At 35.9% G+C, this 72,089-nt stretch overlaps 5 protein-coding genes across 5 annotated transcripts; all 5 read right to left on the bottom strand.

Annotated features, from left to right (window-relative positions):
- Window positions 1-2,075: 2,075 nt before the first annotated feature.
- LOC140167013 (neuronal acetylcholine receptor subunit alpha-10-like) lies at window positions 2,076-12,460 on the bottom strand. The gene is made up of 7 exons (XM_072190494.1): window positions 12,367-12,460; window positions 8,595-8,734; window positions 7,462-7,506; window positions 7,120-7,229; window positions 4,487-4,714; window positions 3,948-4,261; window positions 2,076-3,507 (listed from the first exon to the last, which is right to left on the bottom strand). The coding sequence occupies exons 1-7, from the start codon at window positions 12,422-12,424 to the stop codon at window positions 2,972-2,974; spliced, it is 1,431 nt and encodes a 476-aa protein (XP_072046595.1). The 5' UTR covers window positions 12,425-12,460; the 3' UTR covers window positions 2,076-2,971.
- Window positions 12,461-15,380: 2,920 nt separating this feature from the next.
- LOC140163135 (neuronal acetylcholine receptor subunit alpha-5-like) lies at window positions 15,381-24,673 on the bottom strand. Its single transcript, XM_072186515.1, has 8 exons — window positions 24,649-24,673; window positions 22,952-23,023; window positions 19,419-19,558; window positions 18,853-18,897; window positions 17,855-17,964; window positions 16,831-17,058; window positions 16,151-16,464; window positions 15,381-15,826 (listed from the first exon to the last, which is right to left on the bottom strand). The coding sequence occupies exons 1-8, from the start codon at window positions 24,671-24,673 to the stop codon at window positions 15,381-15,383; spliced, it is 1,380 nt and encodes a 459-aa protein (XP_072042616.1).
- Window positions 24,674-28,183: 3,510 nt separating this feature from the next.
- Window positions 28,184-31,335, bottom strand: LOC140163145 (neuronal acetylcholine receptor subunit alpha-5-like). Its single transcript, XM_072186528.1, has 5 exons — window positions 31,330-31,335; window positions 30,570-30,679; window positions 29,743-29,970; window positions 29,077-29,390; window positions 28,184-28,629 (listed from the first exon to the last, which is right to left on the bottom strand). The coding sequence occupies exons 1-5, from the start codon at window positions 31,333-31,335 to the stop codon at window positions 28,184-28,186; spliced, it is 1,104 nt and encodes a 367-aa protein (XP_072042629.1).
- A 13,961-nt stretch (window positions 31,336-45,296) lies between these two features.
- Window positions 45,297-51,200, bottom strand: LOC140163155 (neuronal acetylcholine receptor subunit alpha-9-like). Its single transcript, XM_072186538.1, has 6 exons — window positions 51,148-51,200; window positions 49,677-49,748; window positions 47,953-48,092; window positions 47,348-47,392; window positions 46,186-46,295; window positions 45,297-45,528 (listed from the first exon to the last, which is right to left on the bottom strand). The coding sequence occupies exons 1-6, from the start codon at window positions 51,170-51,172 to the stop codon at window positions 45,297-45,299; spliced, it is 624 nt and encodes a 207-aa protein (XP_072042639.1). The 5' UTR covers window positions 51,173-51,200.
- A 4,721-nt stretch (window positions 51,201-55,921) lies between these two features.
- Window positions 55,922-59,962, bottom strand: LOC140167023 (neuronal acetylcholine receptor subunit alpha-5-like). Its single transcript, XM_072190505.1, has 4 exons — window positions 59,867-59,962; window positions 58,517-58,744; window positions 57,052-57,365; window positions 55,922-56,388 (listed from the first exon to the last, which is right to left on the bottom strand). Exons 2-4 carry the CDS (start codon window positions 58,696-58,698, stop codon window positions 55,943-55,945), a joined length of 942 nt encoding a protein of 313 aa, XP_072046606.1. The 5' UTR covers window positions 58,699-58,744; window positions 59,867-59,962; the 3' UTR covers window positions 55,922-55,942.
- Window positions 59,963-72,089: the final 12,127 nt, after the last annotated feature.

Raw genomic sequence — 72,089 nt, forward strand, 5'->3', positions numbered from 1 at the left:
CGAACTCAAGTTTGCAGAATGCTTATAATTAATGGTTCTCTGTTCTTCATTTGTCAGCTTTTACAAAGAGTGCTTTCTGCTCATTTCATTCTGGAACATTTGACAGGGTCTGGATTATTTACTCTGGATCAATATGGTCTTGTTATATTGGCAAGTCGCGCATGTCTGTTCTTAAATTCCCTAGCTAATCCGTTTATTTATACTGCAACAAGCAGTTTTTATCGTCAAGCATTTCGTGAGGCATTTTGTGGGCGATCTCAAGAACAGAAGATGAGGCGTACCAATACTATTTCAACGAGTGCACTGTAAAACAATACTCTAGAACTTACAGTAAAACAATATCAACATCATCACTGCATTGTAAAAACGATTAAGTAGCCGATTAAGTAATACATTTCGCGTACTAAATATCACAGTAAAATAATAGAAGCAATGATACCAATTTTTTGCCGTATATACTTTGATCAGCTCGTAATCGGCGGGCATTGTAACATCGCGGATTAATATCAAACTATTTTATTTCAAGCATGTACTTGTGACATCTCACCAGAAGCATCACAATAATGAACAATATTCCGCTTATTTCTACACTCTCAGTCCTCACTTTCTACAGTCAGCTCATTGACTTTCTACAAGCAATATTATCATTCGTTTGCGACCTCGACCTTTGACCTGAAGTAGGAAACTAGTCTTGTTAACATGCATTTGCTTCATCCTCAGTAAAACAATGTTGTAGGATAATGCTTAAAATTTAAGTTGTGGGTTTGCAGGAGGCTAAAGGGTAGCCTCACTCCCCAATGACTTAATTCATTTAGCTATATATATTCAGTAGTGAACTCTTTGACTTGACCATGTTAACCCAGGGATGAAATAGCAACCTCCCAGGTAACCTTGTTTCCCTCATAAAGCAGTGCTCAGTTGTGATTGTTTTTTGACCTGGAGGATGATGAGTTTTAATGACTTTTGACAGGTGTACCATATAACATGGAACTTGCTTCGTTTCCAAGATAAATTTAACCCAATTCTAATAATTATTATATTGTCCTTGGACATGGAACAATTGACCAAGAACAATTTTGGTGGTGATGAACTTTCGCATCACAGTATACATGGTATAAGAGAGTGCAATACCACAGTATATTCATGTGTTTTACTTCCATGGTCTATGTTACTGCAAAATTCTTGATTAATATGTGGTGTTTGTCAGTCATGTTTGACGTTTGGGAGAATGGATAGCTACGGTACTGTTTTATAGGTAGGTGGGTATTTAGGTTGTGCGTTGGTAGTAGATTGTGTAGGTATAGGTTTAACGGGTATTTCATAGCACAGACCCTCTAGACTTTATGGTCTATGTTTATAGGTAGGTATATATGGCCTATAGGTAGGAAGGTAACAATGCATCTAGGTTAGGTACTACTAGATGGTAGTTGCTGTTGGAGCAGCGGTGTAAATTAAGGGCCAGTGCTGACTTGGACTGATTGGATCAGATCGTTTCATATAACCGAGTATAGGCCTACTGCAATATGAGTTCCTGTAGAGTAGTATGTTCTTTGTATTTATTTTTTGATATATTTCATTCAGTTTGGGTATTCCAAGGCCAAGCTCTCCCTTTTAAAGGGATTTTTATTTACTCAGTGAATATGAATTGGTTTTTCTGGTTTTTCTTATTGTTCAGATGCTAAATTGTATTTGACGTGAACACGTGAAAAATATGTGATGCACAAGGAAAGGTGAAAAGTAGCGCCCTCCATAAATCATAAAAGGCTATTTGCATTTAAACAAATCAAATTTGATATTAATGCCAGCTACAGTAATTGTACTAAGAGAGCCAATGAGCAGTTGTCAGTTTTTGTTAAGCATGTGTACCTGACTATCTGAGTTGCCAGATGCGTTATGAATAGTTGAGATGGAAACATCATTTAAGGAGAGACCGGGACCATTGAAATAAACCGCTAAAACTTACAGGCGATGTAAATGAAGATTTTTCTCTTTCTTGTTAAATACTTGATAAAATAAATTGGACGCACAGTACGATTATTGCTTCAATTATTAGGTTTCCACACTGATCTTGAAATCTGAATTACAAAATAAAAATTTTGTGATAGAAAATAAAGGTTAAGGAATCAACATTTGGAAGCCCCACACTGTGCCAGTGATAGGTATACAAAAAGGGGATGTATGAAATAGATGCAAGGGTAATGTATATCGATATGTGAAGTTGATGCAATAGGAACACCCAGCTACCATTTTCGTGTACGCTGGATAGAGCAACAGCGTATACACAAATAATACAGCATTCATTTAGACGATCTATAAGTGTGTATATTGGGTCTGCACCTTCTTAAATCAAAATATCATCAATAATCAGAGTTGTTACTGCATTAAAAAGTAAAACAGAAAACCAAAAAAAACAAAAACCAGCCACTACATTTACGCTCTGTGATTGTTACATACCTAGTGTTGCACCTTGAATGAGATATTATGATATTATAACCATCAAAAGCTTGGTCTGGCATGAAGTAATTATTTGTTTCACTAGAGCTTTGTCCTCTTAAATATTCTCATCTATTGATAGCTAATTTTGATTAAAATTTATACTAGAACTAGTCCCAATCGCAAATCACGACAGTCACGGTCGCGGTCAATCAGTGCCCTTCATTTGGCTGCCTTATTGAGCTATGGGTATCAAAGATCACCGAGTCATTCCATAATCGGTAGCCCTATTTGGTTGCTCTATTTGGGCAATACGCAGTAGCTTAGACGGGATTTTGGTGTGAGGGGGAAAGCCAAATTTTCGTCCCCATTTGTCATTGTTTTGTCCCATTTTTATTAATTTTAAAGACACATTACTCTTCGCCGCCCGTATTTTATCCCAGACAAATTTCGGAGGTGGGAGCGCTGTGCCCCCTGGCTACGCCACTGGCTAATGTGGCTATACGAGTAAGGAAACGTCAATATTATACTTTTATTATTATAACCAACGTTCTGTGGATAATTTCCAAGTGTTGTTTAAAAAATCAATTTCATACTCAAACTCCTGCTTGCTTCCAATAGTAATTGTTACTAATAACGTAACAGTAATAACAACTGTAGTAATGGAAAATATTAACATCATATATCTATCGACGACGAGCGACACTAATTTCCAATCATGGCGATTCTGATTCTCTTCCTCAATCTGGACGTCAAAACTTTTGGATTGGAGTTTTGATCCATCATTGATATCCTCATCAGCAAAAGTGGACATGTGCACCACTGGAGCGATCAAATTATGCAGATAATGCGTAGATGAGATTGTAGCTGTTTCCCTCTTCGCAGACTTCGTCTCATGATGACGCTGACTTGTCTTGATAGCATTCATACATACAAGACGTGGTAATATTTGTAGCACTATCCAATGAACCCAACTTGGAATAGGTTTGTGTGCGATACTACTCATGTGAATAACAATAACGGTTGCAATAACAGATGCACTCACTGTTGCTATCATTGAAAAAAAGTACGAGCCTGTATATAGGAAAATAAACATTGCGAATGACATAATATGTATGCTCTAAGAATATTACTTTATGATTAGAATTGTGTCCTATTGTTCTAGACATATTTTTGCAAATGATATCATTTACATTTTACCCTCTTATAATTTGACACTTTAAAGCGTCTTTTGCTCGCAAATCTCAAGACATCTACTCCTAATTTGACAAAGAACAAATAAATATTTCACAAAGAATTTGCAAATTTAAATTTAATAAATGATATTCTCGTGGTATAATTTAACGCAGCTTTACGATACACTATTAAAACATACTTTACTTAGACGTATATATAATGTCGAAACAATCTGGAGACAATATATTGTCCTGTTGTTTCTTCATAGGTTAAGAAATAAGTTGATAGACTATGAAGGGGTGGCTATTACGAAGAAATTAGGGCTTGAATATACTTACCAATAATAGGCGATTCTGAACCATTTGGAGGCATATTATCAGAAATGATCTGCTGAAATACAACTAGTGCCAGCAGATTGGTGACAGACAGCGTCACCTTTTCCCCGCACTCCGGTGGAAGGTAAAATGCCATTAGTGAAAGTACCGAGATGAGAGAGACTGGGATGATCAGATTTAGAAGGTAAAAGTCTGGTTGACGTTTAAATATCAACCGGTATTGGACTTCGTAGAAAGGAAATTCGCAACATGAAAAATATGTCGTCATTGGCTTCATATCAACAGCGACCATATCCCATACACCATTCGCCAAGTATCTGGAATGACGAAAGAACGGAGGTTTTTCAGGGTTAAATGAAAATGAATTTTGAGACTTGCAATTCGTTGAATTATGCAAATATTTTATGTGCAAATATCTTTATTTTAAGCACCAACCGAGACCCTAGCAAATGAAATGACCTTGCCTGAAGTTTTGTATTTTGGAAGTTCATCGTAAATAACTTCAGTTTTAAAATCAGTTTTATGAATATTTTTAAGCTTACCTGTTTTGATTAGCGTCTTCTCCAGACTCTGGTATTAGCTCAAGCTCTTTACCAGTATACCCAAATGAGCCAAATGTCATATCACACACCTGAATATCATAGGGAAACCACATGACTCTTATAGGACAGCCACTGACAAGGAAGATAGGGACAAGCCACGTGATCTGACCTGTTGAAGTGATGTTTACTACAGTGTCTGGTTTGAATCGTTGAAAGAATAAGTCAACGCTGGAAAAACAAAAAACAAAACAAAACGAAAATATATAATTTATCATACATTTTGAGCTCGGTTAATGAGTTAGAGGGTCACTTCCGGTTAAAGGTCAACTGAGGTGAAAATCTTAAAACAACCTTCAAATTCAACAAACAAATTGTCAAATTGCTCATCTTTGCACATAGATTACCAATATGGTTAAATATTTCCAACATCTGCATTCAGTTTTGAGTTATAAGCTTTTGTTTCAATCCGAGCTCAAGAAGACCGTAAGTCCAAAAATGATAAATCGATCAATATCGATCATTATTACAGATAATTACTTGGTTGATATACAAAATGATTGTTCTTGCCTATACCCATGTACCCGAGAAGTATCAATATTATGGCTTTTTTGGTTTCCAAAATATCTTATTTAAAAAGTTTAAACGATCATATATCAAAATGCCAAATATGGACTTTGCGCTTAGGTCTTCAATTAGTGGCTAGTTCATGATAGATTTTAAAACCCTAAGTTACCATGGTTACGTGTTTCTGTTAAATTCTTGTTAAACCCAATAGATCGTAATTATTACAAGCTGTATCAAAATGATTGATATTCATCAGATTTCATTGAAAATGGATGAGTTTATTGCATCAAAATAAGATCCAAATAATTTGTAGAGTAATTGTGTAACAAGTCATAAGCTATACATTCTGGATATTTCAAAAGTATTAAATGTTGCATTTGGAAGAGGTAGGCTTTTAATAAACATCAAAATTGATGAGTACCAATCATTTTGATACAGCTTGTACCTGATTGAACAAATTCAGCTTGTACCTGTAACTAAGTCTGTGATAATGGTTTTAAGTGAAAGACTGAGCCGATTTTGACGTTCCAATACTCTAGATTCAGAAAAGCTCATGTCATACATTAAATAACTACAGCACTATAATTGATTGCCAAAATATATAACGTCCCAATTTCAATCTGCCAAGATAATGAGCTACCTTGAAAGAGAAAACAATTATTGCCAATAAACATACTACTAAAAGCACATTAATGCGTACATGGTAAGTAATATGTGACAAAACAAATTGATAGCAAATGGACCCAACGTAATCATGGTAATCTGACTTGTATAGTAATGGCGTCGAGAAAGGTCCTAACAATATAAACCGCATTTTGCGATGGTACAACAAAACCATGTAAAATTTTCAGATATGTTTACTGAATAAAAGAAACATAATGAGATAATATCTATTTATCAGAGAAAACGCCAGTGGTGTAGCCAGGGGAGGTGCCCCGCTCATCATTGCCGTCGGTACATGGCGGGCCTTGGCGAAAAATTTTCTGGGTCAACAATAGACAAAAAAGTTAATAGTATATAAACGTGCCTTGAACAGTTTTGTCTAACAACCCACAAGTTTGTGCCACGGTTCCAAAAACCTGGCTACGCCACTGGAAAATCCAATGGATCCATGTTATGGCTGGGCCTATTCAAATGCCCGCCAAATGTGGTATTAACCATTTGTTGTGTTACATTTACAATCTTCAATTGGTCTATTACCAGAAAGGCTAATTGCCACTTAGTCTAATAATCATATAGTCTAATGTCCATTTAGTCTAATATTGTTTGGTCTAATAACCAATATGTCTACTAGTACTAACCATATAGTCTACTAACCGTTTGGTCTAATATTTCTTTAATAACCATTTGGTCTAATAACCATTTGGTCTAATAACCATTAGGTCTAATACTCGTATGGTCTAATAACCAGTTAGTCTAATACCATTTCGTCTATTTATTAATAAACTAAATGCTTGTAAGACTAAATGGTGTGTATACCAAATGGGTATTAGACCAAATGGTTATTCGACCTATTGGTTATAGACCAAATGAGTATTAGACTAAATGGTTGTTAGACTAAATCGTTTTAGACTTATTGGCTATTAGACTAAATGATTATCGGACAAAATGGTTATTGGACCAAATGGTTAAAGGACCAAATGATTATTGGACGTAGTGGATATAGACCTAATGGGTTTAGACGAAATTGATGTAGACGAAATGGATATTAGACCAAATTGTATTAGACCAAATGCCAAATCCCTCAGGACACTGTATAGGACTTTATGGTAACTTTTCATTGCACGGTACGTAGGCCGGTGTACGGGTCACCGAGCCGCCATTTTGTGACTCATAAGAGATACCAAATGGCAGATCGGTTATCATAAGAGATACTACATGGCAGGTCGGTAAACATGGTAAACCGTACAAGCTCGTACACCAGTCCTCAAATTCGGTATAGATAGTTTGTATGGAGTGTCTTATCTCGTTGTCTCTAAGAAAAATTATATTTGTTGACAATAATTTTTCACAAATCTACGCGTTACTTTTGGGGGGGGGGGGGTACCAATACATGACACGAAACTTACTTTTCATAAAATGTAATGTCTGGTTTCCATACCAAGTCTGAAGGCAGATAAATGTGACCAGTTCCATTATAGTTCGCCGGATCCCATATGAGAAACTCATCTGTCCATATCTGATGTTAAACAAAAAATTAGAAAACGTTGTCATCAGTCATGTTTACGGACAATCCCTTCGCATAATAATAATTTATTTTTGAGAGTCTAGTAGTCAAATTCTATTTAGGTAACTTACCTGGGATTCATCCATTAGCAAACACTCAAAGTAAACAAAAACAAGCATCAATTAGAATCCTCCTTTATTCCTTTCAATAAGACAATATCTCAATTGAAATAGCTGGTACTTACCAGTTTTAACCAGCAATCCATTATAAAATATTGACTTTTCATATTCTGCACGAACACAAAAACACAGATAATTGTAACCATTAGAATTAAAAGTACATGTATAGAATTATAGTATTGTAATGTATTGTAGCCTGAACACAACAGCTAGAATATTAATCGATTATAGTAAAAATCATATCTTTCCAGATAAATAATAGCTGCGAATACGAGATCATGTCAGATAAACACCAAGTTATATCAGTATTTAGTTTATGCAAAGTATAAGCTAGTATATTAACATATTTGTTTCAAAATGGTTTTTTTTTCGTTTAAAGGAGGATGGCTTGATTGTATCACCTGCTATCTCCACTTTGGTTGAATGGCCTTAAGCCTCACACGGTCCTGGTGTTTCAGCCTAGCATTTTAATCTCTTATCAAATGGGAGCCAAAATGTGAATTTAAGGGCCCATAGAATACTGTGTGAATAATAAAGTGTGTTTTTCACAGGGGCGAAGCAAGAGCATCGGGACCAAGGAGCAGTGCGGGCACTTTTAATATCTCCCTTATTCCCGTTATTTGATTATAGTTTTAGTCTGGGGTCCCTGAACCATCGTGGCCCTTCAACTCTGTCCACCCGCTTGCTACGCACGGTGGCTCAGTGGTTACGGCCTTGGACTCATAATCTGAGAGCTTGCTCGACGTGCGTGGTTCGATTCCCCGTCCCACCACCGTGTTGCGCCCTTGGGCAAGGCGCTTTGCCTCGCTTGCCTCACCCCACCCAGGTGCAATGGGAAGCTGTTAGGGGTAGTCACAGTCGTTGTACTGATGGACCCTGCGCCACTTGTAGGCTGCAAACGTGGTTCCGACATATTCTAATGACGGCGGAATAAATGTAAAGCGCTTAGAGGCTGTTTACGGCATAAAGCGCTATATAAATGTCTACATTTTTTTAATTTTTACGCCCCTGGTTGTCCCACTTCAGAAATATTATTTTTGGCGTCGCAAAATCACGTCAAACAAAACACCTTTTGGCCCTTATATATCACAATGTCAATGAGAACAATATGGGCTTTTCATTGATAGCAAAATGTAAATTTTGACGAAAGAAAAAAGAAAAAGAAAAAAAAATCAATCATGCAATAGTAAAAGCCTACCATTTCGACAAGATTATTGAACAGAGGACGAACTGTAACCTTCGTTAGCGTAGAGGTGTCTTTCACTGGTCTGATGACCACGTTGCCATAATTCTGTATCAGATGATCCCTTAACTGCTTATGATATGAGCCCTCACAATCTAAAAATTAAAATAAATTTAGATCATGATAACATTGATACAAATATCAGAAGTTGTTTATACTAACATCACAATCAATACTTCATGCCGAGAGCCAAATATCATTATGTGTGATAAGTGCAGATTGATATGTTTTCACACGAGGACACGAATACAAACGCACAAACAAATACGGCGCCATGGTATTATTGACAGTGAGTCCTAATTTCGACATTACTATTGCTAAAAGTCTTTCCCATATCAAATTTGAAAAACAAATCACTGCTCAGTGCCTGATGGGATCACAGTAGTTTGACCCATTTCTGGAGGACGTGACCTTTATCACTATTTTCAAGAAGTACGATTCGCTAAGCTTAAGACAACTGTATGTTGTGACCTCAATCCAAGGGCCGAGTAAGAATTAAGTGTGAATTCATACCGATCGATAGCTTGCCTCACTTTGTAGATCGCAAACCAACAGAATGCGTCATAGGTTTGCGTTGCTAATAAGCAAACAATGAATTTAATCTCGTCCCCCTTACTGAAGCTTTGATTCATCTATACACATTCAAACTTATCACGTAAAAGAAAATAGGTTACATGGGTTAGCTAATAATTATATACATGCGCTCATGTCTCGTCTCAAAAATATAACAAATTATGACACATCCACCTGAGTATATAATTGACAATCAAATAATTTAAGTCAACGCTTTGTCGTATCTACCGACAGAGGAATAATATATCTATTTGATAATGACAAATAGTGCACTTTACCCGGTGACTCTTATGAGATGGATTGTTCCTTCACCTTAATGCCTTCCCATGATTGATGACGAAAAAGCTTTTCTTTTAGAATTCGTATGTTTAAACTGATATTCTACGCAAATGCAAATGACTGTTCTGCAACTGTTTTCAATTGTCGTGATTAAAAAAAAATTTTACCAATATTGTTTCAATATTCAACTTGCTTATACGAATTTCAGTTTGTAAGAATAACAAAATGACCGCTTTTCAAGGAAGACCGCTTTTCTAAGGAAGGCCTCCTTTCACGATTTTATCAAAAAGCTGTCTTGATGTGATGTTTGAGGTAGATGTGTAAAAGCAGTTGTTTTTTCCATCAAGAATCAATAAACATTTTTTCAGCATGTTTACAGCCCATATGATATTTCATTATAAGACAAAAGTATGACCAAATAGTACATGAAGTACTATTTTGGTCGGCACAGTAGATGCACTCGTGTAATAATTATTACTTGCCGCCTATGACAAGCAGTAAACGCATCATTTTGTTCTAATGATCGAAATTCGTGGTGTTACCTTCGTTCATTCTAAGGACAATATCTTCAAAATGTAACGACAAATTCTAACAAAACCAACACATCAAGTATTCGGTATAATTTAACTTTTCAAATGAAGTTGATATTATACTTTCAATATTGTTTTGGAAATGACTTTATAGGCGCTACCGCCCCAAAAGCAACACATTTTGATGTATAGTAGGCCTACCATTTTTCACATTTTCCACCCTTTTTTCTTTACTAATTATTTATGCCGCCCCTTCTTCTTCCGCCGTCCCTCTTTTTGCCGCCCCTTCTTCTTTCCGCCGCCCCCTGCTTTGACCCCGGGGGGCTTCCCCCCAACCCCCCTCCCCCCAAAATACGCCCATGAATCTGGTTAATCTTCTTTAAAGAAGCAAGGGAAACCCCTTTCATTTTTTGTGATTAAAAATCAAGAATCAGCTATAGTATCATAAACTGACCTCAAAGAAAACTTTGTTGCCAAAATTGCTCAGTAAAGAGTTGTGGTCATACAGAGGTCAAATAAGGATTCTGAAAAAGTATGGTTTTACCTATATGAGATGTACGGTTCTCAAGTTATAAGCAAAAATGATCAAAGGTCGCATTTTCTAACAAATGATCTCTAATTGTATGATTTTTGATACAATTTCAATTTCCATAAAGAATAGTTTGAATCACCTGACCTAGGAGTAGTTTAATGCACCCTACAGTGGTTGTTACATAGGTATCTGGGTAAAAAGATATGACCTTTGACCTTTTCACTTATACCTCGAGAACTATTATATACGATGCAGATTGTGGTATATTTATATAATAAAGAACGTTCGTGCAGTGTCTTAATTTCATCCATCGAAGTGAATTCCAACCTACCCACAATTACAAGTGGCGCGCCCGGGCGTGCGAAATTCCCGGTGAAATTTCGATAAAGTGATAACCAGAAATCGATTGGTTTTTTAACGATTTCTTCGGAAATACATGGACGGACTTTTAAATGTATATTTGATAATGACTTATGGTATTATCCTGAACCGTACGTATATGACGAGTCGCTCTCAAAGAAGTTCACATTATTCTATATTTGATATTTTATATTTTGATGAAATTATTGATGAGACAGTAGTAACACAATTTGAGACTATTTTCATCGGGATCAGAAAATTCTTTCTGTTTTACCCTTGTGGATCTTCAAAATCGTTATGTTTGAATTTTCCAACTGAAGAAACATAAAATCTCGAACTGGCAAAGCCATTACCAAATAGCTGCACTATTATAACTTGAGTTTATAAGACCAATCGTACCACGCCCCAAAAATACACTTTGGAATTCAATCATGTTTCACCGTTGTTCATAACCGATTTAACAACGATCTACACATTATGGTTCGCATGGCAATAAAACATCATGATTTTGCACATTATTCATGAAAATTACTCCAATTCAAGACAACCCTTAATCAGGTGAGGTGACATCCTTACAATGTCCCAGAATCTTCAATATATTTTCCGTAAATGTCAACTTGAATTGTAATTCACTTTATGGTGCTCATGGTGCTTATCTGTGCTCGGTCATAGGTATACATATGGAAAGGTTTGTATACAAAAAACCGATTCTCTTATAAACCATCATGCGCACAGTTTCCACCTCGATACACCTGAGCACACATTTTCGTCCAAGAGCTTCCAAGCAGAGACCAACAAGCAGTGAATGTCTCCACCACAGTCTTTGATTACACTACACGGTTAAGTGCATAACAATGTAAGAGCTGTGGAGCTTCTAGCTGAAACATGGGTCTCTTTGATTGTTTTTTGTCGAAACCTCAAGTGTTCCCTTCATCCAATCAGAATCTTTTTTTTTATATCAAACGAAAGCCAATACTTCTTCCTAAAAACCCTTTTCGTCACTAGGTCAACAGATAACGCAATTCAGTGTTATAGCAAGGCGAATGTGGAAAATCTGTGAAAACTACCTATCCGAGCACATTTTTTGACCAAAATGTAGGTTTTAAAAGTTAATACTTCAAGTGTTCCTTACAATATTTTTCAAATTTTATGCCATTAAATGAAAAAGCATACTTATATTGCCCATATGCTAGCGTCACTAGAATGAGCAATGGTCAATTCTTTTAAATTGCAAATCTTGTGCAAAAAGTTACTATTTTTGCCTGGTTTGTCATACGGTTGTAAATTAAATGAACTATGACTTTTAAAAAAGAGCGCTTACAAATTGATATGCAGGACAGAATTGAAGCGAGACATAAGATTCACAAGAAGTCAGCATATACATGTAAATTATGAACAACCCCTTCCACATTTTATTGTTAAAATACTGGAAACAATATTATTAAAAACTTACCTTTAAAATGAGCCCAAACCAGAAATGCCCATTTAAGTATCGATGAAATGGTTTTCATTATGAAGCACCTGAAAGTCAATGGACATGAAAATAAATAAACACGTGATTTTTTTTTCAATTTGTCAAATTAACGATTTGCTTTAAACTAAAAAGAAACATACGATAAATTAAATTTACTAGTGGTGAGAGAGCTATGAAATAATTTGCATAATGATAGGAGACACAGAGGAATTAGCGGTGTTCTTTTAAAAGCATCAACAATGATCAACCAGAAAACAAAACGCAACAGCATTGTCAAAAACAGAAATCAACCAATAAACAAAAAGAATATAACTATGGAATAACGCTGAAAATAAGGCATACTGAATTTTGTTATAATACATGTAGTTCAGATTGTCTAGTCTTGGAATATTCAAATGGAACAAAAATCAATAGTAGTGAAAATCAGATTTGTTCCTTTAAAAAAGAAGATAGCTTACCTTTTTGGTTACACATCGCAGATATCATCGTTGACTATAATTATATGATAGAGTAAGACATTCAACATACAGGTTGATGTTTTCCTGATTTCTTACTACATAATAATACATCCACGCTGTGCAATAACAGAACAACATCAATTGTGACTTGGCTTCGATCTTCTTGAAGATTACACTTCCAGCTCCAATGTAAAACTAATGTAAACATCCGATGATTTGACGTTATTCATGTCGGAATGTCCGTCCTCATATATATGGTGTTCCATTTATGCATTAAAACAACTCTTAATTGCCATCGCAGTGGTAATCAATATCAATTTACGCGAGCAACGTTCTTCTGTAATGGAATGCGTTACGATACTACCAACTCAAATCGTGGTTTTTTTTTAGTAAGTAAATTCAAGTTGCAATATATTAACTCCGATGTTTATGTCTACCCGATCTCTCTAGTATTCAGGTTATATCACACGGGATCACATTGCGTCTATATCGCACTGAATATATGGTATAAATAGCGCCTTTTGTTGATACCTAGAGCGGTTCTCCGCACTATGGGGTTCAGCTATTAAACGATCATAGAATATGGAAACTAGTATTTTGATAATATCTGGATGAGGTATGGAGCTGGTTTGGGTGGCTACGGGCGTTAAAGCAAGAACCACTAACCGCGAAATGTTAATATCTAACTAGTTTGCCCCGCAGGGCTGCAAAGAGCCAGTAACCGCGAAATATGGATATCCAACAAGCTTAAACTATAAATTAGCACCCGATAGAGGGTAAGGCCTGAAGAATGAGGAAAATTATTTGGTAAAAAGGAAAAATTATGAAATGACGGGCTGTCTCTAAGTACGTTATAGAGACAACACGTCACCCATAAGATCATCTTGCTTTCTTGCCCTGCGAGGCCCTTATATTGAGGTCCCACTTGGCGTGTTTAGTCGTCGTATGGGAGTTGTTGCCCTGCTGCCTTGATGTTTTTTGTTGATACTGAGCCCCAGTATCAACAAAAACATCAAGGCCGGCGATTCCCATACGACGACTGAACACTCCAAGGGTGACCCCAATATAAGGGCCCACAGGGCAAGAAAGCAACAGTAACCTTAATGTAACATAGTTCAGCTATGATGCGGAAACCATTCTAGGTATCATCAGAGGACGCTATTTATGCGATAGTGCGATAGACTGAATATCGAATGTGATTCAGTGCGATATAGACTGAATATTAGAGATACCAGGTTGGTTTATGTACATGTATACGTTTGTCAGTAAAGATACGTGGCTGCGAGCGATATCCAGCGATTTATTTTCAAAGTGAAACTTTAAAAGTGAAGTTCATATATTATTTCTTTTTGTCACCCATTAGTAATATTTATTTTCTAAACTCAAAGGCTGATAAATACAAGATAAAAAAACCCATACCAACAGTTATTGCAATTAGGCTATGTTACACTAAAATATGACTAATAATCATTAGGGTACATCAAACTTAATGAATGTTTATCGAAAAAGCCATTTAACCATAACTACACGAAAACGCTAAATTCTCAAAATGATTCCCTTAAAACATATCTGACCTGGTGAGCCAAATTGGTTTTCTTTCTTTCATTAATTATGCATGTAAACGGCAATATGCTGAAATATCCCCCTACCAGTTGGTTACTTGAGATATATTGATATTGTCCGTATTGCACAACAGAAAGGTACAAAGTGGACCATATTCTGTTGACAACATCTCAAAATCAGTTTATTGTGTCTTAATAATAAGGTTCAATTGTGATGACTAATGCAACCTAAGCCTTAATGGATCGGATAGCGACGCTTGCACAGTATTTTTATGGGACCTGAGAGCACATCAAATACACAAATTGTATTCTGAACACGAGGAATGTCCTTCTGATATCAAATCATTTTGCACGATGTGTACAATTTTGGAGGACATTTTATGACCAAAATATTTTTTTTTAAATTTTCGATATTGTAATTCCCTAACGTTTTTTTCTAACCCTTTTCAACAGAAATGGGTAGTGTAATGTTACAGGTATTGCAACCCATTTTAATTGTAAGTTCAGGTAATTTTTCAGTAGGGTTGGCAAAGGTCACAAATATATAAATTTTGCTTATACTGTGGGAGGGGTTCTTGTACTTTGGTAGCCTGTTGCAGTGACGAGCATTGTTTGTCCATTTTTTGCTTGTTGCCACGGTAACAACCAATTCTTAGTTTGTAGTCAATTACAGGGTAAAAAGGGGAAATTTAGCCTCTTTTGGCTGGCAAAATGCAGCAATACATGACACTTGTTTTTTACCCTGAAATTGACTAAAAAATGCATAAAACTAAGAATTGGCTCTTACCATGGCAACAAGCAAAAAATGGACAAACAACGTTCGTCACTGTAACATGCTACCAAAGTATATAAACCCCCCACAGTATAAGCAAAATCTATTTTTGACCTTTGCCAACCCTACTGAAAAATTACCTGAACTTACAATTAAGACACTAAAGAAATGGTTGTCTTGTACAGTATGCTCTTCATATGTTCACAACCAACGTTCTGTGAACAGTTTCCATGAATTGTTTAATATTTCCATTTCACTTTCAAATTCTCGTGCACTTCCCATAGCAATTATTGCAAGTAGTGCACTGGTAATAGCAACAGTAACCGTGGAAAATATTACCATCAGATATCTATCTACAACGAGAGCCACTAACTTCCAATCGTAGCGATTCCTTTTCTCGTCTTCCATTTGGTCGTTAAAAGTTTTGGATGACAGCTTCTCAGATTCAGTGTCAGCAGGCTTTGTTTCGAAGTGATGACGGCTTGACTTGATACCATCCAGGCACACAAGGCGGGGTAATTTCTGTAATAATAACCAATGCACCCATTGTGGAACTGGTCTCCGGGAGATACCATTCATGTGTATCACAAGGATGGTTCCAACAACGGATGAACTCACTATTGCTATCATTGATAAAAAGAAAGAGCCTGAAGGAAAGCAAACAATAAAAAGTATAGTTTCTGTATGCAAGAGGAATTTCAAAAGATTCGTGAATTCTAATTCATGGTGGTAATTTTTAGCAAATGATATCATTTACATTTTACTTCATATGCATATCGTATTATGATCTTATGCAAAATCCTAATTACAAATTTCAAAACGCATGCCCATTGATGCGAATGCAGAGGCTACGTTAACGGGAATTTCCTTCTATGGATGACCTTCAAACATGTTGGAGTTTAGGCAGTTTTGTTTTAGAGTTTTAAAGGATGATTATAAAGTGAAAAAGAAGCACTAAGTTGTCTACCTACCAATAATAGGTGATTCTGCACCACTTGGAGGCATATTATCAGAAATGATCTGCTGAAATACAACTAGAGCCAGCAGATTGGTGATACATAGTGTCACTTTTTCTCCGCTATCAGGTGGAAGGTAAAATACCATAAGTGACAGAACCGAAAGAAGAAAGACTGGGATGATCAGATATTTGATGTAAAAATCTGGTTGACGTTTAAATATCAGCCGGTATTGGACTTCGTAGAAAGGAAAGTCGCAACATGAAAAATGCGTCGTCATTTTCTTCTTATTAGTGGCGACCATGTCCCATACGCCGTTTTCTAAGTATCTGAATCGACGAAAATGATAGGAAGCATTTCAGAATGAAATGGTAATCAGTATTTGGATTTAAAACTTGTATTTTTGTCAAAGCTAGTATTCAGAAATATTGAAAACGGTCCAAATGTGCCAGGATGCGGAATTGAATTTTACTTTTCTGATATGGAGTCAAAACATGATGATAATTTGGATTAAAATGTTATGGAAGTGGTTTTTCTTCTCATAATTAGCACAAAAATGCGCACTCATAGTGACGTCATATGGATACTAGTGATACTTATTTTGATGTCACTGAAGCCAACAATGATGCCAACTCAAAAAATGCCACAAAACGCCTCAGTGTCTTGTCGTTTAATTTTGCGCTTTGTAAACTTACCTGTTTTGATTAGCGTCTTTTCCGGTCTCTGGTATTAGCTCAAGTTCTTTACCAGTATATCCAAATGAACCAAACGTCATATCACACACCTGAATATCATAGGGAAACCACGTGACTCGTATAGCACAACCACTAACGAACATTGTTGTAACAAACCACGTGAGGTGGCCTGTTGATGTAACGTATACTACCGTGTCTGATTTGAATCTTTGAAAGAACAAATCAACGCTGAAAAAAAACCAACAATTGCATAATCAAAATATTTATATGATCACCTGTGATTACAGACCATTGCCAACCATGCCAAGTAGAGATCGCCCGATATCTCTTACAGCATCTTGAAGAACCATCCAAAACAGACAGTGGGTCGCAAAATGGACTCGTGGCGAATTGAATATTGTGTCGGCATGGTGCCGGATAAAAATTATGTTACTGATGTTATAAGACAGGCCATGCATTCAACAAAATATTCAAAAGTAATAAATTACCAAACACATAAGGGACGGTCAAACAACAACGGGATTGGAAAGTAAATTCACCATGTCCAGATAAAGAGTTTTTTCAAATCTTAAAAATATATATAATGATTTTTGCAACAAGTAGTCTATACCTCATCATCTTTTGATTAGATAGGTCCTATTGAAATACGCTAGGATTTAAATCACAATTATTAAGGCAATTTGAGATCCACTTGTAAAAACAATATTTTGCCAAAGCCTCATTTGTCTATCCTGCTTTTTGTGAAATATTATACAGGCTGTATCAGAATGTTTGGTACACATCGATTTTAACATTTATTGAAAAGCCTACCTCTTCCAAATGCAACATTAGATACTCTTAAAATATCCAGAATATATAGTTTATTACTTGTTAATCTACAAATTATTCAAGTGGATCTTATGTTTAATTTGTATGTGTCATACTCGTCCATTAGCATTGAAAACTTATGGGTACCAATCATTTGATACAGCTCGTACATGACGATAACCAATTGCTACTTCAATCATTTATATTTGAGACTTACTTTTCGTAAAATGTGATGTCTGGTTTCCATACCGCGTCTGAAGGCAGATAAATATCACTGGTTCCATTGTATTCAGCTGGATCCCATGTTAGAAACTCGTCGGTCCAAACCTAATATGTAATCAGGACATATCAGTTGATAAACAAAAAAATCTAAAATAACAGATTAATATTTTATCAAATTCCAGTGGTGTAATAGAATTAACATTAATAATGACAAACCAAAATTACATAAGTTTATTTCTATTTTGTCAAATTCCATGTCGTAATAAGGGTGTTTCAATTACATAGAGCGAATGAGACAACATTTTCGATGCGCTGTACAGCAGATAAAAATTTAAAATACATAGAGATATAATATCCATTATCCAATGCACAAAATCATTATCATTCAAAAACATCATGAAAGTACATTGTCGTATTATAAGTGGAGGCAAAACATTGTACAAGGCAAATAAGAGAATTATAGATATAGTAATGAAAACAAATCAACGCTGATGTATATTAAATAAAATGAATTTTAATCAGGTAGTGGCATTGCAAATGGAGGCCGGTAAGTCTATGTGCATGACATAGAGCATTAATTATGCACAGACTTCTTTATAGTCCACTTGCTCATTGTGCACACTCTAGCTATTATATTTGTACATAAACCAAGAGTTTTATGAATTTGTGCACAATTGATAAATTTCCACAGGCTGATCTTTTCACCGACCATACTCCCTCTGTGTGCTGGCTCCCTACTTGTTTACTCGGGAGTTTCGCAGTGAATAAACCGGTAGATGTTTGGGAGTCCTTCATGTCCGTGTCAGGCTTTGAAATGAGCATTATCTTGAAAATAAAAGGAAATGCGCAGCTCTGATTGCATTTTATTTTTAATTTTGCATTGAATTATACATATATCTACGACGCAAACTAGTCTTTTTAAATTCGGTCTTCAATTATAGTTCGTAATAGAGACGCATATATAAGAAAACAACGAAAATTGTTGGTACTCACAAGTTTTAACCAGGTGTCCATGACAAAATACTGATTTTTGATATCCTGCAACCAAATGAATAAAAAAATAATTAAACCACAATCATGACTTATAATGGCAGGACACACTATAATCAGTTTACATTATGAATTGATATCAGTAATAGTACCATTAACGGATTCAAAATTACCTTTTTGCATGCAAAGTAACATTATATACCTCAAGTTTCTTAGTTTGAAATAGCAAGTTATAGTTAGTGTACAAAGAAAATTTGGTTAATCAATGAAAACACATAACTTAATTTAATAAGTCCATTTTCCATTTTGTTGATCGAATAATAATTTTCGTATAAATGCAATGAAACAAACCTAACACACACGTTGGAAATATGGGGATAAATGTATAACAAACAAGGATTAATTAGATTGAGTTGCCAAGATATTTGTTTTCAAAGTACTCAAAGAAATGAGATCTTGTTTCAAGGGGTAAATACGACTCATTGATACCATGACGTCGTTTCAATCTTCTACTATCCTTTTCTGTGCAATTCATTATGGTAAATGACTCTACATAAATAAATACCTACCATTTCGACAAGATTGTTGAACAGTGGACGAACTGTAACCTTAGTTGGTGTAGAGGCGTCTTTCACTGGCCTGATGACCACATCTCCATAATTCGACATCAAGTTATTCCTTAACTGCTGATGGGGTGATCCCTCACAATCTAAGAAATAAGGATCATGGAAATTATAAACTGACATGAACGTTACTTTCACACGTATGCAGTTTTTCTACTGCCTCCAGTATGCATTCTTTAAATCGTTTCTAATTCGCATCGACATATTTATTTCCCGCCTTGGTTTGGTATCACTGAAAGCCAAATTGGAGTCAGGGTGACTCTAAAAGCAGAGTCAAGCCACTCTGCGACTCTATGTCTAAAATGTCACCATATTGGGATCCATCTGACTCTCTTGAAGAGTCATAATTTGTTGACTCCGCTAAAGACTCTACACGGGAGTCATTTGATGACTCTACACAGGAGTCTTTTGTTGATAACTCTACACAAGATTCATTTGACTCCCAATATGGAGTCATTTTTGACATAGAGTCAAGCAGTGGCTGGTGTTGGCTTCTAGAGTAACCCAGGCTCAATTTATAGAATCACTCCATTACAGGGTCACTTCGACAGTCCGACTCCAGGTAGGAAAGCTTACTATTATTAGCTTTACCTCACCGTCAGGTAAAAACTTTCCCGTGGAATTTAGCTCAAGACAAAGTTAGCCTACAGCATGAAAATACACATCACACTGTAAAAACTACCACAGCAATACATGTGTACCGCGTCGATAACTAGAATGAATGTAGAGTCAATTGACTCCGCAGGTAGAGTCAATTGACTTTGTAGTGCTGTAGTGAAAGTCAGGTCCGACTCCTTTTGAGAGTCAGTGGCAAATAACTACCACGTCTTGCACGCCTCCACAAGTAGAGTCAATTGATTCCACGGGTAGAGTCAACTGACTCTCTTGTGACAACCAGGCGACTCCTTTTGAGAGTCAGTGCTAGTTTCTGACTATCAGTGATATATCCCAGTTAATGTCTGGGAAAGTAAATTCCCCACAGAGCAAGATACTTGCCCTGCTTGAACGATTATTTTTGAAATGTTGTAACTTGGGTAATGCTATAAATATTAAGTTTGTTGGCACTTCCCTGGTATAATCACATCCAGCGGGGAGGGCGATATTGCCCCAATGAATATTTCCCGCATTGGCGCATTCCAAGTAAGAACAAATTGCCTCGTAAGGCATTTAAACAAGATCTGGTCTGTGAACTGAAATCAGAGTATCTTTAAGCGTAATAAAGACCTGTATGAGTTATTTCTTTGCGGAGTATATTGTACCTCTCGAATAATAGAATAAGTTGGTAGTGGCGTAGATTTCTTTTTGACAGGGGGGGGGGTGCATTGGAAAAATTGTCCTGAAGTACTAGTACCCCTTTTTAAAACAATATTCATTGGCGACTGGCGCTTACTTTCCGAAGCCGGTTGCCACAACCGTCACTTCTGGGGTCTATGGGTTGAAGCTTTCTTGAACTAAAGAGCTTTCGTCAGTTTAATGATATGAAGGCCCTAACTTTGGTAAGCCACATCTGAAACGCCATCTGAGATAGAGGCAACCAAGATTTGGGTTAGCTTGATAAATCTTGTAAATGTAATCAGGACAACAGCATAATGTTAAAAATGATCATGCACACTGGATAGCCTCGTGACTATATTCAACATCATTGACATGCCACATATACCAGGGGTATTGCTTATCAGATAGTAATATTATTTGCAGTGGCGTAGCTAGGGGCAGAGTCCCCCACAGAAATAGGGATAAAATAGGGACGGCAAGAGTAAAGTGTCCTTAAAATTACTAAAAATAGGACACAAATTGACAAATGGGGACGAAAATTTAGCTTTACCCCCTCACACTGGCTGGCTATGCCATTGATTATTTGGATGGGTTTTAGGATGAGTCTGATCAGGGATTGGTCTTGGATTTGGTTCAACATCACTCAATAACAGTATCTAAACAGCAGTATGTATCATTATCCAACTGCTTATCTGCTTATTATTGAGATTTTGGTGGGCTGGATCATATGATATCCTTAGTAAGGAACCTACTCGTCACTTTGGTCAATGATTCAATGGAAAATGACCCATGTTACGATGTAACTCCTTTGTTTACTTCCACCCCTGTAAATTAATCACTTCGCATTAGCATGATTAGTGACACTCGCCTGAGAAACGACACCACCCTTAATGAACGCACTGAACTCAATGTTGATCAGTTGATGGTCGATTACCCTTATTATCAATTACCATTCTAATTGATTAGAATTTTTACTGCGGGTCGTGGCATCAAATAACCCGCAAAACGGCCTTTTATTATTCTATAAATTTAGTATCAATTAATTGAAAGTTATCATATGTTCAGCCGTTTGCATTTAGGACAATTTCCAAGCTCTCTTTAGGCATGTTATATGTCCGTGAGTGTATATGCAAGTAAATGAAATGTCCAATTACATATCACTAAAAATAGGGAAAATCAAAACTATACTATTGTGTTTTGATAGGTAAGCTGTATATACCTGACAGTATCATGTACATATGGTATATCCCAATTAGGAATTCTAAAAAGTCAACTTTAAAATGTTGTTTATGTATAAAGTAGTATTTAGTATGGAAAAACCAAAACACATAAATGTTTATAAAATTAAACTTGTCTTCATAAAAAACCATTTGACGAACATTATTCAATTCACTGCAACCATGGCAACCATAGTCACACAATGCTTTTCCGAGAACACTGCGAATTTATAGAGGAAAGCATTTTAAAACTTTGGTGTCTCTTTTACGTTTTGAAACTTTTTTGGTAGATGCAATAAGCTTATATACTACCATGACTACAGATATGAATGTATAATGATGGTCCGGAACTAAAACAAAGAGTTGAGACTTCTAGTTTCTTGACAATATGTGTGATATTAAAATACAAAGAGATTACTAATTTCTACAGACCATGTCAGATATATGTAAGTGCATTATGTACAGATGTATGTATACTCCTGTATGTACATGTGTAACTGGATCAAAATAAGTTCTCAAAACCAATATAGCAAGGCTCCAAGAAGGTTTATAAAAAACGTTATGCCTATCATTGCTTTTGAATTTCAAACCGTCTCTAACACAAAATGTGCTTGCTTACAGGAATTATACAACGGATTTGCCTCATTCATTGAAAATCAGGTAATCGAGTCGCTTCCGTGCATATCATCATATCCTCATAGCTATAATTTCGACTCACGTCACGTGTAATCAGATATGCAATTTAGCATATCATTCTAAAAAGCATTTGACGAAGTCAATTGACCGGAGGTTGTAACACATGGGTATATCTTCTTAGGTTAGCTTAACTAACTCTAACCTAACTCTATTAGACTCTGATATCAGCGAAAGAGATGTTTCGAGATGAGCATTTCCACGTCTGTTAATAGCTATAATATATCACATCAAAGTTTTCTTGGTTCATCTACTGTTACAGGAAACAGTAGAAGGTTTATATTCACCACTTACCTGGAATGTGAGACAAAATGAAGAAGGCCAATTTAAACATTGATGAAATATTTGTTAGTCCTAGTAAGGCATCTGCAAAAGTATATGAGCAAAAATACTTTGTAAATAATAATAATGATAATAAATAGATAAATAGAAACGATTGTGGCACTAGCTATATAGTGTGGGTTATAAAGCTCATTATTTATAGGCTTAAGTACAAGCTCTGATTTTGGCGAAGAGTAAAGAGTGTCAGGCCTACGAAGTACCGTGGAAAAACCACCTTGAAAATTGAACGAAGATGCGTATATCCTTTTTAGATGAAGAAGCAGATAAATTCTTTTGATGTCATGAAAGTATCTGCAACTGGAGAGGGGTGGTTCCCGGGACCAAAGCGCTCAACCCACCACCGCCCGTCCCAAGTCGAGGACAGTCTCAGCAGACTGGAAGAACTGGCAACAGGATAGACATGATGTATTATAAGTCTGGCCTTCTTCAATAGTCAAGCAGAGCTGATAAAAATGGTACAGAATGGTCAAAGAATATAAAAAAAACCCAAAAAACAAATACAAAAAGTGCTTAGATTGTGTTAAGAACCACACCAATGTATTCGTCAGGTCATGACAATTCAGGAAAAGTATACTTTGACCTATCTCTGAGGTACCGTTTTTGAGGTAATAGGGAAAAGGTCAAATGTCAAATTTTTGGGATCTACAAAAATGGTCAAAATGTCTCAAATTGTTATACATAAGGACTCATAATAAAATAGGTTTTACATAAATTATTATCTTGGGTGATTCATTCTAATTTGAATTTGAATTGTTATATTAAGGCAAACAATTTGAGAGGATTTTGATAAAAATCTGAGCTCTGTTTCCAATTTCACACCAGTAGGTAAATCCTTGACCTTTAACCTTTTTGCTTATAAATTGAACACGAATAATCACAGATAAGTCAAAAACTTTTCCTGAACCCTTACAATATAAGGAATGCAAAGGTATGAGTAGCCTTATTTTGTTTTACACATATGGACCAAATTATAGCGTCACACGTCATTGCGGTCAGTCCCAATGGTTCATTATCTAACAAAAAGGAGACCGTTTTAAAAGGGTTAAAAGTTGCATAGGAGTCGACTCTCAAACAATACAGTAAGCCAGGTCTATTCATGTGTTTGTTCAGAAAACCTGGCTGCTTTAGACTGAGGTACAACTTTTAAAACTGCCTCTTTTCTTACACAATTAACCATTGTGACTGAACGCAATGATGTGTGACGCTATTATTGGTCCACATGTGTAAAACAAATAGGGCTATACATACCTTTTTAATTTTTCTTTTACATTTCGTAAAATATTTTTCTACTTCAAACAATTTACATGCCTTGTACTTTTGTCCACTCAATTTGCTCATACCTGTTTGATAAAAAACCCATTGATATAGATCAAGCCAGTAGTGGCTACACCCGGCCATGGTTTTCAATCTCCGAAACCATGGAACATTTTTGATTTCATGATAAACCGCTGAACAAATACACACAACCAATTGTTCATATTTCAGAGTTATTGTTCTACTGTGGTAGTAATATATCGCTGAATAATATACCGTACAGGTGTCAGTACAGACATATGTGCCAAGCATTTAAAAATGAAAACTGAAAAGAAAAGGTATCAAATCAACCATAAGTAAACCAAATAATAATCCTCGAAGTATGAATTTCTTACCTTTATTGTTGAACATTGATGCCATCCTTGCTTATAACACCGATATGATAGAGTAACGTATTCCGAATAAAAACATTTAATGGGCATTTAATACAATATGCCTAGTAATTCCAATTTAATAGGAAGATCTTTTACCTTATGCTTTAAATCATGAAGCTAAAAGCACTTTGTTTCCATTTGAATAAGTCAATCAGTGATGGATGATCAGCTCAAATAAAGAAATAAAAAAATGCTTTTAGTCTTCCACGCCCATGCACGATCAACCAACATGACTAATAAACCAATGGACCTTCATAACTGAGAGTAAAAAGTAATAAATTTCTTGACAAATCATATACACAGTAGTTTTCTTTCAATTGATATAAATAGTTCTTAATAAAAACATTCACTAGATGGAAATGTTTTGAAAACAAATTTTAGAACTTGGCGTGACCGTGAGCCATTAGCATAATAATAGCATATGATTAGTTTCGTGCAATGCTTATGCAAGAGGCACATCAATCTCTACGTGGATGCAGTTATTGTGAAGTAATAAAAGTAATGGACAGAACGGATAGACGATAATAATTAAATTTGTACTCAATTGATTGACAGAGTGTTAAGGTTAGGTTTATGGTTAGGGTGAGGGTTAGAGTAAGTGTAGGGTATGATACGTATTTTTAAATATTTATCATTCTTTTAACCTTACGAAGGGGGTTGAACCAACCCCCATTATTTTTTATCCGTCATAAAAAAAATGCAGGCATTTACGCCCAAACGACCTAAGCTAATCGTAGATCCATCCTTTGCGCTCATTTGAAGGATCAAATATTTACCGCAGCACCTTACCCGGAGGTAGGACCGGCCATTAAAGATTACCAGGGGGGTGGCCCACCATTGGTTTCTACAGTAAAATCAATGATTTTCATTTCGTTCTTGTGAAATTATTTCAAGAGCTACTGACTTTTTACTTGTTAAAAATACGGTAGTCATTCCTTTATATTTAGGATAAAATTCTTTAGCCGAAAGTCAATTTTGCTTATACTTATATTTGTACATAGCGAGAATTTCCCAAATTTCCATGACATCATAGAAACATAATGTGGGGAATGTTTTTACTTTTTTTTGGTATCACTGGATAGAGGAGACCCATAGCTATACATTAGTATCAAATATGATGTATATAATTATTGAAAATTAGGGGTCGCAACTCCCATTCGTAGTCCATATTACAAAATATGGCTCAGTAGTTCTAGGGTTAATGGATCGGATAGCAATGTTTGCACAGTATTTTATAGGATATTAGAGCACAACAGACACATCAAATTGCATTCTGAATTCGAGGAATGTCCTTCTGATATCAAATAATTTTTATTTTTTGAAATTCGCGATGTAATACAAACTATGGCAAATTATTAAAAAATTATATTTTTTATATTTAACCGTCCTCAAAGTAAACAGCATTGATTCATTTTGTTGCAAAGCTACCTATTAGTTCCTCGCTTGAAGCTCTGAAAATACTGGTCTTACGCTACATTTGCTGGTAGGTCATTTCAAATGCATGTTTTCTGTGGGAAACCAAGTTAACTGGAACACAAGAGATCTGGTGCTTCCAACATGCGATGAAATAGAAAGGAAACTCAAAGGTCCACGTGATCACGACCCAACGGCTGAATGTGGTTGGACTTGGAGGTAGGGTTAATATCAGGGATGCCTACGTGTCACCGCTGGTAAACAATGATTACACCATTTACTAGTAGCTTTGAAATAAATAGCACTATCAGTAAAAATCCATTAACAAATGGTTTCTATGGCCAAATGTTGTGTAAACACAAATCCGACCAATTATTTGACCAGCTCTGATTTAATACGTCTGACTCCATTGAAAAAATTCAAAATGGCGTCCAAAATTATGTCATTTTACATCAAATATATGATCAACGAAACGAGCTTAAATAGCTCGTCTTTGTTTGCTTTGGCTAAATCCTGTTCAAGTGGTGGGATTTAACAATTAACAATGAGAGGACATTCCTGAACCTCGTTGACTTGGGTACGGTTTGAAATGACCGTCAATTATGACTGTTTGATATTTGTTACCAGCCATGTGGAAAAATAGACATAATATATGTAGCACTGAAATAAGGTACCTTTTGCTGAAGAAGAAGCTCAACAAAACCATATGTGATGCGATCAAGCAAAATCAGTCGGAACTAGGAAATATTAATTACTAATTATACTAATTCCAAAGATATGAGCACTTAAAGACTTTGCAAAACAGCAGGAAACAAAAGGGAATATTTCCTTTGCTTGGCTATATCTCAAAATCAATATTTCCGAGTTCCGACTGATTTTGCTTGATATTTATATTCTAAACAGGAAATAACGAGCGTTTCGCGGTGGACGGTCACAAATTACATACATTATTGTTTTGAAATATTGCATTCTTAACATTTGTTTAACATGAATGAATAATATGCAGAGCAACTCCGGGGTGGCAAAGGAAAAGCAATAATTGCATGCATAGTAACTGTAATAACAACAGTGACCAGTTAAAAATTACCCTCAGATATCTATACACCCGAGAACGTTTTTAATACAAATGGGCAGATTTTGTTTTTGGGTGGTATTTTTCGTGGCCAGTAGGACAAATTACATACATTAATTATAATAAAAATACACGTAAGAACAATATTTGATTGAAATAGTTTAAGCAAAATCTAATAATATACATTGTAAAATAACATGAAAAAATTGAGTGTAAAAGTTATTAAAAAGAATTTTATGAAATATTGCACTCTTAACATGTATAACAATAATACGGTATGCAGCAAAAATCCGGGTGGCAAAGGAAAATCACTAATTATCTATTAAGAAGATCAACAACAACAAAAGAAAAAAAAACACCAGTTAGTCCTGCTCCGAAACGGTGACAAATTACTACTATGACACTCCTTCTTGACACTTGTGTGATTGGTTTTGGCCCTCCTATCAGAGGGTGTCAAATTTGTAAATTTCAAGTGCATCACTATACGATAAATAGTGCCGACCCAGGATTGTTCTGCACACACGTTTATGAATGGCCTCAATTTATTTACGCTGTTTAGCTGAAATACCCGAATGCCACACCACATCAGTGTACTCAAGAATGGGCCTGACATATCCACTATACGCGACATTGACCTCTTGGGTGGAAATCCAAAGCGTTTTAGGGTTCGTAGCATAAACAAACGGGAAATTGCCTTTTTTTCAACATAGTGTCCATCTGGACATTCCATTTAAGGTTCCTCTGTTGCCATAACCTCAGTGATGTAAGATAGTGGTTGCGGGCCCAATTCTTAAGTCACGATGCGGTGGCAATAGAAAAAGTAATCTGCAAAGCTTTCCACTTGGGATTCAATCTCAGGTGGCTGTCACTAGTCCACTCTGACATGTCTGAGAAATGATCAAGATCAGCCTGAAGTGAACTAGTTCAACCACCGGAATTCACAGGTACTGCAACCATTTTCAGCCACTGATTAGTTTCAAAAAATAGTTGTCCAGTACATCCTTCATATGTTCACAACCACCGTTCTGTGAACAGTTTCCATGAATTGTTTAGTATCTCCATTTCATGTTCATATTCTCGCGCACTTCCTGTAACAATTATTGTAAGCAGAGCGCCAGTGATAACAACAGTGGCTGTGGAAAATATTACCAACAGATATCTATCTACAACGAGAGCCACTAACTTCCAATCGTAGCGATTCCTTTTCTCGTGCTCCATTTGGTCATCAAAAATGTTTGATGACAGCTTCTCACTTTCTGTGTCAGCAGGCTTCGTTTCGAAGTGATGAGGGCTTGCCTTGATAGCATGCAGGCACACAAGGCGTGGTAATTTCTGCAATAATAACCAATCCACCCATCCTGGAACTGGTCTCCGGGAGATACCATTCATGTGTATCACAAGGATGGTTCCAACAACAGATGAACTTACTATTGCTATCATTGATAAAAAGAAAGAGCCTGAAGGAAAGCAAACAATAAAAAAATATATTTTCCCCTGTGTGCAAGATGAATTTCAAAAGATTCGTGAATTCTAATTTATGGTGGTAGTTTTAGCAAATGGTATGATTTACATTTTAATTCATATGCATATTGTATTATGATCTTACGCAAAATCCCAATTTCAAATTTCAAAACGCATGCCCATTGATGCGAATGCAGAGTTTACGATAACGGGAATTTCCTTCTATTGATAACCTTCAAACATGTTGGAGTTTAGGCAGTTTAAAAATATTGTTATAGTGTGTTTTCATACAAAACTTTTTAAACGTTTTCATGACCTATATATAATTTGACATTTAATGTTATCAAAACGTTTTTACCTAAACCAAAACCCAAAATATTACTTGTTTAAAACGTTTTTTAAGGTTGATTAAGTGAAAAGGAAGGACTAAGTTGACTACCTACCAATAATAGGTGATTCTGCTCCACTTGGAGGCATATTATCAGAAATGATCTGCTGAAATACAACTAGTGCCAGCAGGTTGGTGATGCATAGTGTCACTTTTTCCCCGCTATCAGGTGGAAGGTAAAATACCATAAGTGACAGAACCGAAAGAAGAAAGACTGGGATGATCAGATATTTGATGTAAAAACCTGGTCGCCGTTTAAATATCAGCCGGTATTGGACTTCGTAGAAAGGAAAGTCGCAACATGAAAAATACGTTGTCATTTGTTTCTTGTTAGTGGCGACCATGTCCCATACGCCGTTTTCCACGTATCTGGATCGATGAAATATGAATTATTGGAAGCATTTCAGAATGAAATGGTTATCAGTGTTTGGATTTAAAACTTGTATTTTTGTCAAACTTAGTATTAAGAAATATTGAAGACGGTCCAAATGTGCCAGGATGCGGAAAATGTTAACGTAAGGGTTTTTTGTCTCTCTAATAATAGCACCAAAAAGGCGCACTCATAGTAACGTCATTTGGATGCTAGTGACACTAATTTTGGTGCCCGGTTTTGGTGTCACTGGGTACCAAATAAGTCAATCAAGTAACAACCATGCCGATTAAAAAAAGCCATAAAACGCCCCAGAGTCTTGTAGTTTCATAATGCGCTTTGTAAACTTACCTGTTTTGATTAGCGTCTTTTCCGGTTTCTGGTATTAGCTCAAGTTCTTTACCAGTATATCCAAATGAACCAAACGTCATATCACACACCTGAATATCATAGGGAAACCACGTGACTCGTATAGCACAACCACTAACGAACATAGTTGTAACAAACCACGTGAGGTGGCCTGTGGATGTAACGTATACTACCGTGTCTGATTTGAATCTTTGGAAGAACAAATCAACACTGAAAAAAAAGACAGGAAAAAAAAAGACAATTGTATAGTACTTGATGATATCAAAATATCTCTGTCATCACAGAGAATTGATTCCCACCAACCATGCCAAGTAGAGATCGCCCGATATCTTTTAAAGCATCTTGACGAACCATCCAAAACAGACAGTGGGTCGCAAAAGGGACTCTTGGAATTGAGAATTGTGCATGGTGGACAATCCCCCAGAACTCTTGCTCCATGTTGCCCCGTAAAAAACCCTAAAATTCACTTAGCATAAAAATATTTAAAATATTACAATTCTGGGATTTTAGGACTGTTTATTGGTTACATTCACGAAATGATGTCACAGCATGGAGGCATATCGCTGTACTGTAGAGTTTGGTATGGTTTACTTCATGTTCAACTACCAAAAAAATGGTGGTTTTAGGGTAGAATATATCATAAAATAGTGTTTTGAATGAATGATGATGTTTTAACAATGAGAAAATGACTAATTCTTAGGTACCTTTTAACACATAAAAAATAGGAACTTGATTTAGTAGTGTGATCCCTATAGCTCGTACATGACGATAACTGATTGTTACTTCAATCATTTATATTTGAGACTTACTTTTCGTAAAATGTGATGTCTGGTTTCCATACCGCGTCTGAAGGCAGATAAATATCACTGGTTCCATTGTATTCAGCTGGATCCCATGTTAGAAACTCGTCGGTCCAAACCTAATAAGTGAACAGAACATTATTCGTTGATAATCAAAAATTACCCGAGTTTTTTAAAATAATATTTATTTATATTTTATCCCAATGGTGTAAGAGCTTACATTATACAATAGCATTGACAGTGTAGTATTGTAGCATTAACATTAACATTATACTAGGGGCGGTCAATAAGTTCGTAGAACAAGGTACTTGAAAGATGACTAAACGTCTTTTTATTTCGCTCTTTAACATGGTCACTGCATACCTTAATTCACCCGCCGCAATTTTTATTGACACCTTCTATATCAACAAAATGGAGGTCTTCTGACTGCTCCATGAGCCACTCTTCAGAGAAGGCTCACCAGCATTGATCACCCCAAACTTGATATTATGAAGGTAAGACTTAAAATTTTAAAATTGATTCCACTAACTAGAGGCCATGGCTGGACCACAATATGGTTGATTTAATGAAATAACCCCTCTGTCGTAAATGGCAGCTTGACAAACTGAGAAAAGGGTATAGGACACAATTCGAGAACAGCCCCCATTCCTACCACCAACCTTCTTTACTTGATGGATTTAACTGGTCTCGGTCCTCATTCTAAGTGTATAGAAGGCGTGGACCTGATTGTGTCAACTGGTATCAATTTTGTGCATGGCGATTCTGGGACCTCCATGTTGAAGACCTAAATGTTAAATGATTTATGTTGAAAACAATTTCATCAGAGATGTCATATTTTGTGGCTATCTCATCTATCTTGTTTGGTTCTTTATTAATTATCAATGCCACAGTACCAGCACATATATCATAAGTGGTGATGTCAGCAAGTCTTTTGGACCTTATATGATCTTCAAGGACGCTCATTCCATTCTTGAACTCTTAGGACCATTTCGTTGCTGTTGAATATCAAAGATTTTATCACCACTTACAGCAACTGTACATTGTTAAATTTCATTTGAGTTTTCATCACCGTAGGGAGAAATTTTCATGGTGACCCTGTGTTCACTTCTGGTAGTACCTGTGAATTCATGGAGGTAGGCTTACTCTGAAGAGTGTCCTGCCCACAAACAGTGATAATATTTTGGCTTTAATGTTTGGAAGTAACAAGCTTTCAAATGGGACCAAATTCAATAACGTGTGACAAAGTCGCATACCTTGTTCTACGAACTTTTTGACCGCCCTCGTATTAATGATTAATGATAAACAAAATTTACACGAGTTTACTTCCAATAACGTTAATTTCTACTTAATCAAATTCCAAAGGCGTAATTAGAGTTTACAAATTACATAGAGTGAATGAGACAACATTTTTGATGCGCTGTACAACAGATAAAAAGTACAAAAGTAATCATTTTTGCTAAGTTAAAATACATCGAGATATAATATCTATTATCCAATGCACAAGAATATCATCATTCAAAAACATCATTAATAACAATATAATTTATAAAATACAAGTACATTGTTATATTAAAAGCGAAAACCAAACGTTGGATAAGGCAAATAAGAGAATTATTATATAGCTAGTAATAAATACAAAACGATACTAATGCATATAATATTAAACAAATGAATTTTAATTAGGTACGGCAGTGGCATTGCAAATGGAGGCCAGTCTGAATGCATGACATGGAGTATTAATTGTGCGTAGACTTCTCTGTAGTCCACTAGATCATCGTGCATTCTCTAGCTATTATATTTATACATAACCCCCGATTTGTATTAATTTGTGCAAACATTTGTGATTTATCAATTGCAATTTCAACTGAATGCGTTCTCCATGATTATGGCCATGGCATTTCATGTGTGCGGTCTGGGTTTAGGAAGAGTCTGTGTTGAAGAAAGATTTTTGCGGGAGGAACATTATCTTAAAAATAAATGTGCAGCTCCGATTATGTTTTATTTTGCATTTAGTTCGTTAGTAGTTCGTTATCGTTATAGAGAAGGTTATACAAGCAAAAAGTATTATAATCAAAATTGTTGGTACTTACAAGTTTAAACCAGGTGTCCATGACAAAATACTGATTTTTGATATCCTGCAATCAATTGAATCAATTTCAAACAACAATCATGACTTCTATGGCAGGACACATTTTTAAATCAATTTACATTATGAATTGATATCAATATTATAAATAGTACCATAACTACGTGCAATGAAAATTTGGTTTAGTAATGAAAATACATACTTTTTATAATTTAATATAATAAATCAATTTTCCATTTTGTTGATCGAATAATAACAAAGCCCATGTTATTGTAGCACTCGTACGATGGGCAAAAGGAAAATTACACACCTCACTATCGCGCAACACCTGTCAATACATGCAATGAATCAAATCTAACACACACGTTCGAAATATGGGGATAAATGTATAAGAAACAAGAAATAATAATATTAACAGGATTAATATTATTATAGATATTTGTTTTCAAATATATTCAAAGAAATGGGATCTTATTTCAAGGGGTAAAGACGACTTAATGTTTCCGTGACGTCGTTTCAAATTATCTTCTACTATCCTTTTCTGTGCAATTCATTATGGCAAGTAACTTTCACATAAATACCTACCATTTCGACAAGATTGTTGAACAGTGGACGAACTGTGACCTTAGTTGGCGTAGAGGCGTCTTTCACTGGCCTGATGACCACATCTCCATAATTCGACATCAAGTGATTTCTTAACAGCTGATGAGGTGATCCCTCACAATCTGAGGATTAAGGATTATGGAAAGTAATTGACATGAAAGTTACTTTTACACATATGCAGTTACTACCTCCAGTGTGCATTCTTGAAATTGTTTCTAGTTCTCATCGACAGATCTTGCGTTAGATTCCTTTTTAAAAATCTATTACGTTTGTCATTCCTCATCAATTCCCGCCTTGGTTTGGCATCACTGAAAGCCAAATTGGAGTCATGGTGACTCTAAAAGCAGAGTCCAGCCACTCTGTGACTCTATGTCTAAAATGACTCCATATTGGGAGTCATCTGACTCTCTTGAAGAGTCATAATTTGTTGACGCTAAATAGTCTACAAAGGAGTCATTTGATGACTCTACACAGGAGTCTTTTGATGATAACTCTACACAGGATTCATTTGACTCACAATATGGAGTCATTTTAGACATAGAGATGGGTTTTGGGGTTTTAGGATGAGTCTGATCAGGGATTGGTTTTGGATTTGGTTCAACATCACTCAATAACAGTATCTAAACTGCAGTATCATTATCCAACTGCTTATCTGCTTATTATTGAGATTTTGGTGGGCTGGATCATATGATATCCTTAGTAAGGAATCTACTCGTCACTTGGGTCAAACGATGTAATTGCTTTGTTTACTTGCACGCCTGTAAATGAATCACTTCGCATTATTGACACTCGCCTGAGAAACGACACCACCCTTAATGTACGCACTCAACTCAATGTTGATCAGTTGATGGTCGATTACCCTTATTATCAATTACCATTCTAATTGATTAGAATTTTTACTACGGGTCGTGGCATCAAATAACCCGCAAAACGGCCTTTTATTATTCTAATAAATTTAGTATCAATTAATTGAAAGTTGTAATATGTTCAGCCGTATGCATTTAGGACAATTTCCAAGCTCTCTTTAGGCATGTTATATGTCCGTGATGCAAGTAAATGAATTTGTCCAATTACATATCACTAAAATAGGGATGATCAAAACTATACTATTGTGGTTTTTTTTCATTTTTATTCACCTGTACTTGGGCCTAGTGGAAAGGAAAAAAGAACATACAGACATGGTCCACCAGACCCCATCTTAATTACGGTAACCAAGATAGATACAAAGATGCAATCAGAGTGTGACAATGCTATTTAAATACTGCCCCACCAAGACAACGGGACCCAACGGATACCACTGTTAATAAGAGCATATGCTGCACACTACCAAGAGTGATGAAAAAGGCAAGCAAAAACAAGGAGAGGTAGTCCAGCAAAGGCAAGAAGGAAAAAATATAAAAGAACTAAACACAAAGGGTACCGTTGCCCCCCCCCCCATGGGTGGGCAGAATAAGCACCATAGTATACTAAGATGAAACAAATAATGTTAGTTACAAGTGTATCAATACAAAATAGATCAGGGATTTTCTACATAAAAACAAACACGCCCCTCAACACACCCACCCACCCACCCATCCCCCAAACACACATACATGTAGGACAAGTGACAAAACAAACCACAAATAACTTTCCCATATATATCACAGCACAATTAACATGGTCACAGTACAAAACATGATCCACCAATGAACTGATTAATGAAAATCGCATCCCATTAAAAACCAAGATCAAAGGAAAATTTCTTAAAATGATTACCCAGTTTTCCCTTCCTTTCTGCAATTTTATATTCTGTGCCAAATTTAACTTTCACCATGTTCTTGTAAGCCTGAAAACTAGGGTTGACATCCTGAAATTTGCATCTATGAATATAATATTTCAAACATAAAACAAGAAAGTTGATGGCATTTTTATGTTCAGATTTCTCAACATCCAAACCAAACATTTTCTGAAAATTTGAGAATCAAAAACACTCCCCGGTTTTACTTTCAATCAAGGAACTCAAGCCATCCCACAAACAAGTAATTTTTTCACATTCGCAAAACAAATGCACCAGGGTCTCATCATTTTTTTGACAGAAACAACAAAATGGTGAATCACTTCTACTAATCTTATGAAGAAATTTATTAGTACAAATAGCTCTATGAAAAACCTTTAAGTAAAATGCTCTCATTTGAGTTTCAATACTGCAAGTAAAGTTGTTGTATTTTATTCCACTCAACATCATCTTCACGATTCAAGGCATCAATCCAAAATAATTCGGTGTTTATAGGGCTGTACTTTATACTATTGTGTTTTGAAAGGTAAGCTGTATATACCTGACAGTATCATGTACATATGGTATATCCCAATTAGGAATTCTAAAAAGTCAACTTTAAAATGTTGTTGTGTATAAAGTAGTATTTAATATGTATAAACCAAAACACATAAATGTTTATAAAATTAAACTTGTCTTCAAATAAAACCATTTGACGAACATTACGACGTATTCAATTCACTGCAACCATGGCAATCATAGTCACGCAATGTTTTTCCGAGAACACTGCAAATTTATAGAGGAAAGCATTTTTAAACTTTGGTGTCTCTTTTACGTTTTGAAACTTTTTTAGTAGATGCAATAAGCTTACATACTACCATGACTACAGATATGAATGCATGTAATGATGGTCCGGAACTAAAACAAAGAGTTGAGACTTCTAGTTTCTTGACAATATGTGACGTGTTATTAAAATACAAAGAGATTACTAATTTCTACAGACCATGTCAGATATATGCAAGTGCATGTATTGTAAAATGTACAGATGTATGTATACTCCTGTATGTACATGGGTAACTGGATCAAAATAAGTTCTCAAAATCAATATAGCAAGGCTCCAAAAAGGTTTATAAAAAACGTTACGCCTATCATTGCTTTTGCATTTCAAACTGTCTCTAACACAAAATGTGCTTGCTTACAGGAATTATACAACGAATTTGCCTCATTCATTGAAAATCAGGTAATCGTGTCGCTTACGTGCATATCATTATATCCTCATAGCTATAATTTCGATTCACGTCACGTGTAATCAGATATGCAATTTAGCATATCATTCTAAAAAGCATTTGAGTTTCACTATTACCGCCATGGGATAGGCTAATTTAAGCCAATACGAAGTCAATTGGCCGGAGGTTGTAACACATGGGTATATATTTTTAGGTTAGCTTAACTAACTCTATCTAACCTAACTCTATTAGACTCTGATATCAGTCAAAGTGATATTTCGAGATGAGCATTTCCACGTCTGTTAATAGCTATAACATATCACATCAAAGTTTTCTTGGTTCACCCACTACTACAGGAAACAGTAGAAGATATTATATATTCACCACTTACCTGGAATGTGAGACAAAATGAAGAAGGCCAATTTAAACATTGAAGAAACATTTGTTAGTCCGAGAAAGGCATCTGCAGAAGTATATGAGCAAAAATACTTTGTAAATAATAATAATAATAAATAGATAAATATAGATAAATAAATAAATTAGATAAACTTTTACTATCGACCGTTGAAACGATTGTTGCACTAGCTATATAGTGTGGGTAATAAGCCTCATTATTTATAGCCTGAAGTACAAGAGTACAAGAGTAAAGAGTGTCAGGTCTACATTCATCTTTTGATTGTGTAATGCCTACGAAGTACCGTGGAAAAACCACCTTGAAAATTGAACGAAGATGCGTATATCCTTTTTAGATGAAGAAGCAGAAAAATTCTTTTGATGTCATGAAAGTATCTGCAACTGGAGAGGGATGGTTCCCGGGACCAAAGCGCTCAACCCACCACCGCCCGTCCCAAGTCGAGGACAGTCTCAGCAGACTGGAAGAACTGGCAACAGGATATACATGAAGTATAAGTCTGGCCTTCTTCAATAGTCAAGCAGAGCTGATAAAAATGGTACAGAATGGACAAAGAATATAAAAAAACCCAAGAAAACAAATACAAAAGTGCTTAGATTGTGTTAAAAACCACACCAATGTATTCGTCAGGTCATGACAATTCAAGAAAAATATACTTTAACCAATCTGTGAGGTACCGTTTTTGTGGTAATAGGAATAAGGTCAAATGTCAATTTTTTATAATAATATATAAATAAATATACTGACTCCTATTTTAAATAAAATTAAATACTTTTTAATATAAATCAAAAAATATTTGACGAAATGTACACTTGTACACAAATTATAGCGTCACACGTCATTGCGTTTAGTCACAATGGTTCATTATGTAACAACAAAGAGACCGTTTTATACAGTGTTAAAAGTTGCATCTGAGTCCATAAGAGTCGACTCTCAAACAATACATCCAGTAGGCCAGGTCGTGTGTTTCTTTTCTTACACAATGAATCATTGTGACTGAAAACAATGATGTGTGACGCTATAAATTGGTCCACATGTGTAAAACAAGTAAAATAGTTTTCGACTTAAATTTTAAAAAGTATTAGGAGGAACTTATAAGTACCCCAAACAATTTATATGCCTGGTACTTTTGTCCACTCTATCCCCTTAATTTGCTCATACCCTGTCTGACTATATACAAAAACCATTGATACAGATCAAGCCAGTAGCCATGGTTTTCAATCTCCGAAACAATGGAAACATTTTGATTTCATGATAAACCACTAAATATTTAATATAATTTAGATGTTTCATATTTTATACAATAATGAGCTTTTAATTATGATTTATTTCTTATAAGTTATTGTTCTGCTGTGGTAGTAATATATCGCCGAATAATATAATTAGTGTCAGTACAGAGATACGTGCAAAGCATTCAAAAATCAACCTTAAGTAAACCAAATAATAATCCACGAAGTATGAATTTCTTACCTTTATTGTTGAACATTGCTGTCATCCTTGCTTATAACACCGATATGATAGAGTAACGTATTCCGAATAAAAACATTTAATGGGCATTTAATAATGTGGCTAGTAATTCCAATTTAATATCAAGACCATTTATCAATAGATCTTTTACCTTATGCTTTAAATCATGAAGCTAAAAGCACTTTGTTTCCATTTGAATAAGTCAATCAGTGCTGGATGATCAGCTCAAATAAAGAAATAAAAAAATGCTTTTAGTCTTTCCACGCCCATGCACGATCAACCAACATGACTAATAAACCAATGGACCTTCATAACTGAGAGTAAAAAGTAATAAATTTCTTGACAAAACATATACACAGTAGTTTTCTTTCAATTGATATAAATAGTTCTTAATAAAAACATTCACTAGATGGAAATGTTTTGAAAACAAATTTTAGAACTTGGCGTGATCATGAGCCATTAGCATAATAATAACATATGATTAGTTTCATGCAATGCTTATGCAAGAGGCTCATCAATCTCTACGTGGATGCAGTTATTGTGAAGTAATAAAAGTAATGGACAGAACAGATAGACGATAATAATTAAATTTGTACTCAATTGATTGACAGAGTGTTAAGGTTAGGTTTATGGTTAGGGTGAGGGTTAGAGTAAGTGTAGGGTATGATACGTATTTTTAAATACTTATCATTCTTTTAACCTTACGAACCAACCCCAAGATTTTTTATCCGTCATAAAAAAAAATGCATGCATTTACGCCCAAACGACCTAAGCTAATCGTAGATCCATCCTTTGCGCTCATGTGAGTGATAAAATGTTTACCGCAGCACCTTACCCGGAGGTAGGACCGGCCATCAACGATTACCATGGGGGGGGGGGATGGTGAGGCCCACCATTGGTTTCTACAGTAAAATCAATGATTTTCATTTCGTTCTTGTGAAATTATTTCAAGAGCTACTGACTTTTTACTTGTTAAAAATACAGTAGTCAATTCCTTTGTTTTTAGGATAAAATTCGGTGAAAATCTCATTTTTGTAGAATTTTTAGCCGAAAGTCAATTTTGCTTATACTTATATTTGTACATAGCGAGAATTTCTTAAATTTCCATGTGCGCCCTCACATTATGACATCATAGAAACATAATATGGGGAATGTTTTTACTTATTTTGGTATCACTGGATAGAGGAGACCCATAGCTATACATTAGTATCAAATATAAAGGTATATGGCGTAGTCCATATTACAAAATATGGCTCAGTAGTTCTAGGGTTAACTTTAAGGGATCGGATAGCAACGTTTGCACAGAATTTTTATAGGACATTAGAGCACAACAGACACATCAAATTGCATTCTGAATTCGAGGAATGTCCTTCTGATATCAAATAATTTTTATTTTTTGAAATTCGCGATGTAATACAAACTATGTCAAATTATTAAAAATTTATATTTTTTATATTTAACAGTCCTCAAAGTAAACTTTCTAATCGAGGCATTTAACAGCATTGATTCATTTTATCGCAAGGATACCTATTAGTTTCTCGCTTGAAGCTCTGAAAATACTGGTCTTATGCTACATTTGCTGGTAGGTCATTTCAAATGCCTGTTTTCTGTGAGAAACAAAGTTAACTGGAACACAAGAGATCTGGTGCTTCCAACATGCGATGGAATAGAAAGGAAACGGCCCAACGGCTGAATGTGGTTGGACTTGGAGGTAGGGTTAATATCAGGGATGCCTACGTGTCACCGCTGGTAAACAATGATTACACCATTTACTAGTAGCTTTGAAATAGATAGCACTATCAGTAAAAATCCATTAGCAAATGGTTTCTATGGCCAAATGTAGCGTAGACACAAATCCGACCAATTATTTGACCTCTGATTTAAAGGCCCATTCAGTGATTTGCTCATCCGGACGATCGTAAAAATCATCAAAATTCAGATTTTGGTACCTTTGTAATTGGCATAGATGTGCTAACATAGCCTGCTAGTGGTTCGGTCGAAAGCCGTGTATTTTAGACAAACTAAAGCATTTGCCTGATTCTGGACTTTTGATACTGACAGTACAAAAGTCCGACTCGAGATCGAAAGAAGCTCACTCTCCACGTACCAACACGCGTTGCGTATTGTTTCTACTACTTATTACATCAGTAGCTACTATTTTAAACAAAATACACAATTTTAACTGTTTTTCATATTTGAATTGACCGTTAGTTTGCCTCGGTGACCTTTAATTGCTTATTTTGTTTTCAACTACAAAAATTAAGAGTATTAAGCGTCTGTTTTAAATCAATTTAGACTCTACTTCCCCGTGTTAGAAACACTGGACTAGGAAGTTTTTCCAGTCGATTGGTGGCGCACTGTACGAAAATCTCGATTTTCTCGAGTCGATCTGAGTTGAAGTAGAAAACCTTTCTAAAAATTCTGTTTTTTGACTAAGTTGTCGATGTATGAAGGGGAAAAGTGGTTTAATGAAATTCTGTAGACTTATTCTTTATTTCTAAGCAACTCTGACAAATTTCCATTTTTTTAATGTTCCTGTGAAATCACTGAAAGGGCCTTTAATACGTCTGATTCCACAGAAAAAATTCAAAATGGCGTCCAAAATTATGTCATTTTACATCAAATATCTGATTAAAGAAACGAGCTTAAATAGCTCTTCTTTGTTTGCTTTGGCTAAATCCTGGTCAAGTGTTGGGATTTAACAATTAACAATGAGAGGACATTCCTGAACCTCGTTGACTTGGGTATGATTTGAAATGACCGCCAATTATGACTGTTTGATATTTGTTACCAGTAGGTATATCACCCCAAAAATAAGCGCAGCAGAAACATGTTATTTGACGCCTTTAATTGAATCATCGTTATGAATGCTTCAAAAAACAAAAAACAGAATTGAAATCGGATAATGCAAAGTGATGTAACGTCAACTTGAAGATACCCGGAAATCGGGTGAAAACCTGCCACAAATTGCTATAAATGGCAAAATGGTAATTTTTGGGATTTGTAATGCTTATTCGTTCACTTACTTGAAAAAGTAGCATTGATTTAAGTATCACAGATTAATTGCATATCTTTCTGGACTTCGTTAAAGAAAACAAGATTAAAAAATCTCTCCTCGAATAAATGTAATAAATCCACCAAATATACAATTTTAGCCATTTTGACCAATCTGCAGACAAATAAAAGCTTAAAAAATGACTAAGTCCAGCTAATTAATATGCAAAAATAATGCCAACAGAGAACCGTACATGATATGAGGATGCGGTTTTTTTTTCACACATAAGTACCCAAAGTTCTTTCATTTGGTAACAAAAAAAACACAAAAAGTCATTAATTATGCAAATTAGCTAATTACATCTAATTATATATTTATGCCATTCTTATGTTAATTAGGCATATGTAATTTTTACTTTTTTCAATGTTTTATTTATGTTTTATTCATACAGCATGATTTTGTCAAATATGAACCTGCTGTGATGTTGAATAAAGAAACTGCAGTTAAGTGCCTAAGTGCACCGAGTTTTCAATTGGTATAGGGAAGTGTTTCACTCATTGTCCAAGGAAAAAAAATACATGATAACAAACACTGGTATTTCAGACCGGTGGTACTAGGTCCTCCATTTCGAGAGACATATATTTATTGATTTATGGACGATCTAAAACAATTCATAAAACAGGTCTTAACTCTTAAACTAGGCAGTGTTTAATTTCGGCGGAGTTGATAGTGATTTAGGAAATGTTTCACCTACCATATATTAAAAAGACAAATTATTGTGATCAATGAAACATAACGAGGAAATCGTTTTTTGACATGTATGTTTTCAAAATTGGCCAACTTTGATCCGCGCGCTTTTTGATTCACTGTTATGTATGCGTGCACAGTATGACAGAATTATTGTGCAGCCACTGTGACATACCTATTACCAGCCATGTGCAAAAATAGACATAACATATGTAGCACTGAAATAAGGTACCTTTTGCTGAAGAAGAAGTTCAACAAAACCATGTGATGCGATCAAGCAAAATTAGTCGGAACTCGGAAATATTAAATTTTCAGATTCTTATAGCATAGTAAAAACATTAACAAAGCTGCATTTTGCAGAAAATCCCATTGAAATTGAACAACCAGTTCCAAAGATATCAGCAATTAAAGACTTTGCAAAACAGCAGGAAACAAAAGGAAATATTTCCTTTGCTTGGCTATATCTCAAAATCAATATTTCCGAGTTCCGACTGATTTTACTTGATCGCCTCACATATGTGACCGTACAGCACGAATGAGCCGTAAATGTCCTCAATTGTATTCCGAGTTATAGTGTAAAATGGGCATGAAGGTCGTATTCATAGGTATTTCAATTTGGTGCTACGTGTATCTCATTAAATGAGGTACACGTAGCACCAAATTGAGGTACCAATGAATACGACCTTCATGCCCATTTTACACTGTAACTCGGAATACAATTGAGGACATTTACGGCTCATTCGTGCTGTACGGTCACATATTATATTCTAAACAGGAAATAAAACAAAATTGACCGGTGGCCGACTTTACGAGCGTCTCGTGGTGGACGGTCACAAAGTACATACATTATTGTTTTGAAATATTGCATTCTTAACATTTGTTTAACATGAATGAATAATATGCAGAGCAACTCCGGGGTGGCAAAGGAAAAGCAATAATTGCATGTATAGTAGCTGTAATAACAACAGTGACCAGGTAAAAATTACCCTCAGATATCGACCCACCCGAGAACGTTTTTAATAGAAATGGGCAGATTTTGTTTTTGGGTGGTATTATTCGTATTAGTAGGGACAAATTACATACATTAATTTATAATAAAAATACATGTAAGAACAATATTTGATTGAAATAGTTTAAGAAAAATCTAATAATATACATTGTAAAATAACATTGCACTCTTAACATGTATAACAATAATACGGTATCCAGCACAAATCTGGGTAGCAAAGGAAAACCACTAATTATCTATTAAAAAGATCAACAACAACAACAACAACAACAAAAACACCAGTTAGTCCTGGTCCGAAACGGTGACAAATTACTACTATGACACTCCTTCTTGACACTTGTGTGATTGGTTTTGGCCCTCCTATCAGAGGGTGTCAAATTTGTAAATTTCAGGTGCATCACTATACGATAAATAGTGCCGACCCAGGATTGTTCTGCAGGCACGTTTATGAATGGCCTCAATTTATTTACGCTGTTTAGCTGAAATACCCGAATGCCACACCACATTAGTGTACTCAAGAATGGGCCTGACATATCCACTATACGCGACATTGACCTCTTGGGTCTTGGGTGGAAATCCAAAGCGTTTTAGGGTTCGTAGCATAAACAAACGGGAAATTTTTCAACATAGTGTCCATCTGGACATTCCATTTAAGGTTCTTCTGTTGCCATAACCTCAGTGATGTAAGATAGTGGTTGCGGGCCCAATTCTTAAGTCACGATGCTGTGGTAATAGAAAAAGCAATCTGCAAAGCTTTCCACTTGGGATTCAATCTCTGGTGGCTGTCACTAGTCCACTCTGACATGACTGAGAAATGATCAAGATCAGCCTGAAGTGAACTAGTTCAACCACCAGAATTCACAGGTACTGCAACCATTTTCAGCCACTGATTAGTTTCAAAAAATAGTTTTCCAGTACGTCCTTCATATGTTCACAACCACCGTTCTGTGAACAGTTTCCATGAATTGTTTAGTATCTCCATTTCATGTTCATATTCTCGCGCACTTCCTATAACAATTATTGTAAGCAGAGCGCCGGTGATAACAACAGTGGCTGTGGAAAATATTACCAACAGATATCTATCTACAACGAGAGCCACTAACTTCCAATCGTAGCGATTCCTTCTCTCGTGCTCCATTTGGTCATCAAAAATGTTTGATGACAGCTTCTCACTTTCCGTGTCAGCAGGCTTCGTTTCGAAGTGATGAGGGCTTGCCTTGATAGCGTGCAGGCACACAAGGCGTGGTAATTTCTGCAATAATAACCAATCCACCCATCCTGGAACTGGTCTCCGGGAGATACCATTCATGTGTATCACAAGGATGGTTCCAACAACAGATGAACTCACTATTGCTATCATTGATAAAAAGAAAGAGCCTGAAGGAAAGCAAGCAATAAAAAAATATATTTTCACCTGTGTGCAAGATGAATTTCAAAAGATTCGTGAATTCTAATTCATGGTGGTAGTTTTAGCAAATGGTATGATTTACATTTTAATTTATATGCATATTGTATTATGATCTTACGCAAAATCCCAATTTCAAATTTCAAAACGCATGACAATTGATGCGAATGCAGAGTTTACGATAACGGGAATTTCCTTCTATTGATAACCTTCAAACATGTTGGAGTTTAGGCAGTTTAAAAATATTGTTTCATACAAAACGTTTTTAAACGTTTTCATAACCTATATATAATCCGGCATTTAATGTTATCAAAACGTTTTTACCTAAACCAAAACCCAAAAATATTACTTGTTTAAAACGTTTTTAAAGTTGATTAAGTGAAAAGGAAGGACTAAGTTGACTACCTACCAATAATAGGTGATTCTGCACCACTTGGAGGCATATTATCAGAAATGATCTGCTGAAATACAACTAGAGCCAGTAGGTTGGTGATGCATAGTGTCACTTTTTCCCCGCTATCAGGTGGAAGGTAAAATACCATAAGTGACAGAACCGAAAGAAGAAAGACTGGGATGATCAGATATTTGATGTAAAAACCTGGTCGCCGTTTAAATATCAGCCGGTATTGGACTTCGTAGAAAGGAAAGTCGCAACATGAAAAATACGTTGTCATTTGTTTCTTGTTAGTGGCGACCATGTCCCATACGCCGTTCTCCACGTATCTGGATCGATGAAATATGAATTATTGGAAGCATTTCAGAATGAAACGGTAATCAGTGTTTGGATTTAAAACTTGTATTTTGGTCAAACCTAGTATTAAGAAATATTGAAAACGGTCCAAATGTGCCACGATGCGGAAAGTGTTAATGTAAGGGTTTTTTTTCTCATAATAGCACGAAAAAGTCGCACTCATAGTGACGTCATTTGGATACTAGTGTCACTGGGTACTAAATAAGTCAATTAATTAACAACCATGCCGATTAAAAAATGACACAAAACGCCTCAGAATCTTTCATAATGCACTTTGTAAACTTACCTGTTTTGATTAGCATCTTTTCCGGTCTCTGGTATTAGCTCAAGTTCTTTACCAGTATATCCAAATGAACCAAACGTCATATCACACACCTGAATATCATAGGGAAACCACGTGACTCGTATAGCGCAACCACTAACGAACATAGTTGTAACAAACCACGTGAGGTGGCCTGTTGATGTAACGTATACTACTGTGTCTGACTTGAATCTTTGGAAGGACAAGTCAACGCTGAAAAAGGAAGAAAAGGCAATTGTATAGTACCTGAAGACATCAACATATTTATATGATCACATCACAGAGATTTGATTCCCTCCAACCATGGCAATTGAAGAACCATCCCAAACAGACAGTGAGTCGCCAACAAGGACTCGTGGAATTGAGTATTGTGCCGCCATACATGGTGCCGGATATAAATGCGACAGGCCATGCATTCACAAAAATATATCTTTGATAATGATAATGAAAAGTTTTATAATGTAATATATTGTACCTCATCATCGTTAAGTTAGACATGTCCATTTGAAATACACTAGAATTAACAGCATAATAAGGCAATTTGGGATCCACTCGTGAAAACAATATTTTGCCACATCCTCATTTGTCTATCCTGCTTTTTTGTGACATGTTATACAGACTGTATCAAAATGATTGGTACCCATCAATTTTGATGTTTATTGAAAAGCCTACCTCTTCCACATGCAACATTCGATACTCCAGAATGTGTAGTTTATGACTTGTTATTTGAATCTTCAAATTATTTAGATCTATTGTTTAATTTGTATGTGTCCGACTCGTCCATTATCATTAAATCTTATGCATATCAACCATTTGATACAGCTAACAGATAACTAATTGCTACTTCAATCATTTATATTTGAGACTTACTTTTCGTAAAATGTTATATCTGGTTTCCAAACTGAGTCTGAAGGCAGATAAATATCACTGGTTCCATTGTATTCAGCGGGATCCCATGTTAGAAACTCGTCGGTCCAAACCTAATATGTGAACAGAACATATTCGTTGATAAATACAAACTACACGAGTTTATTTAAAATAACATTTATTTATATTTTATCAAAATCCAGTGGTGTAAGAGGTTACAATATTAACATTAATGATAAACAAAAAACGTTTACTTAAAATAACGTTAATGTCTATTTTATCAAATTACAGAGGCGTAAATAAAATTTACAAAATTAAACAACATTTTCGATGCGCTGTACAGCAGATAAAAAGAGCAAAAGTAATCAGATTTGCTAAGTTAAAATACAGCAAGATAATAATATCCTTTATCCAATGCACAAGAAATCATCATTTAAAAACATTATATACAACAATATGATTTATAAAATACATGTACATTGTCATATTAAAAGTGTAAACATAACATTGTACAAGGCAAATAAGAGAATTAATATTATATTGCTAGTAATGAAAACAAAACAATGCTAAATGCATATAATATTAACTAAATGAATTTTAATTCAGGTACGGTAGTGGCATTGCAAATGGAGGCCGGTAAGTATTACTGCATGACATGGGGCATTAATTGACTTCTCAGTAGTCCATTTGGTCAACGTGCATTCTCTAGCTATTATATTTACACATAACCCCGATTTGTATTAATTTGTACACAATTGAAAATTTTTCCAAATCTGATATTTTCACCGTCCGTACTCCATCTGTTTGATGGCGTCCTATTTTTAATTTTGGGTTTCGCGGTCAATAAACCGGTAGATCCCAAAATCAGACTTGTCCAATAAATAAGCCCTCATTATATATATCCCGCGATACGTTGCTTCCAAATACTTTACTTGTGATAAATATGATACATTTCTATAATTACGAGTTCAACTGAAATCGTTCTTCATAATTAAGAGTCTGTGTTGACGAGCGTGATTGTTGCAGGAGGACCATATTCTGATTATCTAACAGGAGTTCAATTTTATATTTGGTAATCCTTCATGTATGTCCGTGTCTGGCTTTGAAAATAGTATCTTAAAAATAAAAGGAAATGCGCAGCTCTGATTGCATTTTATATACTTACAAGTTTAAACCAGGTGTCCATGACGAAATACTGATTTTTGATATCCTGCAATCAAATGAAACAGAGAATGAATTTTTAAACCACAGTCATGGCAGGACACATTATTAAATCAGTTTACATTATGAATTTCTTAGTTTGAAATAGCAGGTTATAATTATGTGAAATGAAAATTTGGTTCAGGAATGAAAACATATGTTTTTCCAAATCAAATCTTCGATCGTACAAAGTCCATTTTCCATTTTGTTGATCGAATAATAGTTTTCCTATAATAAGAAGCCCATGTTATAGCAGGCGTATGATATGACCATAAAGAATAATGCACTACACTACCACGCAACAAGTGTCGATACATGCAGCATTCTTATAATAAACCAAATATAACACACACGTTCGAAATATGGGGGATAAAAACAAGAATTTATAATTAACAGGATTATCTAGATAATGCAAAGTAATTTGTTTTCAAATGTAATCAAAGAAATACGACATTGATTCAAGAGGTAAATACGATTGTTGTTCCGTGACGTAGTTTCAATTTATCGTCTACCATTGTTTTCTTTCCTGTGCAATTCATTATGGTTAAGTAACTTTCACGTAATACCTACCATTTCGACAAGATTGTTGAACAGTGGACGAACTGTAACCTTGGTTGTCGTAGAGGTGTCTTTCACTGGCCTGATGACCACATCTCCATAACTCGACATCAAGTGATTTCTTAACTGCTGATGAGGTGATCCCTCACAATCTAAGAAATAAAGATTATGGAAAACACTTTCACTAAAATCCACAGTCTAATTAAACTATAGAAGGTAAGCTTAATACGAAGATTTTCAATTGCGATTTTCTAGAAATGCGTGTTTTTCTAGATCAGTATGTGATGCGTCCGAAGATATGCAATGCAATAGTTTGTGAAATATTTGTTATGTATTACATGTCTCTGGTATGTGTGGTCTATTCAAAAATAAAATGACCATCTGCAACCACGGGGGGCACTCCAACTTTGGAGGTATACGCGTATGTAGGGCTGTTAAGACCCCCTTTTTCAGCATCGCTGTCACCCAAAGACCCCATATTTTTTATGAACACATGCTCTGTCACCCGAAGACCCCCTATTTTTCCATTTGATATGTCACCCAAAAACCCTTACAAGTTCAATTTGAACAGCAACTTTCATTTATCACTGATTTTGTTACTTATTTTGAAAAAACAATGAAATTTGAAGCCATTTATAACTAGAAATTCGATTTTCGAGGTTTTTGCGGCGCTGTTTCGGCTCCCACCCAAAGAAAAAAGGACATGTTCTCACCCCATGACCCCATATTTTTTACATTTTGCTCTCACCGAATGCCAAAAATCATGCTCTCACCCAATGACCCCATATTGTTTACATTTTGCTCTCACCGAATGCCCCTTAGTGCGACAGTGCCAGCCCTACACCCATATCCATTTCATATTGAAGTGCCCCCCCCCCGGGTCTGTAACATAGGTGCGGGGTCAATGGGTAGAAAGCTTTCTTAAAGAAAATAGTTTTCTTCAGCTTCATGATAAAAATCAAAGTATGAAGGCTCTACCTTTGGTAGGTTACATCTGATTCAGATCCCACAAAGCTTCGATTTGTCAGTATCATCCAACTGCTTATCTGCTTATTATATTATTAACTGATTTTGGTAGGCTGGATCATACCCTTAGGGACGCACCAATAGATATCATTGGGACCTGGGTATCTTTTAAAAAAATTTTGTCTAGCCATTAGAGAAAAAAAGATTTGGCGTGTATTATGAAAACAATTTATGAAAGGCAATTTATTTATTTATTTATTTATTTATTTATTTATTTATTTATTTATTTATTTATTTATTTATTTATAATAGTTAAATTTTCACCAAAAAAAACCAACAAAAAACAAAACAAAAACACCCAAAAACAACAACAACAACAACAACAACAACAAAAAACCCATCAAAATTGAAAAATGTCTTTTCACAATTCTTTTTAATTTATCCCATTCAGGAAAGTCGTATCATTAACCGGGTTGGTCGTACTTTAACAAAAATGGGTTAATTAATCTGAATATAAATGACCAATTTCGTTGATTAGAATTTTACTTCGGGTACGCATTAGACAACCAGCAAAACGGCCATTTATTTATACTTATATGGGTGTATCTAACCTAACCATATTAAACTCTGATATCTACGAAGGTGATGTTTTGAGAGGAGCATATCCACGTCTGTCTATAGCTATATATGAATATATCACATCAAAGTTTTCTTGGTTCACCTACTGTTACAGGAAAACAGTAGAATGAGGTTCATAATTCACCACTTACCTGGAATGTGAGACAAAATGAAGAAGGTCAATTTAAACATTGATGAAATATTTGTTACTCCTAGTAAGGCATCTGGAAAAGTATATGAGCAAAAGTACTTTGTAAAAGAGTACATAATAAATCGATAAATATATATAAATAAGTAGATAGACTTTTAATATCACTACGGGTCGACCGTTGCAACGATTCTGGCACTTGCTAGTGTCGGTTATAAGCCTAATTATTCATAAGCTTAAAATTAATACAAGCTCTGATTTTGGCGAAGAGTGAAGAGTGTCAGGTTCTTCGATTGCCAACGAAGTACCTCGGAAGGACCGCTTGAATGAAAATAGAATGAAGATGCGCATTTTAGATGAAGACAACTGAAACTCATTTGATGTCATGACAGTATCAGCAGCTGGAGAGGGAGGGTTCCCGGGACAAAAGAGCTCAACCCACCACCACCCGTCCCAAGTCGCGGACAGTGGCAGCAGACTGAGAGAACTGACAACATGATGTACGTGTAATATAAGACTGACCTTCATCAATAGTCAGGCAGAGCTGATGATCATAAAAATGGGGGACAGAATGGTCAAAAGATACAAAAACAAAAAATGCTTAGATTGTGTTAAAAACCACATCAATGTATTCGCCAGGTCATGACAATTCAGGAAAAGTATACTTTGACCTGTTGACTATCTGCGAGGTACCGTTTGTGAGGTAATAGGGAAAAAGGTCAAATATCAAATTTTTGAGACCCACAAAAAGGGTCAAAATGTAAAAAATGATGTATTGGTGTAGTTTTAATAGCAATCTAAGCACTTTTGACATTTCCCACATGTAAACTTTGACCCCTAATTTAAATGGGTTCCATATCTTTAAGGCATATTAGTATTCTAAAATGAATCATAGTACCCCAAACAATTTACATGCAGTGGCGGCGCTCGGGAAAGGCGGGCATTTGCCCCCTCCATATTTTTCTTGCCCCCCCAGTTTTGAGGCAACCCCCCTAAATTACCGAAATTTCAATTTTTTGCGGCACTGTTCCGCAAAATTTGTCAATTTTGCTCCCCCCTGAAATTCACTTTGCCCTCCCTCGAAAAAAATTCCTGGTGCCGCCACTGTTTACATGCCTTGTTCTTTTGTCCACTCTGTCCCCTTGATTTGGTCATACCCTGTCTGACACCCGGCCATGGTTTTCATGATAAACCGCTAAATATTTAATGTAATTTAAATTTTTCATATTTTATGCAACAATGAGCTTTGAATTATGATTTATTTCTCTTTCTTTGAAAACGAATACACACAGCCAATTGTTCACATTTCAAAGTTATTACTCTACTGTGGTAGTAATATATCGCTGAATAATATACGGGTGTCAGTACAGAGATATATGCCATGCAATGCATTCAAAAATGATAATTGAAAAGAAAAGGTATCAAATCAACCTTAAGTAAACCAAATAATAATCCACGAAGTATGAATTTCTTACCTTTATTGTTGAACATTGATGCCATCCTTGCTTATAACACCGATATGATAGAGTATCGTATTCCGAATAAAAGTATTTAATGGGCATTTAATACAATATGCCCAGTAATTCCAATTTAATAGGAAGACCTTTTATCAGTAGATCTTTTACCTGGTGTTTTAAATCATGAAGCTAAAAGCACTTTGTTTCCATTTGAACAAGTCAATCAGTGATGGATGATCAGCTCAAATAAAGAAATAAAAAAAATGCTTTTAGTCTTTCCACGCCCATGCACGATCAACTTAAATGACTAATAAACCAATGGACGTTTAGAACTGATAGTAGAGGTAAAGGTAAAGGTAAAGGAGGCGAACCTGTATATAAACGGAGTGCCCATCTCTCTTTCATTGGCGATTGGGCCAGACTCCTCCATGTAATGTTGCTGTAGGGGGGGGGGGGTCGCTACACCTGCTCCACAGCGAGTCTGTTACCTTCCCAGCATTAAAGAATGTCGGTACCCATTCATACACCTGGGTGGAGAGGTGTAATCGAGATAAAGTACCTTACTCAAGGGCACAACACGATGGCGTCGACGGGGCTCGAACCCGTAACCTTCCGATTACGAGTTGGCGCCCGTTCCGCTCGGCCACCGTGCTCTCGCTGATAGTAAAAAGTAATGATAAATCATAATACACAGTAGTTTTCTTTCAAGTGATATAAACAGTTCTTAACAAAAACATTCACTAGAATGTACATTTTGAAAACAAATTTTAGAACTTTTGGCGTGACCGTGAGCCATTAGCATAATAATAGCATATGATTAGTTTCATGCAATGCTTATGCAAGAGGCTCATCAATCTCTACGTGGATGCAGTTATTGTGAAGTAATAAAAGCAATGGACAGAACAGATTGACGAAATTAATTAAATTTGTACTCAGTTGATTGACAGAGCGAGTGTTAAGGTTAGGTTTATGTATAGGGTGAGGGTTAGAGTAAGTGTAGGTTGTTTCGGCAAAAAAATATATTTGCCCCCTTACACATGCCAATGTTTTGGGATCCCAATTTGCAAACCTTATAATGTCTACAGTAAATAGATGCATTTGTAGGATTGTAGATTAAATAATTCAAACATTTAGCTGGGCAAATCCAATAAAAAAGTAACTCACTACTTTAGCTTTCGCCATCTCGGCTGACGGCTTGATCACAAGTGTCTTGGTCCACTGCCTTTCCCCGAAACGGCTTGTTGGCATTTTCCGGAAGTGACGTTGTTTTTGGTTTGAGCAGTGGATCGTATATGTGATCGAAAGAGACGATACCATCGTCGCGGTTGATTGCATTGGCCCCTTTTTGGGGATTAGGATAGCTTCCCTTATTATTCTTCTGGTGAATGCGTTCGAGTCCATGTCAAGTACTTTTCCCCCTTCCCATTCGATGACGTGGATATCTTGAGTGATGTGGTCAGTAATGGCTTATTTGTGTTGTTTACAGGTTGATTCTTTTCGGTTTGCTCTTGTGAATTTTCTTTCGGCTATTGTTTCAGTAAAATGTTTGAATTATTTAATCTACAATCCTACAATCCTGAGCCGTAGGTTGGCTATAACCATTTGGTGGTCAGACCCAACATCTGCACTGGGACATCTTCTTGAGTTGTCGATGGAGGTTTTCGATTTGCTGTTGATCATTATGTAGTCAATTTTGATGTGTGTTTTCTGGTATGGTGATTCTCACGTCCATTGACGACTACTCTTGGACTGTTTGAACATGGTATTGGTGATAACAAGATCGTTTGCTGCACAGAAGTTGAGTAGCTTCTCTCTTCTGGCATTTGCTTCTCCAAATCCATGCTGTCCAATTACCTGTTTCCATTGTGTGTAGTCTATGCCTACTTTTGCATTTAGATCCCCCATAACTATCAGAATGTCTTTTTAGGGGCGTTGTCCATAGCTGTCTGTAACTGATCGTAGAATTCATCTACAAGTTCTTCTTTATCAGCAGTATTTGGTGCATAAACTTGCATTACTGTTATGGCAACTGACTGGGTATGGACTTTTGCTGTCATCAATCTCTGGGAGATTGGATTATATCCATGAAGAGCATTTTGGGCAGATTTATTAAAAATCAATGCTACACCTCCTCTATGCACTGTATCATTTCCATAGCATAGGATTTTATGTCCCTCAAGTGTAAATTCCCCTGCATCTTTCCCATCTGAAGCTTTTCAGCTGATGAATAAGAATTTCTAAATAACCATGTTGGTGAAGTGTTCAGACATTCCATGTACCAATTCCAATATGCTTTTTCACAGTTAATAGTGCCTCCTTTCTCTGTGGTTTATCAGCATCAGCCCTTCCATTTGGGGCTCGACTTGGTATTGGTCCCAGATTAATAGGAAAAACATCAACTCTTCCAATTGGGTTTGGAGTTGATTCGTCATTCTGCCGTGCTGGGTGCAGGCCCACGGGGAGAGATGGCGAGTTAGTAGAGGCAGGGGATTTAACCCTGGTGCTATTTTGGCTTCCATCATTGAAACAGTTTCGCTCTAATGTAAGCTAGGCGGGCGAGTCAATCCACTACTAGCCACCCTGACTCGCTCGTAGCTGCCAAAACTGGTTGTCAGCTAGTCACCCACACCGGCTGATAGATGAGTCAGGACGCTTACCTGTATCCGCACAATCATACATATGACATCACTTTACAATATCAAAGGCTCTACTGGACGAATTGGAACGTTCGAAACGTTACCCTGGTCTCAGGCCACGGTCAAATGAATGGAGAATAACATAGATAATTAATGAACGCATGGTGGTTTGGAACGGAATCAAACATCTGAGGCTTCTGGCTTTTTGACAAGGTTGCGTGATAAATACAAAGAAAATAATAATTAATTTCTCCAAATCAAATCCAATTATAAGCTTATATATACTACCATGACTACCATGACTACAGATATAGATAACATGGTTTAATAAGTAATGCATGGATGATGGTCTGGAACGGAAACAAACATAAACTAATTTAATTTCTACAGACCAAATGCAATTTACGCTATAGACACTAGACATCGAGATCTAATTTTGTCTCGAGTTAATAAAGTTGTTTGTGAGAAATCTATTAAATATGTAGGTATAAAGCTTTGGAACGGTATAGATTCAGGTATTAAGTGCTCGTCATCAGTCTGCCTTTTGACGGAAAATTGTCTACCTCAGCACATCATACAGGAAATTAACCGATAAAAATAATTTTGAAAGATTTTATGTTAGTGCTTTAGATTTAGGCCTATCATGTTAATAGTAATTATTATCTATCTAAGCTTACATACTACCATGACTACAGATATAGTTAACATGTCATTATGTAATGTATTTCCATTAACATGATTAAGTAATGAATGCAGATCTAAGCTTACATACTACCATGACTAGTCCGTAAAAGAAACAAACTTCTTGATAAGCATGTGAAATAAATACAAAAAGAATTTCTACGGACCATAATTAGATCCATATAAGCACATGTATTGTAAACTAAACAGATGTATATATTTTTATGCTGTTGTATGAACATGTGTAGCACAATCATGTCATGAATGACCTACTGCGACAAAACATTTCAAAATGGTTGCCGCCGCTGGAGCAAATAAAATGGGCCCAATGGGAGCTTTGATGTGATGTGCTAAAATGTAACCGTTTGAGTACATTTTCTTCTTTAAAACAATGATGTAACATTGACATAGTAAGCAAAGAAAGATTAGGAAATGTAAAGCATATCTATTACAGTGTAAAATCGTACTCATATAGGCGCGCCGCCGTAGCGGGCGCCCTAAAAAGTTCTCAAGCAAGGCTACAACTTAGGTAAATTTTATATCGGCCCAAACCCACCTCTACAGGATGGTAGAACATGAAAACCATAAGATGTTAGAATATGTGCAAGAAAGAGAACTGCACAGTATGAATAATGTCCAGGGTTTGGTAGATGTGGTAGGCCAAAATATTGTACACTTGTCCACTTAATGACCACCATTGCTCTCTAACACACAAAACGGTAAACTATTAGCCACATTCATTGAAAAGTAAGGTAATCATTTCACTTACGTGTATATCACAAAAAGATAATGAATCACCATAGATAATCTTATTCTGCATCCTTATATAAAGATGAACAATTTTTGTTGTTTATCAAAATTAGAGCATTTTTCAAATTTTGACCCCCGAAGTTGGCAATTCTGTGGCATATTATTGATCACTACCCATGATATCACGCATTGTGATAATACGTGACGTATGTGGAAATTTTCATAGTTCATATTTTATATAATGCACGAACCCCGCAGGGGGGAGTGCATTAGACGCATCAACGCATTATTTTGTACAATTTCACTCCCAACAAGTGATGTGCATTTATCAACCTATTTCATACCGAGAAAAAAACAAAAGAACAAAATTGTCACTAAAACTGTTAAATATAAATACAAGCAAATATAAATGCATCCAACCGCAAGAAGAATGAACGCGTCCGAAAGCACTGGGCGGATTTCGCGCCCGTGCAATTATACAATATTTATGCACGGCTAGTAATTTACTAACGTTTGCTCTACTTGGTTCTCACTATCTAAGAGTGTATGAATCAGTAATATTCTCATTTGAGGCTTGTTGTTAAAAAAAGAGCCAGTGACAAAATTTTTAGTAATTCGTCTCACCAAAAAAGTACATAAATATTGATGTTTTCAAGACAATTACTATCCAAACATGTTACTTAAAGCCATGTTTAATACAAGGTGATTATACGCCCTCAATATTTTTGAAAAATAGTCTTAGGTGCTCACAAATTACGTTCTGTGAACAGTTTCCATGAATTGTTTAATATTTCCATTTCATTTTCAAATTCTCGCTCACTTCCCATAACAATTATTACAAGTACAGTAACTGTAATTATAGCAGTGACCATGTTAAAAACTACCATCAGAAATCTATCCACAACGAGAGAAACTAATTTCCAATCATGGCGATTCTGGTTCTCTTCCTCCATCTGCTCGTCAAAACTTTTGGATGACAGCTTCTCTGATTCTGTGTCAGCAGGCTTAGTTTCAGAGCGATCACGGCTTGTTTTGATATCACCCAGGCATACAAGCCGTGGTAATTTCTGTAATAATAACCAATGCACCCATCCAGGAACAGGTCTGTGGGAGATACCATTTATGTGTATCACAAAGATGGTTCCAACAACAGATCCACTCACAATTGTTATCATTGATAAAAAGAAAGAGCCTGAGGGAAAACAATTGAGACGTGTTAATAGAACTCTTTATATTTTGATATTTTGATAATGAAAATAATGTCCTTTACGGTCACAATGAATGACAATACCGTAAACGTTCGCCTAATGGCGCACCTGGGGTCCTTTGCCTTGGGGTAAATTTAATGTACAAATAGAGAGCTCCCTCCTCTAAAAATCCCAACAACAATTAAGGGTATGTACCCTTATTTTGTTGGTGGGATTTTTTGTGGGAGGGCACTTTTAGTTTGTGTCTAAAAATCCAGTTATGTCAAGGGAGAACATAGCGCCATTAGGCGAACGTTTACGGTATGGCATTTATTAAACGTATGCGTTGATTTGAATAGATAAAAACACAGATTGAGAATCTGTGATAAAAATAACCTAGATCTAATTATTTTATAGTTAGCATTACGTTTGACGCATTTCTTTAGTCCTGCTGTATACGACAGTTACCTTTACTGAGCACAGGACTAGCGGATTCACGCCCTCATATTAAATACTACCATCGGTCCATATACCCCAGCAGGTGGCTTCGCAGTTTCTTTGTGCATTAACCAAAAATTAGCTCATAAAGCTGTTTTTAAACAAACCCGAGAAGCTGATTAAGCTTGTGAAAATAATTGGAAAACAATGACTACAAGTCTACTACCTACCAATAATAGGTGATTCTGCACCACTTGGAGGCATATTATCAGAAATGATCTGCTGAAATACAACTAGAGCCAGCAGATTGGTGATGCATAGCGTCACTTTTTCGCCGCTATCAGGTGGAAGGTAAAATACCATAAGTGAGAGAAGTGAAAGAAGACAAACTGGTATGATCAGGTATTTGATGTAAAAGTCTGGTCGACGTTTGAATATCAGACGGTATTGGACTTCGTAGAAAGGATAAGGACAACATGAATAATGTGTTGTTATTTGCTTCTTATTAGTGGCGACCATGTCCCAAACACCATTTTCCAAGTATCTGGATAGAAGAAACAATTGAAGCACTCAGATTAATTGATTGCCTAACACTTCATATTTGTTGCTCTTGTCTGTTTAGGCAATCGGTCTGGGCGGACACACCACTTGGGTCTCCGTGGGACCACTGAATGTTCATGCGAAGCTGCAAGGCTGATATTAAAGCATAGAAAGCACAAAACTGGGCGATGAAAGGAAAGAAAGTTACCCTTAATAAATGAATTGCACAATATTATTCTTAGCCTTGGCATGAAGGTGCGGCCACGCATTGATGTCAGGTTTCATTTTTCCAGACTCCTAAACGGGTTTCAATCTTTTTGAGATTATCCCCGGTTGAAAAGTAGACATACACCAAATATGATGTGTGAGAAATGTCATGGATCAGCACAAGTCATGTTATAGTTGTTTACTAACTTTTATATCTAGTAAGATTTTCAGGGCAAATTACTGAAAATGTTTAACTAAAGAGAAATGTCAGAAATAATTTGTTATACGTACATAGACAATACTGTTTACGTATGGATTTTCCCATTTTACTGTTTTTTATCGGTTTTACACATGGTCGGCAATTCTTCCCGAAAATACTCAACAAAAATATGCAAATTATATCTAAAGATACTAATTGATACCAAAGTTTACATTCAATAAATGCAGTGTGTAACAAACAAAGATAACATTTTCCGTAAACGGCAACTTGTCACTTGTTGCAAATACCTGTTTATGGGCTCTTACCAGATATTAAAGTTCGTAAACAAAATAACATAATATATGACATGTACTGACCCGTGGTATTTCTCACAGATAATGCACATGATAGTTGGTGTGGGTCATGTTTATTTTTCAGCAAGGGCCAAATAGGGCCGATTTGGACCACAAATGACTTTTTGAATCAAAAATGGTTAAAAAGTCATATTTTTTTCCCATTTGGTCAATAATTCAAAACAGACATGAAGCCCATATCCCAAAACAACAACAAACCGTTCCTGGAATGAAGTGTTTATGTTACAAAAACACATTTATGATATTCTTCAAATTGGTGTTTTTCCTTTCTAAAAATGTGTTCTTTTACAATCTTGCATGAATACTGATAATTTAGGAGAAGCTGCAGCATTTTAAATTAATCCATTTCTTAGTGCTCAGTACTCTGAAGTTTACCTATTTTGATTGGTGTCTGTTCCCGTCTCAGGTATGAATTCAATTTCTTTTCCAGTGTAGCCAAAGGAACCAAACGTCATATCACACACCTGAATATCATAGGGAAACCACGTGACTCTTATAGCACAACCACTGACGAACATAGTTGGAACATACCACGTGACCTTGCCTGTTGATGTCATGTATACTACCGTGTTTGATTTGAATCTTTGGAAAAACAAATCAACGCTGAAAAAACACAAAGCTGAATTGTTTTAATGTTGATGATGTTATGAATGGTTCTTATTCGATACCCTATCGATTACGGGGATGCGGACAGCGGGTCAATACTAGGAGTCTATCAGTGAGAAATTTGACGCGTAGAAAGAGGCATTGGTAAGAAGCCCAAAATACCGGGAGTCATTGAATGAGAACTGAGAGTCATTCAGTGTGATACCTGGAAAATGTTTGACACATAACAGTGCCGAAAGGCAAAAATGTCAAAAAAGGAATCTTTTTATGGACTTTTTCGGAAATTACACAGATCTTGTCTCAATGGGGGCAAGGGTTTACCTAAAATACGTTTAGAGAGGGTCATAAGACAACGAGTGACAGCAAAACAAAAAAAAGGTCATGGGTGAGAGAGAGTTGAGAAATGGGGGTCATTTAATATGGCCGCACATCCATAATACCTTTTTGTGTGGTTGTTTTCTGAATGCATTAGCTTACAGCCTTAATGTACGATTTCCATCAAATTTTAATTTTGTTATTCTTCATTCAGATTGTTGAAATAATATTAGTAATAATTGACAGGAAGGGTTGCTGTCCATTTTAAGTTGAAATAACAAGGTAAAGTGAAAGAAACCCCACTGGTTATTTTGGCTATTTAACACGCAGTTCTATGGGAGGACATATTATCATAATTTTTTAAATTATGATAATATGTCGAACTTTGCTCTATTGACCTACAAAGACAACAAATTTAGCCATTTCCATTTTGGTGCAAGTTGGGACATGTGTAAACATTACAAATATGCAAAAATATCAGGTTTGAAAAAAAAAATTCATCAATTTCATATTATAAGATCGTAGATTATGGCTTTAATCACGTTCAATATCTGATATGGCAAGGCGCTAGCTCAGTTGGAACGAGTTTATGGTAAGTCCTCTTAAAAGAAACTTTTCCAGAACCTCAATTATTTATTGATTACTTTGTCGAATACATCTCATTATCACTACACTACTTATCATAAAATATCTATAGAGTTTGCGATTTCCAAAAGTACGTATCATACGCCCGTACATCTATTCAAAACCACTCTCATGTGATGGGATTTTGAATAGCTCTCTAGTATTATGATTAAGACTTACTTTTCGTAAAATGTTATATCTGGGTTCCAAACTGAGTCTGAAGGCAGGGAAATATCACTGGTTCCATTGTATTCAGCTGGATCCCATGTTAGAAACTCATCGGTCCAAACCTAATTATTCAACAGGGTATTTATTTGGTAATAATATTATTTGGCTCGATAATTCGCATAATTGATAATTAAATTATTGCTGATACACATTTGTATACCTAAACTTGTAATTGATTTTAGGTGTGATATATCAAATTGTGAATTATAAGAAATTAAAAGATTGCGCTGCAAGCATTCATTTTTTTCACTTTTGCATTGTTCGAACTCCCTGTATAGAAGCTTTTTCAATATCTTTACAAGCAGACTAGAAAATATAAACCTGTTTGAATGGAATTCATATCATTAAGTCCATTTTGTTGACATTTCAGTTTCAAGCTGCTATGCAGCTCTTAATCAGACGAGTAATATTGCTTCTTATTCCTTTCTGACGTTGCTACCGTTGTTGGCGCTAGACGCTGGTCGAAAATACTTTTGATTTTGTTGAATGATCCCTAAATATTTTGCCAACTACATTGTGAGACGATTGTTAATAGCGGATGTACGAAATAGATAAATGTAAACTTAGTGAACTTAAACCAATAAATAAGGCGGAAAGCTCAAGTAAATAAGATTTTAAATGTTCAAATTATGCAATAATATTATTAAACATATCTGACACCTGACCGAGCCGACGATACGTGTTTAAATTATTATCAAAATGATGTATATTGACATGTTGCTTCACAGGTCTTGATAAAGAAGTTGTACATGTTGAGATTAATGTTAAATAAGGGTCTTCTTTGCTATGATGATATGTTTTTTTTTAAGTTTTCAGCTGTAGTTCTTGGTGTTCACTTCCATCCCTCCTCAGAGCGTAGCTAATTTCTAGCAACAGCAAGCCCACGCTAATCCACTGTTTGCTTACGCGATACAGGTTCGACCAGCCGCTCGGTCCCGTGAAAATTGGTACAAAGGCAAATCGAAAAGACAGCTTCCTTACAAATCGCTCAAGAAACCCCAGGGAGAATTGGTAAAAACATCACAAAAGATTGAACAGTTACTCGCAAAATGTAATAAATAAAATCTGCAATCACTATTGATCATGTTGTAGAGAATATCTTCATGTCATACACTAAGAGGAAGCTAGTAATAATTATCAAGAAAATCCAAGAGCGGTAAAATACAGATTAGAGAGGTTCTTTATATTAGGCGCCTAACGCCAAACACATGCAGAGATGAGCGAAACTATGTCTTACCAAATACTCTCGACCACACTCTAGCGCCACCAACGAAAGAGCTACTAGTATATTTATTGGCAATCAAGATGAACCTAATGTATATCGCACAATATGTTAATCTACATTACTGGCAGATATACTCACAAGTTTCAACCAGGTGTCCATGATAAAATACTGATTCTTCATATCCTGCACAAAATGAAATGGTTATGTTTTATTTGACAATGTTATTTGGATGCAAAGTATGTAAACAATGGCAGGTCAAATAGCCATAAACTAGACAAAATCAATGTTTTATCGTTAATCCAAGTGTTTAAAAGTTGTCTTTCTATCGGATGTCCATTATTCTAAGTCGGTTAAATAACTTGTTTATTCTCAACCCAATGTGCTTTGTTTAATTTTTGGCCATGAAATTAAGCTGACACAGGAATTTTTCAGTGCGATAAACATGATAAAGTTTAACTGGCGCTAAAGATGAGGATAGTTGAGTAACGAATAAAACGACAATTTAGATTTTAAAATTTTTTTAAATGTTTATCATTTTTGTGAAAATATGCAGGGTGTCCCAAAAAATCTTACCACTCAGATGGCGAATTGTTTTAGAAAAACGGAAACGTAGAAACATATGTAACCGTACACTGCGAATCAGGCGTAAAGTCGGCCCGGTCATATTTAGAAAATATATATCCTAAGCTTTAAAATGGCAAATCATTTGACTTCAAACGATATCCAGAAGCGGGGTTATGGTTTGTTGAATTCTGCTCCTTCAACAAAATGGAACCTTTTGTCGGTTCTACCTGTGTCTCTTTTTTCACATTGCTGGTAATAAATGTCAAACAGTCATAATTGGCGGTCATTTCAAATCATCCCCAAATAATTAAAAAAGTTTCCAAAATAATAATAAAAAACACAAAGAAGTAAAATTTTGAATTTTCCCTTTTCTCTTGTGTTCTCTAACATTTAAGCAAAACACGTGTTTGGCGCTCATGTGATGGCGCCCATGCAAATTTGGGAAATTCTGGCTATGCACAACAGTATAGGCAAAATTGCTTTTTGGCTAAAAAGTCTACAAAAAAGTCCCTCATGACAAATGACTATATCAACCTATCTAACATGTAAAAAGTCAGTAGCTCTTGGAATAATTTCACAGGAGGGAAATGAAAATCATTGATTTACTGTAGAAACCAATGGTGTGTCTCACCCCCACCCTCTATGGTCATCTTTGACGGCCGGACCTACCAGGGTAAGGTCCTGGGGTAAAAGTTTTATCACTAAAATAAGCGCAAAAAACCTACCATCTGAACGAGGTTGTTGAACAGTGGGCGAATTGTAACTTTCGTTAATGTTGAGGTGTGTTTTACTGGTCTGATCAACACATCGCCATAACTCATCGTCAAGTGGTCTCGTAACTGCTGATGAGGTGATCCCTCACAATCTGAGGATCAAGGATTTTTAGAAATAGTACTATATACGATCGGGTACGACACAGTCAGTTACGTAGTTTAGACTCTATAATATAAAGCATAATATTAGCATTCCATTGAAGAACGTTTTCAAAATTGTGTTATGATTGTTATTCCTCTTTTTGAATTGCCATACATTTCTCATACATCTCACCACAAAAAGACATTATCAATTGAGAGTAGAAGGTTGAATCCCAAATGACCAAAATTTCAACATTGATGAACTGAGATTTTTCTTGTTTTAAACCCCTGAAGTGTTATGTAATGACCACAAATGAAGACCTGAGCGCAAGAAGACCGTAAGTCCACTTGGCCCCTCAACATGTATACACTCAAGTTGCGTATATTTTCGTACAGTTTGGTAATGTTTTATACATGTTCAGGGGCCAAAACAAATCTTTCACAACCTTTCTTGATGTTTTCACCCTGGAACATGTCGAGGGTTGACAAACAGAAGGCCTTAACTCACTTTTGGCCATGTTGAGATTTTGGTACCAAAATAATCTGTCATACCCACAGATTCTTAAAATCATAAGCCTTAGCTCAATTCAACTTCCTATTGCATCTATAGCACAATAATACTTGGTCACATCTCAATGCAAAAATATTATTTTACTCATTTGTCTCCAAAAGGCACTTTTTGAGTTAAGGCCTTCTGTTTGTCAACCCTCGATGTATTAAACATTTTAAAACCCTAAGAAACTGTATACATGTTGAGGGGCCAAGTGGACTTATTGTCTTCTTGTGCTCAGGTCTTCAAATGTACAGTGCAGCCTCCCTTTTTTGGGAGAAGAAACACCTGTAGGGTGGGTAAGTCGATATGCAGTGGGTGGATTTGGGGAATTTTTTTATCAAAACTATAAAATAATGATAACAACATGTCATTTCTGCATTTTAAGCACCATTTTCAGATAGTCTCTACTTTATTGTCAAGCACTGCTCATGAGCTGTATTTACCCACATGGCACGTCAAGGTCTGGTAATCATGCTAGTTTAATAGCTATCTTGTAAAATAAGTCCATAATTATGTTGTGTGGTAGATATGTGTTCAATGTCATTTGCGCATTATTTACGCAGCTCGAATATATCTCCTCTCCGCCCAAGCACTTTCAGAACACTAATTATTGCTCTTAACCTTCACAATTTGAAGCCATCTGTATGAACATTAAAAGTGCATGATTTAACCATCATCTTACTGCAGGGGTGTACAAACCATGTCCCATAAACAGGTTATATGCAGTAAGTAAAACACTTAAGTACTAAGCTACCAAATGATCAAGCATCAGCGAAAACAATATACCTACCAACTTAAGAGTGTACAAACCCACTGATGTTTGGTTTTGCTCTTGCAAAAATATTTTAGGTAATTGAATCTAAAGTTAATCTTATATCAATGTCAGTGGTTTCCTTTCATATTAAGCCAAAAAATAATTATCAGTTTATATTAATATCTTTCTTGAAGCTAGGGTTTCCAACTTTTGGGAAGTAAGGAGTTTATATATGACGTCATATGCTGAAATATTGGTACTTATTTTGGTTTAAAAAAACATCGAAGATGTTTCGTATAAAAATCCAGATGCATCAAGTCAAGCTTTTAAACAAAAATACCTTAAGCAGGGTTATCGGTGTTATGAATGATTTGTCTAATATACATCCATAATATTAAGCATTACGTACATTAGTATACATTGATTGGCGACCTTCACGTGATGGGTCAATTCAGTGGAGATTCCAGAGTGAATATAGTTTGAAAAATTCAGACTTGCATTTTGAAACCGCGTGCTCATGTTTTGTCTATAAACGTATTTACACTGCAAGTTACACTGCAGGTTATTATTAAACCCTCGGTTTTGTATTTATAATTAACATTACATAACAAGAATCTTTAAAAAAAAACCTCCAATCACCATGTCTTGAAACAACAGGTGAAAGTTAGTCACAGTAATTGTACCGTAGGTGTGGCGAAAATACACTTTGATTCTCTTTAACAACTTCTAACTCTCAGATAATCTGACAAGGGTATACACTACTATTGTGCTGAAATATAAGAAAGATCAGATTATGTTTCACCTAGGCAGGTGATATAACTCTATATAATAGAGAAATAAGTTGGAACACATTGGGTGGAGTCTCCACTGGTTACATTTTTTATTTGCTACAGGCAGGTATGTAAACTAATATGTTTATGGTATAAGAGTTGCTATATTAAGAGGTAGGATAGTGTTATGGAGCATTTTTTCAGTTTCACTCGGTCAATTTTCATAGTTTTTATATTTTTGCATGGATATGAAGTGCAAAAGCACAAAAAATAAATGAGATGGGATTTTAGAGCCCCTTTTTTAACGTATCAAAATAAATTCTTAACCAGTTGTCGGTTTTTAAAGTTCACAGGGTCAATAAGAAAGTTGTACTTTCAATCACTGTCCATAAATCTGCACTTTGCTGGAGTAAAACGATATGGGGTGAGTTTGCTGATCGGACCATGATTCGTTAATCCTCCAAAAATAAAATAAAATAAAAAAGATAAAAGGTGGAAGACAATATACCCAAACGACTTGGTGTATACAATCAGTAAGGGCACACCATAATCGTACTTATCATGTACAGTTTATCAATATTTAATACGCTAGATATTATCAATTAAGTTGTCTGCTTGATAAAAAGTGGAGGACAATGCCCAAAAGATGATATCATAAAGCCGCACACCATAACAGTACGGTTCATTAACATGAAATCCTTTTAATGAAAACCTTTTAATGCACGATCCTTGGCATCAATTATAAGTTATCTGCTTGATAAAATGTCGACTAAAGGGCCATATATACTCCAAATATTCGACATACAATATTCGTTCAACTAACGAATGATTGTTGATGCCGAATGTCTGGTGGAAATACATGCATCGAATATTCTACGTGGAATAAAAAGTATACAACGGGCCTAACTCCGTCATTATATTGCCATATGTTGCATTATAATGCCTTACTTTTAGTATTAAAACACGAGGATTAGTTTTACGATATAAAATCCGCATTTATTTGATAGTAAAGGTACGAGAAGGTATTTGACCATATAGTTTTTACTGTTAGAAAATCCACACATAGTGCAGTTTTATCCACGGCAAATTCACCGTGACCTTTTCAGCCATAAACCCGCTTAGTGAAGATTAAACCGAAATATGCAGTACTAAACCATTATAGTAATCGATTGTCGATGCAAATTTCTTACCACGTGATAATATATATTAATCCAATAAGCGATCGAATTGTTCGCTACGGTCGACTAATCCAATCGATAATGATGCTATTGACATGTACGGGCGAAGCTCCACTGACTGAGGTTTGGGGTATTTTTCACTGGTTTGCTATCATTTACTAATCAAAGCGGTCCCCGTTATTATAAGGACTATGCTAATAATTTAAAGATTGACATGTAGAGAATAAAACATACTTGAATAACAGAAAGTGCTAAATTTGTACCTATTACGGTTTCGTGGCACCCATCTTCCAAATGCGACCAAGTCAGGGCGGCCCGGTGAAGCAAAATGTTTTTGGATTAACACGGGAGTTTGGATAAGATGTAGATTTCCTTTCTCATACAAATGTATGGTCCCCCGTCATTAAAGCTTGTACCGGGTTAAAAAATTCAGATATTTTGAAAAGAATAAGTAATTGAAATATAGAGCAAGTACTAAAAAGATAGCGTTTATACTTTTTGATATATGACGCTAACTAGTTCATCTCCTATATCTACAACACAGCGTTACCAGTACGGGTCAATTGCCTATTGTGAGTGCCCCTGTGTTGTGTGCATACATGTAGTTAACAATAACTGCATGATGATTAAGAAATTTGACGGTGGTCCATAATTTTAACACAATAAAAAAAATCGATATGAACGTGTTGGAGCACACTTGTGTAAAAGAAAATCGGGATGTTCGAGATATCATGAATTGAAAATTAGTGCGATCAGAAAATATTGCAACGTCTACTGAGATTACTGTGTAAAAAGAGATGTGATAGACGATAGCTGTGGCACTCTCAAACTACATTTAAAATATATATCGTCACTGGGCGGGGAAAACCTCATAAGTACTTTTTGCCCTTGAACATGGATGAAGCAAGCCATTCAATATAAAGTCTACACCTACAAGGCTGTATCCATTTTCAAGTGCCAAAAGTTAATATGAGGTGTTCCTGCATATACTTTTGGCCCTTGAACATGGATGAAGCAACCTCTTCAACATAAAGTCTACACCTACAAGGCTTTATCCATGTTCAAGGGCCAAAAGTACATACGAGGTTTTTCCCGCCCAGTGACGATATGTAGGAATAGTTTTAAATTTGATAAAGGTAGCCTTCTTTAAAACAAATTCTTCAAATAAATATCATAGGGGAAATAATCAAAGTGCGTCTAAAAAGTAAATGACTCTTATGTTAGCAATAATTTTATTCTAAGCTAATTTTTTTCCAAATTAAACTCAGTTGGGAAAGCTTACTATCGCATCTTGTTTAAAATAATAGTTGGCCACGAGTCGCTAATACAGAAATAATGCTAACATCTATCATAGGAATAAGGGTTCCTGATATTTTTATGATTTTACCAAGTTGATGATTTTCAATGCTTCACACTTGACAAAATGCTTCTATTTTCATTGTTGAACCATATTTTGTATTTTTAATTAGCCATATTACTTCAACTGAACCAGGAGATTTCTGAGGAGCAGGCTGGCTTTCGAGAAGGAAGAGGGACCAGATCGTAAACATCAGGAATATAATTGAGAAGTGTAAAGATCACAGACTACCACTTTATATGTGCTTCATTGACTACAGCAAGGCCTTTGACTGTGTCAGCCATCCCCAATTGTGGAAAACAATGTGAAGGATGGGATTCCCTGTTCACATTATTGATCTTATTAGTCAACTATATGAGGACCAGGAATCTGCAGTCAGGACAAGTAATGGAGATACTGAATGGTTCAAGATTGGAAGAGGGCTGAGACAGGGCTGCATATTGTCACCAAACCTATTTAACATTTATTCAGAGGACATCATGAGAGAAGCTTTGGACGGGTTTACTGGTGGAGTCAAATTTGGCGGTAGCAGTATCACAAATCTACGCTATGCTGATGATACCACCCTAATATGCAGCAGTAGAGAGGAACTGCTGGCCCTTTTGAAATGCATCAAGGAAGCCAGTGCGGAGAAAGGCCTTCTGCTAAATGCCAAGAAGACTAAAGTAATGGTTATTGATAGAAATGGAACTGGAGAGGACTTTGTGATAGATGGTCAAAAGATCGAGGAGGTTAAACAATTTGAATACCTGGGTTCAATGATAGACAACAAAGGTGATAGCACATCTGAGATCAAAAGAAGATTAGCTATGGCAAGGACAACAACTCAGAGTATGTCAAAGATCTGGAAGAGTCGTGGTTTATCAATCAACCTCAAGGTACGGTTACTCCGTGCAACAGTCTTCTCAATTGCTACATACGGGTGCGAATCCTGGGCAATGACAAAGCATGACAGGAAGAAGATAGATGCATTTGAGATGTGGTGCTATAGGAGGCTGTTGGGAGTATCTTGGAAAGACAAGAAGACAAATATCTGGGTCCTGAATAAGATTGGCACAGACTTAAAGATCAAAAAGTCCATCATTGAGAGGAAATTGCGCTACTTTGGCCACATTGTAAGAAAGGATGGTGGAGTTGAGAAGCAGATTCTTCAGGGAGCTGTGGAAGGCCATCGTGGAAGGGACGTCCATCAACATCTTGGACAAATGATGTGAAGAACGTTTCATCACACGGAATGTATGGTGCAACACGTTTGGCTTTTGATAGAAGTAGATGGCGTACTCTTGTGAAGACCACAGCAGCGCAATCCTGCGCCATCTGACCCAGAGAGAGAGAGAGAGAGAGAATCCTAAAAGCCATAAGTCCAAACTATAGCAGTGACGAAAACTAGTAATATTTCTTGCTACCATCCTACCGAATCATACATTTTAAAAGGACAATTCAGGTTGAATCACTTTTGTGATTCAGGTACCTGTTCTACCATTGTGTGTCAAATTATATATATATAATACAGTCTTGGAAACAAGTTTGGAGTACTTTTGTTTTAAATACGCTGCTTGTTTCTGGTGAAGATATTTTGACAGTGAAAAAAGGTGTCCCGAATACTGGTACACGAGGGATTTTTGAAATGACTAAAATGGGGGTCCTACTTTGATATGTTTTAAAAAGAGATCCATTTTATACCATAATAAAAAAGATGTCTTCATTCATATAAACTTAGTACTTGGATGACAGAATATAACAGCAACGAGGTCTTAAAATACATTTTTTTAAAGTATGAGGTTTTTCCATGAAAAAGTACACAAAAATGGTGTTTTATTTAAAAACATCCAGGGTATTTTCTTTTATATAACTCATTATAAGCCATAGCATGGAAATACCCTTTCTTCTCCAGATTAAATCACATGTTTTAGGGAGATATTATTGAGTACTACAAGGTTTAAGCAAGGTTATAATAGCAAAAATGTGAAAAATATTTCAAACGTTTCTAATATAATTAATAATTGGTCATTTTACCTGTAACATTAACTTGAGCACAAACCAAGAACGCCAATGTCAATATCGATGACACATTCGCATCTCTAATAACAGCATCTGCAGAGGTATCAAAAATAAAATTGCAACATGAATAATTAAATTTAAAAAAACCCAATACATATAAACAATTTTCTATACTTTCAATTACTCCAGTGTTTTAGATAACAGGTATCGTAGCGACTTTTAGAATAGTATTGGTGATATGTAACACACTATACCACTTTTTGTTCACAGAATTTAAAGGAATCATCTCAGCCTTAAAATTTTACAAATTTGATGAGAAATATATGCGCTTTCTTCAGATGTCAAAATCTCAATTTGATAGATTGAGGATGAGGCTGTTGAGTGAGTCACCAACATTTAAAGAAAACGATGCCAATTATTTTATACTATGAATGACTTGTTTTCAAAAATAAAAAAAACAACACTATTTTAATAGCATATATCGCCCTGTCCACAAATTTTAATACACCGAATGACAAACAAAATAGTATGAATTGCTTACCTTTTTTGTTGAACATCTTTGTTATTCTCGCCAATAGGGTAGAGAACACATTAAGAAGAAATAAAAGCATTTGATGTAGCAAAATATGCTGACTAATTCTTTAATAACATTGTCCTCACAATTTGCGTGATACCAGCGATGAAATTAAAAGCATAATGTGCACATGCGTAAATGGTAACAGATTACTCTTGATTGACTACATTATTATAGACATAGATGAGATGAAAATCTCAGATTTGGCGATTGCATAAAGATGATTGGGGCATTTTGAGTCGGAGATGACTACCACCATATTTTTCATAATTTGAGTGTGCTGAATTCACATTTACTCATGATCCAAGCTGTATTTTGATTATGATCTCCAAAATAGGTGAATAATTAAGGGTGATCTAATTCTAAACAACTCTATATCCAAATAAGTATCGGTCTGGTCATGAAGCTAAAAAGCATACGAACAGTTTGTGCTCATGGTTTATGACATTGACTGTCAAAGATCTATTTTCCAGTGTGGAGAGCTAGAAAGTGAAATTTTCTCAGATTTGTTTAAAACTTTGTCCTACTGAGCCACTTTTTAAACACAAACTACGAAGAGGGGGTTATTGCATCCTCCCTTAATTTCTAAACGTCATATACCGTTATACCAATGTATAGACCTATAGGTCTCCTCTATCCAGTGATACCAAAATAAGTACAAACATTCTCTAAATTATGTACCTACACTGCAAAAACGTCGGTGTTAAAAGTAACACCGAGGGTGTTGATTTTAACACCGAGGGTGTTGATTTTAACACCGAGGGTGTTGATTTTAATACCGGGGTGGTGTTATGAGAGGTCCACACTTTTCGGTATAAATGAAACATTGTTAAGTGTTATTTTGACACTACGAAGTGTTATTTTGACACTGTATCCTGGTGTTAATTTGATCCCTTTTCCGGTGTTAATTTCCTATTCAACACCACTGTGGTGTAGATTTAACACCACTGGGTGTTGATGGAACATATTTAACACTGCGGCGGTGTTCTGAGAGGTCCACTCTCTTTGGTGTAGAAGTGACACTGGTACGGGTGTTGAAATTATCATCTTTAATCATTGTCAACATCTTAATCAATGATCGTGAATTGTTTCTGTTGCTTCTGTTGGTTTCCACCCAAATAATAGATCACTTAGATCCACGCAGTGCACATTTAAGATTTTGTATATTTGACACCACCGTGGTGTTAAACTAACAATCTAACACCGTAAATTAACACCAGAAGCTTCAACACCAGCTCGGTGTTGCATATTCAACACCGGAGTTTTTGCAGTGTATCACGTCATAATGTAAGCGCGAACTCACAAAAGTGGGAAATTCTGGCTTTGTACAAAAGAAGTGTAGGCAGACTAAAAATATTCTACGAACATTTTTGTCGGGTTTCTCCAAAATATGACTATTCAAACCTAACTACCCTGTAAATAGTTGATATCTCTTGCAATCTTCTTCTTTCGTATGCTGCTAGCGAGGGAGATTCAGATCTCAAGTTTGCTGTTGAGCCGCCAGTCTTGTGTGGAAACATCAACTTCAGAAAGTCCCTTAGCCCCATTTGGGGGGCGTTGAAGGTGACAAGCTTTGATGATGTGGTCTGCCGTCTGCTCTTCCTTTCCACACTCACAAAGTGGGCTTTGGATGAGGCCCCATCTATGCATACTGGCCCTGAAGCGACCCACTCCTGTTCGCAGACGGTTGAGTTTCACCCATGCATGGCGTGGCAAATCCGAGCCAGGGCTATAGCTCTTTACAAGAGTGAAATAAAAATCATGAATTATATTGTAGAAATCTGTGGTGGATCTCACTTCCACACCCTGTTGCCGTTTTGTATGGTCCAACCCCCGTGTAAGGTGCTGGGGTAAATGTTTTAACTAGAATGGGCGCAAAGGATGGATCCTCGATTAGCTTTATTTGAGCGCAAACACCCGCGTTTTATGCCGGATGAACCCCCTGATTTGCTCACAAGGACGCCCTCAGTTGTCTTTGACTAAGCCTGAATAAAACCGGGGATCTCCGAAAGAGATAGTGTGGAATCACCCAAAAGATTTATTATGATCTTCGTCGTCATGTTCATAACTGATTTAATAAGCTTCTAAAGTCTGTCAAGTAGAACAGAAGGGGATTCATGAAAATTGTGTTGTGCGTGCTGTAATGTTAATACAGTACTTGCTAGCCAGTATAACGAAGGAGATTGTGAGTACACGAAAGTGCTTAACCTCCTTAAAAGCCGAGGTCTGGTTTATCAAACAAAACATCTGTTAACTCTGAGTGGAAACAGAGCGGATATGGAGGTAGGCCTGTTTTCCTGAAGATATTGTGTGAATGCTGCAGGTAACACCATTTTGAGTACATC

This window comes from Amphiura filiformis, chromosome 1 (genome assembly GCF_039555335.1).
Source record: "Amphiura filiformis chromosome 1, Afil_fr2py, whole genome shotgun sequence".
NCBI lineage: Eukaryota > Metazoa > Echinodermata > Ophiuroidea > Amphilepidida > Amphiuridae > Amphiura > Amphiura filiformis.

Excerpts from the sequence above, each read along its gene's own strand:
- LOC140167013 (XM_072190494.1), bottom strand. The coding sequence starts at position 12,424 with ATGAAAACCATTTCATCGATACTTAAATGGGCATTTCTGGTTTGGGCT. Across the intron at positions 8,735-12,366 it reads GGTTTGGGCTCATTTTAAAG|ATTGTGAGGGCTCATATCAT; the intron begins GTAAGTTTTTAA and ends TTTAATTTTTAG. Across the intron at positions 4,715-7,119 it reads GACATTACATTTTATGAAAA|CGTTGACTTATTCTTTCAAC; the intron begins GTAAGTTTCGTG and ends TTGTTTTTCCAG.
- LOC140163135 (XM_072186515.1), bottom strand. The coding sequence starts at position 24,673 with ATGGCATCAATGTTCAACAATAAAG. Across the intron at positions 23,024-24,648 it reads ATCAATGTTCAACAATAAAG|ATGCCTTACTAGGACTAACA; the intron begins GTAAGAAATTCA and ends ATACTTTTGCAG. Across the intron at positions 17,965-18,852 it reads TGGACACCTGGTTAAAACTT|GTTTGGACCGACGAGTTTCT; the intron begins GTGAGTACCAAC and ends ATTACATATTAG.
- LOC140163145 (XM_072186528.1), bottom strand. Across the intron at positions 29,971-30,569 it reads GACATCACATTTTACGAAAA|TGTTGATTTGTTCTTCCAAA; the intron begins GTAAGTCTCAAA and ends CTTTTTTTTCAG. Across the intron at positions 29,391-29,742 it reads AAAGACGCTAATCAAAACAG|ATACGTGGAAAACGGCGTAT; the intron begins GTAAGTTTACAA and ends TCATCGATCCAG.
- LOC140163155 (XM_072186538.1), bottom strand. The coding sequence starts at position 51,172 with ATGGCATCAATGTTCAACAATAAAG. Across the intron at positions 47,393-47,952 it reads TCAACAATCTTGTCGAAATG|GATATCAAAAATCAGTATTT; the intron begins GTAGGTATTACG and ends ATTTGATTGCAG. Across the intron at positions 46,296-47,347 it reads TGGACACCTGGTTTAAACTT|GTTTGGACCGACGAGTTTCT; the intron begins GTAAGTATATAA and ends TTCACATATTAG.
- LOC140167023 (XM_072190505.1), bottom strand. The coding sequence starts at position 58,698 with ATGACATCAACAGGCAAGGTCACGTGGTATGTTCCAACTATGTTCGTC. Across the intron at positions 57,366-58,516 it reads ACAGACACCAATCAAAATAG|ATACTTGGAAAATGGTGTTT; the intron begins GTAAACTTCAGA and ends TCTTCTATCCAG. Across the intron at positions 56,389-57,051 it reads TGCAGAATCACCTATTATTG|GCTCTTTCTTTTTATCAATG; the intron begins GTAGGTAGTAGA and ends GTTTTCCCTCAG.